We start from the raw sequence: 72,089 nt of genomic DNA on the forward strand, positions 1-72,089 counted from the left end.
CTTTCACTTGTTGGCACACCATGCACTTGACTACAAAATTAACTATATCTCTCTTCATATTATTTCACTAATACATCTTCATAAGGTCATGATAGTTTTTTGTCGAACCAGGATAAACAACATAGCGTGACTCATGCGCCTCAGCCAAGATCCTCTCTCACAAGCCATCAACATTAGGGACACATAATCTCCCTTGGTACCGCAAAGTACCATCACCACTAATCTCAAAGGCCAACACCTTTTATCCACCTATATCCCCCTTGATTCTCATCAAGATAGGATCTAACATCTGATTCTCTTTAATTTCAGCATCAAGGGATGACTGCGCCACTTCCTGTACCAACATACCACTATCCTTAGAGTCCAACAAACGAACTCCAAGATGAGCCAAATGGTGAATGTCTTTTACCAAATCCCGCTTCTCCTTATCCACATGAGCTAAACTCCCCATGGATAGCCTGCTAAGAGCATCAACAACTACATTAGCTTTACCTAGGTGGTAATGAAGACTCATGTTATAATCCTTGAGAAACTCAAGCCATCTTTTTTGCCTGAGGTTAAGCTATTTCTGAGTAAACACATACAACAGGCTCTTATGATCGAAAAAGATATCTATATGCACTCTATAAAGATAGTGATGCCAGATTTTCAACGCAAATACCACAACCACCAACTCCAAGTCATGGGGAAGATAATTCTTGTTATGCACCTTCAACTGTCTAGAGGCATAATCTATCACCTTTCCATGCTACATCAGAACGCAACCAATTCCCACATGGAATGCATCACAATAGACTACAAACCATCAGCGCCCTCAGGCAAAGTCAAAATGGGATCCGAAGTTAGATTATCCTTCAGCTTCTCAAAACAACCCTTACAAGCGTTGGACCACAAGAACGTTACCTTTTTCTGAGTCAACTTAGTCAACGGGACAGCAATGGTCAAAAAACTCTCCACAAACCTCCTATAGTAACCTACTAAACCCAAGAAACTTCGAATATTAGTTGGAGTCATGGTTCTAAGGCACTTCTTCACCACTACTACTTTCTACGAATCTATCATGATCCCTTCACTAAAAATAATATGACCCAAAAAAGTGATAGCATTCAACCAGAATTCACATTTCGAGAATTTGGCATACAACTGTTGCTCCTTCAAGGTCTACAATACAATATAGAGGTGATACGCATGATCCACCTCGCTCTTCGAATACACCAAAATGTCATTTATAAAAACAATGACAAACAGATCCAGAAACTGGTGGAATTCCCTATTTATTGAATCCATAAATGCCACGGGGGCATTGGTTAACCCGAAAGACATAACCAAAAACTCAAAGTGCCCATATCGGGTACGAAAGACAATCTTAGGGATATCCACCTCTATAATTTCAACTAATGATACCTGGATCGAAGATAGATTTTGGACAAAAACTTAGCACCCTGAAGCTGATTAAACAAATCATCTATCCTTGGAAGAGGATACTTATTCCTTACTGTTGCCTTATTCAAATGTCGGTACTCAATGTACATCCAAAGGGAACCATCCTTTTTTTGTATGAATAACACCAGTGCGCCCCACGGGGACACACTAGGACGGATAAAACCCTTATCTAAAAGATCCTTAAGTTGTTTCTTAAGCTCCTTTAACTCAGCTGGAGCCATTCTATATAGGGGAATAGAAATTGGATGAGTGTCCAGAACAAGTTCAATCCTAAACTCAATCTCCCTATCAGGAAGAACACTAGGAAGATCATCAGATAAGACCTCAGGAAATTCATTCACCACCAGAACTGAACGCAAAGAAGGGCCACCGGATTTAGAATCTTTAACTCGAACTAGATGGTAGAGACACCCCTTGGAGATTAATCATTAGGGAATTTAAAGATAACCTTATAGGTCCAACAGTCTAGAGAAGCATAGCACCAGTGCAACCAATCCATCTCCAATATGACATCAAAATCCTCTAAATCTAATTCAAATAGATCCACCAAAGTTTCTTTACTACCAATAGATACCACATCCCCTAATAGACTCTTCTAGAAATCATAGAGTCACCTACCGAGATAGAAATAGAAAAAAGGGCCTAAAACATACTCTAAACTAAAACCAAAATACACAGCTTCAAATGGTATCACATAAGAGAGAGAGGACCCTAGATTAAGTAAATAATGCATATCACGAGAAAAGAGTTTCAATGTACTAGTCACGATATCAGGTGATGCCTCAAACTCCTGTCAGGTAATAAGAGCATAAAGACGGTTCTAACCAGTGTCAGAACTAGATAGCATACCTTTTGATTCCAAAGCTGATAATAAAGCAACCGAAACCTTGTTCTCCCTTGAAGCAACCTTATCAACCGGATAGTTTCTAAGTATATGACCTGGTTGACCACAGTTGAAGCACCTGTCCCTCCCCTCATCAAAGATCCCTTGATATAATCTACCACAAAACCTGTAGAGAGGATATGATGGAGATAACTGGGCCCCACTAGCCTGAGATTGGGCATCCTGTCCTCTGAAGTTGCTGCCATCTTGGAAACGCCTGTCACCCAACGGCTTTGGGTCGGGATTTCCCCACTTCTTCTTGGGCCACTTACCGCCATCTCTGTCACCCTAATCAGAAAACCTGAACTTTTTGCCCTGTCTCTCCCCCTATCTCAGCTTGCTTTTTTTTTTTTCTCTAGTTGTTGCATGTACATAACCAACCTAGAGATATACATGTCCTTAATCAACAAGGCAACCTTACTCTCCAATATCAACTCTCTAGATAATCCAAAAGCGAACTTCCTCATCCTAGACCTCATGCTAGAAACCATCTCCGGAGCATACCGAGATAACTGGTAAAACTTCAAGGCATACTCCTTGACTGACATCTTTTCTTGCCTCAGTTTAACAAACTCTTTCGCCTTAGCTTCCCTCAAATCTTGAGGAAAGATGCAATCCAGAAATGCACTAGAAAAATGTACCCATAGAGATGACTCAAAATCGTCACCCCTTGTCTGATCTCATTCCTCGTACCACTGGTACGCTACATCTTTTAGCTGGTAGGCGATAAATTCCACGCCTTCTACATTCATGGCATGCATAATATGAAAGATCTTTTCCATCTCATCTAGAAAACCTTGAGGATTCTCCTTCACCTTAACACTAGTAAAGGCTGAAAGGTTCAACCTCATGAACTTGCCAACCCTAGTGGCCTTAGAAGATGGAGTAACAGAAGTACTCCGCTCAGTCTAAGAAGCTACCAACTTTGTCAACATATGAATAGATTGACGAAACTCAGCATTCGTCACATCAACCTAAGGGACTCGTAGAGGACTAAAGGGAACCAGTAGAACGCTCGAATAATCCGAAACTGGATAAGTAGAACAGGTTCCATAAACATTATCCCTAAGCAGAACAGATGAGTTTCAGTGAGTTTCAGATCGTCAAGGAGGCATGATATGAAAAGCAAACAAATAGGGATGAGAGGAGAATTCAGGAACTTAGACTCTACAGCTGGAAAACAGAACATAAGAAAGAGAAATATTCCTAAATACCCCGTAACCTCTCATTTTTTAGTGTGGCGCACTACACACTCTTAAAAGAGACTCTACTCGACACGACTTTGTGGACACCTAAGTGACCATGAGCCTAGGACTCCGATACCAATCTGACACGACTCGAACTAGGGCCAAGTCATGTCAGGATCCTCAGGTCTAACCGAGACTGGAGACCGCCCCTAAAACCCAACCATAACTGCCTTGTACACTATGTCAGATGTATTCTAAACATTTTATAAGATAGAATAATCATAAATCAAATACATTAGCTAAAGTCTATTAACCTATCCAACCGATGTCAGCCCAATACCAATACCAATTCTAAGGCTGACACCAATACCGATACCGTCCATGCTTAAAGTAGTCAAACAAAGCCTCTATCTAAAAACAAAGAACATCCGACCGAGACATGCCCCAGACCATAGCCAAAACCAAAGTCCAAGGAAAAACAAATGTATGAGAAGATATCCATAGCATGAAAATGAAGTCTTCTGGAGTATGAAAGCTTACCACTTCAATCCAACATAAAGCTTTCCTTGAATCCAAGATCAATGAGCAGGGGGAGTAGCATGGTCGGTTCCTGCATCGCGTGGGGATACAACACCCAAAGACGAGTTAGTAGGTGAACGCTAACATGTACTTAAGAGTAAGGATAAAATAATGCCATTATTACAAACCAAAGTAAATGATCATATCCAATCACATACATACATATATATACCATGCCGGAGAAGGAAATTGAGTTTAGCATGCATTTAAAACCTTTAACCTGGGATGTATAGCTTGACCATCCTAAAACCACCCACATGCTATATGGTGCAGTGTTACCCCCTGAATGGCCCTCAATACGTGTAGCCGCACAAACCAGAGACATTATAAGGGTAGGGATTCTCGCATACCCTTCGCCCTCCATGATACATATATACAAGTATAAGTTTAGGGGATTCCCATGTACCCGAAAAGTGTATGGTCACCATGACTAACCCTCATGTCGGCAAACATGAGTTTCCAATGTCAGTCCAATACACTCGCACCTTTACGGTTAGCTATCATAACCCGCCATTATTGACCAATTAAAACCTTTAGCACATAACGAAACCACCAATTCCAGAGTTTATTACCAAGGCATTATAGAATGGTATTGTCATACCGATTATAGCTTGCAAGCAATGTCATTAGCCAATACTTAGGGGATTCTCATATACTTCATAGGATTTCCAACCAATCAAAATCATAGCCACCAAGGCCTTTCCAAATCATTTAATTCAATTAAACTATTTAGGGTTCCACTACCATATTGCAATGCAAGGTTTTCAATAAAAGTCAAACTATGTAACAACAATATTTTTTTTGGCATTTTAACAAATATGTTGAGGGCATGTAGTTTCTAAAACCAAAACCATACATCAATTGACCATTCCCATGCAAGTACATGTTCAAACCACAATTACATAAAAACCATAAGAAAATATAGGAAAACACTATCCAATCAAGAACCATCCTCAACATATATTACAAAACCAACTCAAACCCACAATCATGCCATAAAATCATAAAGTAAAACATGTTTTTAGTTTAAACTAACAATGAGGTAGGAGTAACGTGCCTTATATAACAAGGAAGTCGGAGAGAAATCACCCTTAAAAGTGTTAATTGACCACCTTGAAGAAAACCCTAACCTTTCTTAAAATAAGAGTTTGAGGGTGTTTGATTGTGAATAATAGGTTGAAGAAGCCTCCAAATGTGTTTTAAGTCATGGGGTACCAAGGAGTTATTAGGGGGAAATATTCATAATAGCCCTATCTTAAACTGTAAAAATTCTGCAGGGGGTATGGTTAGAACCCCTCCACTCGTACCCACATTATATGAGCAGTTCCTTCCACTCGTACCTTGATCAGAAAGTTGGACATCACTTCCTGTCCAACATACGACTCCCCTTGCCCAAATCATACCATCACCATACGATAAGTACCCACCTAGTCGTACCCTAAGTAGAATATCAATGGCTAGACACTGGACAACATACGATTTGAACCATATTTCTCGTATCTTATACATATAACTCTTATGGAGTCTTTTCGTACCTTGGACAGAAAACAACAAAAACCACACTAAGTAACATACAACCAAGACCCATAAATCATATCCACATTATACGACAAGTAAGCATGAGTTGTATGATGATCAGAAAGCTCAAACTCAGGAAATTTCTAAGGGTTAAAACTCAGGGTGTTTCAGTACACCTCCTCATCACGTGCACGAACCATCACAATCTCACATCCCGCATCTTATCCTCTACCGAAGTCACTCTCACTCTCACCTTCTCCTGAATAATCTCATTTCTAACTCTATCTCTCCTGGTAAGTCCACACATCCATCACAACATCCCTATCTCCCTTACCTTTAAATTTTGAATATGAGAGTTACTAACTGGACAACACTTTGCTCCCTGTAATATAGTAGATCGGACTGCCACTCTATAGAACTTAATTTTAAGCTTATGAGGGACCTTCTTACCATATAAGACTCCCAAAGCGAGCCTCTATTTCAACCACCCTACACCAATACGTAGTGTGACATCCTCATTAATCTTACTATTCCCCTGAATCATAGACCCAAGATACTTAAAGCTCTCTCTCTTCTGAATGGACTGAGAATCGAACTTCACTACCATGTCAACCTCATGCGAGAAATCACTAAACTTACATTTCAATTACTCTATCTTGGTCCTGCTCAACCAAATCCTTTAGACTCAAGGGTCTGTCTCCAAACCTCTAACTTATCATTAACTTCTTTCTAAGTCTCATTAATTAGTACAATATTATCGGCAAATAACATACACTAAGGCACCTTTCTTTGAATACACCACGTCAAAACATCCATCACTAAGATAAATAAAAATGGAATAAGAGTCAATCCTTGGTGCAACCTTGTCTGCTTATTTATATCAAGCATATTTTTAGAACTAAAATTGACCTAAGATATCTGTAATCAATAATTATTAAATTCTAATAGTTTGTACCGGCTATCTACTTCTATTTTGCAGTATACATACATGTAATTATAATATAAATCAAAATAACATATTCAGTCTACATCGTCAGAAATAGAAAATTTACATTATTTAGAATTTAAAGATAAAATTGTTATTTAATTTTCCTAAAAACAACAAAAAACATCTTTCAATATTTGAAAATATAATGAGAGAATTCAATTTTATCCGCCAAACACTTCTTTTGATTGTTAAACTTAGACACATTTCCAACTAACATTTTTTTGCTTTTACTAAGAGGAGATGGGTTAAAACACCTAAAATCAAAAGAAGGTCAGGAAAGAACAATGGACTACTATCTCCTAATAATCTAGGGCTCTTTCGAGAAGGAGTAGAATCGAACATGAATTTAGACTACATGATTCATACAACGGTGAAATCATCGCATAATAAGAACATATACTAAAATTCAAGCAAAAAAACTTAATAAATGAAATAAAATTGAATCCCCAAAGATCGAATCGTTTCATAGATATATCAAAGTTAATATATAGAGAATACCCCAAAGTAAGATATTTGTTTATGAAGATGAATAAAAAGAAGAAGTATAATTAAGAAGAAACGTGTGATATTGACAAAAAAAATATTGTTCTAATAAAGTTGTTTGACAAAAAATCTGAAATTTTTTTTAAAAGGTAAGAAGGGTAATAAATGAAGATACAATATTGATCAAATTTTACTCTTCCATAATTACCAACATAATTATTTATGAGAAATTGAATACTAAATCCTAAAAAAAAAGAGTTAATTATTCTTAAAAAATAATTTACTATTTTTTTAATAACATAATTAAATTAATATTTTAAAAAGTTGCTACAACTTGCACTTAAAACTTTAATAAAATAATTATCTAAAAATATTGCCACAACTTACAATAAACAATCTAATAAATACATAATAGATAATTTTCACTTTATTAAGATCCATATATTCATTTCATCAGACCCCAAAAACTTAATTCCTAAAGAGATCTACCCGGCCCACTTCAAGACCCTCTTCTTCTTCACTTACAAAACTCGAAAAAATGATATAAAAAGTCCCATAATTATAAGAGTAGGTCTAAAATAGCCCCTTAACTATAAATTTATTAGTTTTGGTCCTTTAAATATTTAAAAACTTATCAAGTTTGGTCTTTGACTATGTTTTTATTTTTATAATGGAATTTCTGCTTTCGTGAAATTAAATCGTTATCCATTTTCTCAATTGTTTCTCTCTGCTTGCCACTTTTTTCTCGAATTCCTCTTATGAAAAACTCCATAATCTCAATAATTCAAAATAAAAATTCTCAAGGAAGAAGACACAAGCTCTAATAAAAAAACCTATTAAGTTTGATCTTTGACTATTTTTATCAAATTTAGTATTTGTCTATTTTTAATATAAACAATGTAGGAGTAATACTAACAGAATACTTCCTCGGTGAGACTTTCTCTTCCTGCTACTTTTTTTTATGATTTTACGATTTTTGCAATTAACTTTCTCTTAAACTACTCGAACTATGTCCAAAATCTCCATCTTGAATTTCGCTTTGTTCAAGTTGTCTTTAATGGTAATAAAAGTTTGTTGTTACATCAAACTTTATCGTTATTGTCGTCTTCTTTGGAACATAGCATATTCAAGTCATTAGCAACAACAATATACTTTATTTTATTAGAGCTTGTGTCTTCTTTTCTGAGAAATTTTATTTTGAATGATTGATGTTAGAGATTTTTTTACAAGACGAATTTGAGGAAAAAGTGCCAAGGAGAGAGAAACAATTGAGAAAATGAATTATGATTTAATTTCATGAATACATATGTTTATATAGAAAATAGTCAAAGACCAAACTTGATAAATTTTTAAATAGTTAAAGAATTAAAATTGATAAGTGTACAGTTAAGGGACTATTTTAGACTAGTCGGCTTACGCCGTGCTACGCACGACCCAATGTTGATCCTTTAAAATTCTACGTTATGTATAATTCTATTTTTTAGATTGATAAAATTTGTATAACGATATTTTAAGTTGTTCAAACTTTTATGGCATTGATAGTCAATTATATTTTTAAAATTATTTAAGTTCTTAATTATTGTGATATATAATATTTTTTTCTATTCTACTAATTAGAAGTGACATAGTAAAATTATTATAACAAATACTTGTGAATTATTTTTTAAGTGATCCCATATAAGACGTCAAGTTAATTTAAAACATTAAAACTTAATTTATCATCTTATGTCTATTTTATATTTTTTATTAAATATTATTAATTTGTTAATACTTAAATAACTTATAATGATTAATTATGAGTGATATAGTAAAATCACAGGTCAAACAGCTGAAGAAGTCATGTCATAAATATATATTTTAATTTTATTAAATATTTTTAATTTTGTAATACGTACATGACTTATAATAATTACTTAGGGATAATATAGTAAAATTACGATTGAAGTAGCTGAAGCAGGCATGTCAACCATGAACAGCCTGCTTCAGCTGCTTATTGTGACTTATTATATAGTACTGGTCGTCTTACGCCGTGCTACGCACGACCCAGTATTAATCCTTTAAAATTCTACGTTATGTATAATTCTATCATTTAGATTGATGAAATTTGTATAACAATATCTTAAATTGTTCAAATTTTTATGGCATTGATAGTCAATTATATTTTAAAAATTATTTAAGGTTTTAATTATTGTGATTTATAATATTTTTTTTCTATTCTACTAATTAGAAGTGGCATAGTAAAATTATTATAACAAATACTTATGAATTACTTTTTAAGTGGTCCTATATAAGACGTCAAGTTAATTTAAAATATCAAAAAATAATTATCATTTTATGTCTATTTTATCATTTTTATTAAATATTATTATTTTTTAATGTTTAAATGACTTATAATAATTAATTATGAGTGATATAGTAAAATCACAGTTGAAGCAGCTGAAACAGTCATGTCATAAATATTTGTTTTAATTTTTTATTAAATATTTTTAATTTTGTAATACGTAAATGACTTAATAATTACTTAGGGGTAATATAGTAAAATCATGATCGAAGCAGCTGAAACAGGCATGTCGACCATGAGCAGCCTGCTTCAGTTGCTTATTGTGACTTATTATATAGTACTAGTCGGCTTACATCGTGCTACGCATGACCCAATATTGATCCTTTAAAATTCTACGTTATGTATAATTCTATCATTTAGATTGATTAAATGTGTATAACAATATTTTAAGTTGTTCAAACTTTTATGACATTGATCGTCAATTATATTTTTAAAATTATTTAAGTTTTTAATTATTGTGATTTATAATTTTTTTTTCTATTCTACTAATTAGAAGTGACATGGTTAAATTATTATAACAAATACTTATGAATTATTTTTTAAGTGGTCTCATATAAGACGTCAAGTTAATTTAAAACATCAAAAATTAATTTATCATCTTATGTCTATTTTTTATTATTTATTAAATATTATTAATTTTTTAATACTTAAATGACTCATAATGATTAATTATGAGTGATATAGTAAAATCATTATATCCTGGATGATTTCAAGCAGGGTAGGAGTAGACCGAAGAAATACTAGAGAGAAATGATTAGACGTGACATGGAGCTGTTGCAGTTGACTGAAGACGTGATCTTGGATAGAAAGGTATGGAGAAAAAGCATTAGGATAGAGGGCTAAGAGTGTGGATGAGTCGTAGTCAGTAATTAGGTGGATTTTGGTGTCCTTGGTTTGGCATTGTAAATTTTTTTTATGGATATTGTACCTGTGTTATTTTATCCTGTTCTATCTCTTGCAGCTTCTATGTACTATCTCTTATCTTGAGCCGGGGGTCTATCGAAAACAACCTCTCTACCTCTTTTAAGGTAGTGGTATGGATTGCATACACTCTACCTTCCCCACACCCCACTATGTGGGAATATACTGGGTTTGTTATTGTTGTTGTTGATATAGTAAAATCACGTTTGAAGCAGTTGAAGCAGTAATGTCATAAATGTTTATTTTAATTTTTTATTAAATATTTTTAATTTTTTAATACGTAAATGACTTATAATAATTACTTAGGGATAATATAGTAAAATCACGATTGAAGCAGCTGAAACAGGCTTGTCGACTATGAGCAGCCTGCTTAAGCTGCTTATTATGACTTATCACTCCCTTCATTTCAAAATTAATGACCTACTTTCCTTTTTAGTTCATTTAAAAAGGAATGATCCATTTCCTTTTTTGGCAATACTTTAATTTCAACTTTCCACATGCTATATTTTGGACAACAAGATTAAAGAGCATTTTGGTACATTTAACACAACTTTAATTTAAGGCCACAGATTCAAAAGTCTTCTTTATTTTCTTAAACTTTGTGCCAAGTCAAAATAGGTCATTCTTTTTGAAACGGAGGGAGTATATTTTTTTTTAAATACGTAAATCACTTATAATAATTACTTAGGGATAATATAGTAAATTCACGATTGAAGTAACAGACAGGCATGTAGACCATGAGCAGCCTGCTTCAGCTGCTTATTGTGACTTGTTGTATAGTAGAATTTTTTAAGTATCCCATATAAGACGTCAAGTTAATTTAAAACATCAAAAAATAATTTATCATTTTATGTCTATTTTATTTTTTATTAAATATTATTTATTTTTTAATACATAAATGACTTATAATAATTAATTATGAGTGATATAGTAAAACTACGGTTGAAACAGCTGAAGCAGTCATGTCATAAATGTTTATTTTATTTTTTTATTAACTATTTTTAATTTTTTAATACATAATGACTTATAATAATTATTTAGGGATAATATAGTAAAATTACGATTGAAGCAGCTGAAGCAGACATGTCGATCATGAGTAGCCTGCTTCAGCTGCTTATTGTGACACATTATATTTTTTAAAAATACGTAAATAACTTATAATAATTACTTAGGAATAATATAATAAAATTACGATTGAAGTAGCTGAACAGACATGTCGACTATGAGTAGCTTGCTTCAACTGCTTGACTTATTATATAATAGAATTATTATATTATTATTATATAGAAGAGTGAAGAGTGGGACGATCAAAGATATATTTGTAATTTCAAAAAAACGTTTTATCTTGTTTACTTATGTTTTAGGCATCAAGTTTGCCCATAAATTTTTAAAAATTACATCTCAATTAATATAATATCTCACATAAATCCACATCACATATAGAATTAGTTTTTATTTATATAATTAAAATTTGACCATTAATTTTTCAAAATCACATCTCAATTATATAGTATACTCTATGTATTGCTAGTAAACTAGTTGATGACCCACCAGCAGGGTCATATCCGCCGCTCCATTGTATGTATGATAGTACATATTAAGTAACGTAATTTGCTTTTTACTCTATTTTCTTTGGGATTTTTCCCTTCTAGTCACTCACCTTCAGTACCCTCCAAGAAAACACGTGCTGCATCTAGTAACTACATATCTTCAACAATCTGTGGATCGTAAGCGATTATAATTTTCTTTCATTTCCACTTCTCTTCTGATTCTCTATGCCTTTGTAACTAAGTAAAAATTCAATCTTTATTTTTTATTCTTTCAATTGTTCTGGTTCGGCGATAAAATTTGTCTTCATGTTTTATTTCGGACCATGGATTGTGAGATGGAATTCTGCACCTAAATTGTGCTTAATGTGATTGTATTTTTGATAAAGTGTCTTGCTGATTTGTTTACCTAAAAGAACCGGAAAATAGGAGGGCGGAAAAAATGATTTGGAAGACAGATTAAGTCTTTGAAATTGATATAGTTGAATTTTAATTTCATTATTTTGTTACTTTGGATCGTGTTGAAATTGAATTTTTAACCACTGTGCTGTTTATTACTGTTGCAGATGGCTTCGTCTAATTTAATTTGTGATACTGAGTCTTGGAAGGAGTTGCGAGTAAGCAATTTCAAAATTAGCCCATATGAATTACTTAGCAATTTCACAATTAGCCCATATGAATTACTTCTATGTAATCAATGGGAAATTTTTGTACTATCGCAGGCTCATGTTGATGATATTAACAATACTCATTTGCGTGATTTGATGAATGACACTAATCGGTGCCAATCAATGATGGCGTATGATACTTAGCCTCCTTTGCTTTGCTGTACTGTACTAGTTGTAGGATGCAGCAGTGGATAATGTAATTGAAACTAAAGGAATTCTATTATGATCATACAAATTTAAAACTCCCAAAATGGAATTATGAGCCCTTTTGCTTTACCCTCAGATATCTCATTTTTCTAAAAGATTAAATTTTATTTGCCAAAGACAAGTTTCTATTTTGATCATAGGTGAATAAGAAGGCATACTATATTTTGGATTATGAAGTGCTTGATTCATAACTTTATATTGCTTGTGTCTTCAATCTGTGAATCCTAATTATGTCAGATTTCCTAGCAGGTTTTGGGACTCGCTTTCCTTGTAGGATCTGGGAAAACCATTCCTTGTAGGATTAAGAACTACTTGGGATCTATATATAGTGGTTGTAATTGAGGATTTCTTGTAGTATAAATTTTTCAAATTCATAGTCGAAAGCTCTCTTTGCTTCTTGCCCTAGGACTAGGCTTGGTCAAACCTCCTTGCGTTATTTTTTCTTCTCTGTTTGCTTTAATTGTGTGCTAGTTAATTCAAGATCTTCTGCAACATTTTGATTTCTAATTAATGTATAGGGAGTTTGATGGGATCCTGCTGGATTACTCGAGACAACGAGCCACCCTTGACACTTTGAATAAGCTCTTCAATTTAGCTGAGGTTTGTTTCCTTATACAAATCTTTCAGGTGTTTAGAAAGGTATAACCTCACATTCTTCCTGTTTGATGATGCAGGCAGCACATGTCAAGGAGAAGATTATTCGGATGTTCAATGGAGAGCATGTAAGCAACCATTTCGATTTTAATCATCGTGTCTTTGCCGAGCATACGTTAAGTTGACCAGTGCAAATGTCACTTATGTTGAAGTATAATTTTGGCTGTTATACATTTTTGCATTTAGTAAATAATTACCTCTATAAAATAAAATTATGCTGAATCATAGGATGAGAGAACTTCGTTCTTTAATAAATGCTGTTTTCTGTTCACTGTTTCTCATTTAATTTAATTGTGCATCTTATTACCAACTTTTAAGTTAGTCTCATCGACTGGATTAAACTCAAATTTGTGAATGTAGTATGTTTATTTCTCTTTTTTTACAAATGAAATCATCAACATCTTAACTGTAATTGAAGAAGTACAATAATTTGTCTTGTAGGCCAAATGAATAATTATCATCTTAAATATGATTGAGGAACTAGGATATCTTATGACTCACAAAGGGAGTTTTGTCGGTACGTTTGGTCCTACGAGAAGCCAAAATTTTTTATCAGAAAACTGATTAAGCACTTTGTATTAGTATTGTAAATTTGCATTTCTTCAATGTTACTAAGTAGCTTTAAAAAAATTTATGTGTCGTCTACATATACATGTCCTGTTTAACAAACAGTCTCTCTCCTTCAAACAATAGGAATTTTGTAATTCAAATATTGACCATCAATATCAGTGTGCTCTAATGACTACGGTACATTGACTAAGGGTTCATTAGTTAATTTTATATTAGCATCTTGAATGCTCACATACCTATGAAGAAGTTACTACTTACAGTATTTAGATGTTTTTTTAGTTATTATGTTTATCTGGTCAACTAGTGAGTGGTTTGAAATCATAATTATTTAATCTTTCTTGCAGATAAACAGCACAGAGAACAGATCCGTTCTTCATGTTGCACTGCGTGCTCCAAGGGATGCAGTCATGAATAGCGACGGGAAGAATGTTGTACCTGAGGTTTGGCATGTACGTGATAAGATCCGAAACTTCTCTGAGAGGGTTCGCAGTGGTACCTGGGTAATATTTATCATCAAAGAGATACTCATTTAAGCAATACAGCTGAGTTTTTCTAATCAAGAGGCAATTCTTGATAGGTTGGAGCCACAGGAAAAACATTGATAGATGTTGTAGCTATTGGTATAGGTGGCAGTTTCTTAGGCCCTTTGTTCGTACACACAGCACTTCAGACAGGTATATATACTACCCTCTCATCCAAACAAATGCTATTCATTTGTTTTGTTTCTTTTCTGTCTAGCTTTAAATTAGCCAAATGTTAAAATTTCAAACCTGATTACAGAACCGGAGGCTAGTGAGTGTGCAAGAGGGCGTCAGTTGCGATTGTAAGTGTGAAGGAATTATTTTAACCAATTCTTGGTTTGAGCAAGTAGTTTTTTCTAAACTCATTTGGCTGATAGCAACCTTTTAACCGCCCTGCATCTATTGCCATACATGTTATGTCCTGCTTTAAATGGTCTAATATTTCTAGTTTAGAGCAAAGAAGATGCTCTCTTTCTGGGTAAAGGAAAGGAATTGGGAGAACAATGACATTACATTTCTTTGTGTTTGCAGTCTCGCAAATGTTGATCCAATTGATGTAGCCAGAAATATAACAGGCTTGAACCCTGAAACAACTCTAGGTGAATTAATATTTATTGATGTTTTTTTCCTACAAATAGAGAAATGTGAACATATCAGACTTATCCTTGATAATATCTTCTTGTCTTGCTTGAAGTTGTGGTGGTCTCGAAGACTTTTACTACTGCCGAGACAATGCTAAATGCCCGTACACTGAGGGAATGGATCTCCTCTGCACTAGGGTAAGTGTGACAATGTTTGCGTCCATCTTTCGACATGTTTTATTTACTGTTATACTTTGGGACAATTGATTTTTTCTGAGTAGATTTAGGAGTGACTGGAAGAAATGCCCAGTAGCAAAGGTGTGAAACTGTCTCAGCTTAAGTTCACTTGAGTTCGGTTTCCCCTGGAAATGATGGAATAAGCGTTTCTTCCTCTTAGCGCCTATGAGCTCATAGGGAGCTAGAATGACCTATGAGCTCATAGGGAGCTAGAATGAACTTGGTTAGCTGGGCTAAGAAGGGATAGTATTTGATCAGCGCGCTTTCTGCCTATCCTTCCCTTACTCCCTCATTAATGGGTAGTACTGATAGTACAAATGTTGGGACCTTAATCTATATCTCTGTCTGAAACCGACTAGTTAGCCTGAGGTGGTTACATTAAATCAATTGTGCATGAAGTTAGATTAACCTGCTTGACTGTCCTGGTTCTAACAAACCAACAACACCCTCCTGGTTTAAGAGAATTTTGGTGGAAAGATATTAAGAGAAATCACTTTTAGCAAGTCGCTTTCTACCATATCATTTCAAACAAAGTTTTACCATAACATTTGCCAAGGTGATATTAGGCTTCATAAAGAGAAACTCAGGTTCATTAGTTATGGTGCACAAATTAATTTAACCTTTTAGCGACGTATATATCTTTAGTCCATTCTTTGTTGACTTTTCCATTGCCGGACATGTCTTAATTTGGTAAAGCCTGATAATTCTGAATGATGACTGCAACCCTATTAAAATGGACAAATTGGTATTGCGACTAGCAGAAGAACTACAATTTCAGGAGGATTCGAAGGAGACAGAAGACAGTGAAGAAAGTGACGACCATGGAGATAATTACGAAGATGCCATGTTGATCCTCGAGGGGGATGAGGAGAAATTGTCGGAAACAGGGGTAGAGAGGGACGTGCATACGATGATAGGAATTGGCTGATCGTGTGGAGGAAATAGAACCTCTAAACTCACTGGACATTGGGGAGGAGAATGACCAAGACATGGACACAACTCTCTGGGTGCGCCAAAATATATTTAAATTAAGCAAAGGAGAAGAATGATGGTTGAAAAGAGCTTCAATGCTACTTATGTGGTTCTGATCCCTAAGAAGAATGGAGCAAAAGAATTGACAGATTTCAGACCTATCAGCATTATTGGGCTTTCTATAAGTTGGTTTCCAAGATCCTCACTGAAAAACTCAAAAATAGGCGATGATACACTGATATTTTTGTGATGCTGACTAGAGCCAAGTGAGATATCTGAGAATCATTTTAATTCTATTTGAAGCAACCTCTTGTCTACACCTAAACTGGAGAAAGAGTCAGATCTATCCCGTGAATGCAGTAGGCAATGTACATGAGTCGATGGATATATGAAGAGACAGATGGGAAAGACCCCAACTATGTATTAGGTATGCCTCTTGGGGTGAAAAGCTAATCTATAAACATATGGGAGGGAGTCATTGAGAGGTGTGAGAAAAGACTATCAAGATGGAGATCTTAATATCTTTCTTTGGGTGGTAGGTTGGCTTTCATCAACTTAGGCCCCATTTGGCCATGGAAATCATAATTTTCCGGAGTTGAAGTTGGAGTTGAAGTTGTGTTTGGCCATGAATATAAATTTGAGTTGTTTTCTCTAAAGTGAAATAATTTTCCGGAAAAAAGTAAATAATTTTCATTGCCAAATGGCTAATTAGTTCTGGATGCACTTCTTACATGCATGATGTCCGTATTCCCCTTACTAGTCAGGGTGGAAGAGAGATTGGATGCTATAAGAACGAATTCTTTGTCGCAACATAACAAAGGAGAGTTTTCCACTAGGTAAAATGGAAAAATGAACAAGAAAGATGGTGGAATTGGGAATCAGAAGCTTGATGAGGTAGATAAAATGTTTATTATTGAAATGGTTATGGAGGCTCACCAGAGAAGATCACACATTATGGGGCACAATTACTAAAGCTAAGCATGAGAAAAAAGATTTCTAAATTACTAAAAATGCGACAACCCTATCTGGAATCAGTCTTTAGAGATCAATCAGGAACCTGTGAATGTATTTGAAAAGCAGGATGAGAATCAACATTAAAGATGGAAGGAAAATACTATTCTGGAGGACAATGGGATGGGTGGGGATATCATCAAAGCTCTATTCCCTAACATGTATGACCTAAGCCTACAACAAAGGGCCGCCGTTGGTGATATATGGTCTGCTCAGGGGTGGAACCTAACCTTTAGAGGAGCAGAAATACCATAAAGCTTTTGGAACAATTCAAGGGGCTGCAAGAGGGACCTGACTGGATCAGATGGGAAACAAGCCAGTGGCATGTTCTAAGTTGGAGCTGCATACAAAGATCGAAATCAGGTGAGATTTCAATTACACTTTTGGCCTTGAAAACACATATGGGAAGTCAAGATTCCATATAAGGTGGTGTTTTCACTTGGTTGGTAGCTAGAGGAGCTATTTTGACTAAGGAGAACTTTAGAAAGAGAAAAATTCAACTATATTCAAGATGTTATCCATGTGAAAAGAAGGCAAAGACAATTAACCATCTGTTTTTACATTGTAAAGTCACAAGCCATTATGGATATGTTCATAAATCTGAAGGGTGTAAGGCGGGCAATGCTAGGCAACATGGGTGATCTTCTTGCAAGCGGGAATGAAGGAAACAATGACAACACAGACGGAAGAAAATTTGTTCCAGCAAGCATTTGGTGGACAATTTGGAAGGAGGTGAACTCTAGATGCTTCAAACACGCAATCTGTTCTTTACATAAGCCAACTGTGTACTTCCTTTTGGGTTTTGGTGCAAATCTGAAATATATAGTCATGTGTAATCTTATAAATATTAGGATCCTTGTAAGAAGATTAGGAATGTTGTAAATATCTTTTTGGGTTCCAACATTTTTATGTTGATGATTACTTGCATATAAAATATATCTTACCTTAATTAAAAATATTCTTTGCATAAATCCTAAGTAAGAGGAGGAAAATGGGCCTAGAGACAGTGTTGCGGTGATCTAATGGTCTCGTAACTAGCTATTTGAATTCGGAAACCAATACAAACAAGATATACTTATGCTTCTGCGTTTCCAAAATAATACATTCTCAGCTGCTTTCTTCCTTGATTATTTAAATATCTTAAAACCTGACAAATTTTCATGCACAGAACTATAAAAACAACTAATTCGGCTGACAGGAGACTACATCGGATAGTTTATTGACAAGTTCAATTCGTAGAAATCAGGAACCAAGCCTGTAGAAAGGGAAGCATGGAAAAAAACGTGAACCAACCAATCTACCATCACTTGCTACGTGATTTATTACTGCTATTGTTATCACCACCTTAAAAAAGTGAAACATGTTAGTTCAACTTTACATCAATCAGTATATATTGAAAGGATCACTTAGTATTGTTGGTATTCTTGTTCAGATATTGAAGTATATTAACCTGTGCTTATTTATTTATGATGTATAGTGTCGGTTTTGTTGTCACAAACCTTTGCTTGACTCGAACCTCCCTTTTCTGGGGATGGCTCTTACTTTTTAGCCCTCAGGCAGTTGCAAAGCATATGGTTGCAGTTAGTACCAATCTTAAGGTGCGATCATCTCCTTTTCTCATCTTTTTGTGTGTCATTTGAACCACTTGCAAGGAAATCATACTTATTATTCAAATTATTTCTAGCAAACGTGTTTTTGTTCGTTTTTGCCTTTCTAGTATAGTATCTTTGAGTTTAGCTTGATTTTGATAGTCTATCTTTGTATAAAACAAAGATTACAAGATTTCTGGCTTGCAGCTTGCAAAAACTGTCATGATATAGTGTTTTAGATGTTAACCTGACATATATATCATATTAGTAATAGTTGAAGGAAAAAGTTAAGGGATCGTTTGGTAGAGTGCATTAGACAAAATAATGCATGCATTAACTTTTTGTACTAATAGTTCCTTGTTTGGTAGACTTTTTAACCTATATATATAACTAATGCAAGCATTTGTTACACTTTATTTGGTATTAAGGTATGTATAACTAATACATGAAAATTCACGGTATTAGTAATGTAACGGGTCTTAATGCATGCATTAGCATTAAGCTTGGCAACGAAGTGGAACCGGTACCGGTACCGGTACCGCCGGAACGGTTTAACCGGAACCGATATCGGTACAGTCTTACCAGCGTGTTTTTTTCGGAACCGGTTTACTGAAAAATATGGCTGTTCCGCACTGGTCCGTTGGTTACCGGTGTGGAATCGGGTCGGACCGGACCGCCAACCGGAGTTCACCCGGAAAATATGAACTTCACCCTTTTTTTTAATTTAAATTATTTAAACAGTTTTCACTAATATAACATTAATATAATTAACTTATATTATATAACATTTTCTTAACTTATATAACTTATATAATATATCTTATATTATATAATATTTTATTAATATAATTAACTTAAATATATATTAATATAACCTTTTTTTATTAACTTATATAATAAGTTAAAATTTTAAAACATTTTTTTTAATTTAAATTATATGTATATAAGTTTAAGTTTTTTTTTTAAGTTCTTTAATAACATATATTATAATTATAACATATAAGTTTTCTTTAACAGCTGAATGCCAATTAATTGAATTAATTTTTTTTAAAAAAGTTTCAAACGTCAATTCCGGACGGCGCCGGATCGAATGCCATGGTCCGCACTGGTATCGAATTCCGGACCGTTGGGTACCGGGTATTCCAGTTGCAACCAGTACCGTTGCGTTACCGGTACCGAAGCGTGACCGGAACCAGATCGGTCCGAAATTACTCCGGTCCGCTGCCACCCCTAATTATCATGGTTAAAGATACAATTGCCTCTTAAAACTTGTTCTACTTATCGTATTTGTGGAGGGTATATTCGTAAACAAATATTTTTTATAATAAATTGTGCAAACATGTTATTTATGATGCTCCAAATCAAACGCTGCATAAGAAATTGCAGGATAACTAATATAAGCATACCAACATTACTAAACTCCATATTTTGCACTTTTCTTATACACTATACCCAACACCCCCTAAGTGATGTTTGAAAAGTTAGTTTGATAGAGAAAATATATCACATCACATCCCATCAACTTTAAAATTTTGATGTTCTGATGCTTTTGATTTTTTGAGAGTTCTGAAAGTTTTGTAAAGTGGGATGTTATTAAACAATTATTAACTTTCCAAGAGTGCCATAAATTGGGGGGGGGGGGAGTACATCCAATTTTTTCCTCTAGATAAATCATCAATCATGATGAAGTGCTGGAGAACAGCTTGACTGTAGCTAAATTAGTCAATTCTTATCTCGAAATGGATCCTGTTTCATCGTCATGTCATCACTAATGACTTGTTAGAATTACAAAGGCCTAAAAGGGTTCCCTCTAATCAATTCATTTTGTAGAGTGTCTTTTTTTGCCCTGATTGGTCGCAATTTGTAGAAAGTCTAGTGCGTCTTCTTTTAGTCTGTCTTCCACTTTTCATTATCTAGTGAGTAATTTGCTTATCTGTTGTTCTTGCTACAAATTTAAACGATATGCTCCTTACTGTGATGTTAGTGTTTTGTATCCAGGAGGACAGTATAATTATATTTAGGTGGTGCTTTGGCTAGTATGACTATGCATATTGAAGTGTTACTATTATATCTAGTTTGTTTATGCAACACAACCAGTCGTGGAATGCGTAGAGGTAGAGCGACGGGGCCAGATGAGATTCTGGTGGATTTTTGGAAGTGCACAGGAGGGGCAGGGATGGAGTGGTTGACTCGGTTGTTTAACATAATTTTCAAGACGACAAAGATGCCTGAAGCTTGGAGGTGGAGTACGATGATTCCGTTGTATAAAAATAAGGGCGACAACAGGGTTGCAACAATTATAGCGCTATCAAGTTATTGAGTCACACTATGAAGGCTTGGAAGAGGGTGGTAGAGTTGAGGTTGCGAAGGATTGTTACTATTTCTGAAACTCAGTTTGGTTTTATGCCAGGGCGCTTAACTACCGAAGCCATCCATCTCGTTAGGAGACTGGTGGAGCGGTATAGGGAAAGGAAGAAGGATTTGCACATGGTGTTTATCGACTTAGAGAAAACCTATGATAAAGTTCCCAAGGAGGTTCTTTGGAGGTTAGAGGTGTTCCTATGGTGTATGCTAGGGCGATTAAGGTTATGTACGATGGAGCCAAGACTCGAGTTAGGACTGGGGAGGGGACTTGGAGCACTTTTCCGTCTTGATGGGGTTGCACCAAGGATCGATGCTTAGTCCGTTTCTTTTTGCCTGGGTGATGATGATAGATGTTTTGACGCGGCAAATTCAAGGTGAGGTGCCTTACTGTTTGTTTTTTGCGGATGATGTGGTCTTGATTGATGAGACACGTAGTGTAGATAATGCTAAATTGGAGGTTTGGAGGCAAACTCTTAAGTCTAAAGGGTTTAGGTTGAGTAGGTTCAAGACGGAATATTTAGAGTGGAAGTTTGGCGAGGTGGCTCTTGAGTCCGATGTGTTTGTTAAGCTTGATACTCATTCTGTCAATAAGAGAGATAGTTTTAAGTATCTAGGGTCTATAATTCAGGAGAATGGAGAGATTGAAGAAGATGTCACTCATCGGATTGGGGTAGGGTGGATGAATGGAGGCTCGTCTCAAGAATCTAGTGTGACAAAAAGGTACCGCCTAAACTTAAATACAAGTTATACAGAGTGGTGGTTAGACCGACTTTATTGTATGGGGCGGAGTGTTAGCCTGTTAAAAAGACCTACATCCAGAAGATGAAGGTGGCGGAGATGAGAATGCTTCAATGGATGTCTGGGTGTACTAGGAAAGATAGGATTAGAAATGAGGTTATTCGAGATAAGGTGAGAGTGGCTTCGGTGAAAGCCAAGATGAGGGAAGCGAGGTTGAGATGGTTTGGTCATGTGATGGGGGGGACACAGATGCCCCAGAGGTGTGAGAGGTTGGCTAGGGATGGTTTCAAGAGAGGTAGAGGTAGATCGAAGAAATATTGGAGGGAGGTGATTAGACAGGACATGGAGCAGCTCCAGCTTACCTATGACATAACCCTAGATGGGAAGTTGTGGAGGAGACGGATTAGGGTAGAAGGTTAGTATGAGTTTAGGATGTTTCTTGTGTTGTATTACTTGGTGTATCTTGTTTATGATATTATTGGATATGTTGATTTCTATTGTATCTTGTTCTTTTACTATTCCTTATCTAAATTGTTTTATTTTGAGCCGGGGGTCTATCGGAAACAACCTCTCTAACTCATATATGAGGTAGTGATATGGACTGCGTACACTTACCCCCAAAACACACACACTTGGTGGGAATATACTGCGTATGTTGTTGTTGTTGTTGCATTTGTTATAAACGTTCTTTTAGTGACTTATCTGCTCGAGATTTCGGAAAGATTGGACAACTTTATTCTGTTGAATTCCATCTGTTACATGGGGACCGAGGAGTACCTTTCTTTGTCGTTCATAATAAAGGATATTGGAGATTTCTGGTTTAACTAGATGTTAAATTTCATCACTGAAGATACATTATATATTAGCCTGCTATATTCTTTACTAAATGTATCAGTTTGTAACAGCTTGTAGAACAATTTGGTATTGATCCAAATAATTCATTCGCTTTCTGGGACTGGGTTGGAGGACGATATAGTGGTAAGTCCTTTTAAGAGTATCTTGGCAGATGCGCACAGATTTTTCTATCAAATTTCATTTTCCAAAATATATTTTAAAGGATGACTTATTTAGAAAAAGGAAATTTATCAAATATATTTATTTTAATCCTTATTTTGCAGTCTGCAGCGCAGTTGGAGTATTGCCTCTTTCTCTACAATATGGATTTCCCATTGTTGAGAAGTAAGTAATTTGCAGCTGTCATTGCATATAGAGCCTTCATGTTATTTTAATATCTCATACACCCTTGACATTGACCATACACGTCTAAACGTCATAGGTTTTTTAATTATATATTTTTCTCATGATCTAGGTCAAGTATAAAACATATCTGCTTATTAGTTGTATAGATAAGATTTGGTCTTTTTGTTTCATAATGATTACCTCGCGTATATGGTGAAAAGCTAGACTGGAAATAAATTTCCACCTTTTGCTCACTTATTGATGGCAGGCTGTACTTCTTCTATTGCATACTTTGGTCTCTCCATGTCTCTTAGCTTAATTATTAGGATGTTGCTTGCCAACTTTATTGGTTTGACGAATTGACTTTCTAGATCACTAGAACACTATATATCTGAAACCCCTGGGGTTTGGCTCTTCCGATGAATTGGTTGTCATAGGGTAGCGGCTTCCTTAATCATTATGTTGCATGTGATAGGTGTTTCATTTTGCTACCTTTTACCTTTAATTCTGTCTGTACTGCTTTAATCATTTTTTCTGACATGTTCTCTACTTGTTTAGATTTCTGAAGGGAGCTTCAAGTGTTGATCAGCATTTCTTCTCAGCACCATTTCAGAAAAATATACCTGTATGTCCCAGCTCATAGAAACTTATGTTTATGTGGCCTCTTATAATTAATCGTTCTGAGTCTAAAGGGTTCAGGGTGAGTAGAAGCAAGACAGAGTATGTGGAATGCAAGTTTAATGACGTGAGGCGGGAGAATGAGGTAGTAGTGAAGCTGGAAGCACAGGAGGTAGGTAAGAGGGATAAGTTCAAGTATCTTGGGTCCGTGATCCAGAGTAACGGTGAGATTGACGAGGATGTCTCGCATCGTATTGGGGCGGGATGGATGAAGTGGAAACTTGCGTCGGGGGTGCTGTGTGATAAGAAGGTGCCGCCCAAGCTTAAAGGCAAATTCTACAGGGTGGTAGTCCGTCCGGCCTTGTTGTATGGAGCGGAGTGTTGGCCAGTTAAAAACTCCCACATCCAAAAAATGAAGGTGGCAGAAATGCGGATGTTGCGCTGGATGTGTGGACTGACTAGAGGGGATAGAGTTCGGAATGAGACTATCCGGGAGAAGGTTGGTGTGACTTCAGTGGAGTGCAAGATGCGGGAAGCACGATTGAGATGGTTCGGACACGTGAAGAGGAGGGGCATGGATGTCCCGGTCCGTAGGTGTGAGAGGCTAGCGTTGGATGGTTTTAGGCGGGGTAGGGGTAGGCCGAAGAAGTACTGGGGCGAGGTGATTAGGCGGGACATGGAACAGTTACAGCTCACCGAGGACATGACCCTAGATAGGAAGGTCTGGAGGGCGCGAATTTCGGCAGAGGATTAGGGCCAGTTTGGGTCGCTAGTGTAGGGAATTACTTGGTGGGGGTTTTATTCCTGTTATGATTCCGTCTTCCGTGTTCCATGTTTTATTACGAATCTGTGTGCTTTCCTCTGTTTTATATTACTTATGGATGCCGTATTTATGTTATGTAATCTGCTTCTGTGCTTTACTATGTGTTTGTGTGGTATCTCGTGTCTTGAGCCGGGGGTCTATCGGAAACAGCCTTTCTACTTCATCAGAGGTAGAGGTATGGACTGCGTACATCTTACCCCCCAGACCCCACTAGGTGGGAATACACTGGGTTTGTTGTTGTTGTTGTTGTTGTTCTCTTATAAATGTTAATGGTATAATATTTTGTAATGTTCACTTGGTATACCCCGTGATGTAAAAATACATCGGTAGGGGAGCGTTCCGCCTTAGAGAGTTCAGAAGCCCAAGCTGAGGGGCTAAGTGAAAACACACACTTCACAAACAATAAATACTCTTTGGCAGATTTTTTGATGCAAATGTGTGCGCGCTCTAATACTGATGTATATCATGTCTACTTTTGGTTCCTCCAAATCTTAGACTGGTAGCTTCATTCTACTCCTAGCCAATGAGGTCCTACATTAGTTAAGTTTGCATCTCCTCCCAGATGTTGAGCCAAGCCTGTATCCTTGATTTGTTGTCGGATTCAATTTTCCCAGAGCAGTCAAACAGTTTGTAGCTCTAATTGCGTGATCAACTGTTGGGACGATTCAGTGTCTTCTAGCATGGTCCCGTCTTGCATGTTTGTATTCTGATTATTCTTACAAAGCTAGTGAATCTGAGGTTTGTCCCTCTGTGGTTAGACCTCTTTCTCTGTTACCGTTTTGTTTCATAAGGATCATAGCTTTCCTAGCTCCGGGCTCTGTTCCACATTTTAGCTATACGCTTTGTTGCTTGCTTATTTCTCTGCAATATATTGTCTTTAGCTTTATTTTACTATACTCCCCCCACCCAGACACACACACACCCCTCTTCATAGAAGGAAGGAATGAATAATGAATTGAAGATTCTTTTGCAGTTGCTTGCACCTTTGGTTATTGGATTATTCTGCCAATATAACAACTACTATGCCTCAATCCCAAGCATCAGTCTGCTAATGGCAACTTTATATTCTTCTTGTCTAGTCAGATGTTTGGATTGCTAACATGACATCACTAAACTCAATGCTTGATTTTTAATATCACATTGTTGTTTCAGGTGATTTTAGGCTTGCTGAGTGTGTGGAATGTTTCATTTCTTGGATATCCAGCAAGAGTGAGTATATTATCATTCTGCTTGCATCTGGGGTGTCTGGTCGACTCATCGATACCATACTACTGAACATTTGATATTGCAGGCAATATTACCCTATTCTCAAGCATTGGAGAAGTTGGCACCTCATATTCAACAGGCATGTTACTCTAATGTGTTTGCTTGTATGTTATTCCTGATGCCAGACTTATGTCCTTTACCAAAATTTGATTGGATTCAGGTCAGTATGGAGAGTAATGGGAAAGGGGTGTCTATTGATGGTGTCCCTCTTCCTTACCAGACCGGTGAAATTGATTTTGGTGAACCAGGGACGAATGGCCAACACAGCTTTTACCAATTAATTCACCAGGTAGCAGAATTTCCAGCTCCAACATTTCATGTTTTTTCCTGTAATTATGCCATTCTGTACTTGATTTGGGCAGGTAACAGGTGTCAACTTTTTCTTGTTCATGATTGTATTGACAGTTAAAGAGTCTGTTGACTTAATTTTTATCGTAGTACTGTTCAACTTAATAAAAACATAATTTTAGAAGGTTTTTGTTGTTTTTTTGTTTTTCTAGGCTTATGGATTATGTCATTAAAAATAATTCACGCGAAAAGCCTATGTAAGAAAAGAGTATTGCTCATTTTCTTGAATTAAGAATCTTCGAAAGCATATTATTAGTGATATAATCACTAGAAAATTCCATTTGCATTCCTGTCCCACAAAACTCTAGTGATATGTAATGTATTACGTGCATTAATTTTGGGAGATTTGTGAGTCGTCTTGTCGTTATTAGGTGGCGCTTTGGTCCTCTTCGTTCCATTGGTGTTATCTGAATGGATTTAGTTATTTGTTTTCTATTTGATGATATTACCTTGTTTTATCACTCTCGTAACTTTATATATTTCGGCTTTATACTCTTTAAGATATCATTAAAGGTACAGAGCAAATGTTGCTTGGAACACCATGGTTTTTTCTTGAATTATTATTTTGTTGTGATTGTTTTCAGTAAAACAAGTGCTCATGTATCTACTCTTGGTATGTTTATTTTTATACAAAATCTCACTTTAATATTGAATACCATCTTCCTGGAGTTTTCAGGGTCGTGTTATTCCTTGTGATTTTATTGGTGTTGTTAAGAGTCAGCAACCTATTTACCTGAAAGGTACAGTTTCCTTTTACTGCTTATATTCTTGCAAGTTTTTTGACACGTGCAACAATCCCATACTAATCAGTATTGTGAGAAAATATAGGAGAAAAATATTATTGAATTGTTGTAACTACATTATTACATTGAAACCCTATTTATAGACACTACATTCCAATATTTTTTCAGGACACTATGGCCCCGTTTGGCCATGAAAATTATTTTTTTTCGGAGTTGGAGTTGGAGTTGGAGTTGGAGTTGGAGTTGAAGATGAAGTTGGAGTTGGAATTGTATTTGACCATGAATATAAATTAAAGTTGTTTTTGAAATTTTGTGAGAGAAGTATGAGTGAAAAAAGTGAAAACAAGTAAAACTTGTTTTCACTTTTCCAAATAATTTTCCGGTGTTGGTGTTGGAAAATTGATGGCCAAAAGGAGCGTGTTTTCACTTTTTTTTTTACTATAGTGAAATAATTTTCTGGAAAAAAGAAAAAAATTTCTATGGCCAAACGACTACTATATTACAATCCCTTTCCAAGTAGGATTCTATATGCTATTCCTATTCCTACTTATATTCTAACACTCCCTTCAAGTTGGTGCATAGAAGACATATGTACCAAGCTTTGTTATGGATGTAATTAACACGAGGAACGGTGAGGGACTTGGTGAAGATATCTGCAAGAAAATTGATAAGGACTACTTTGGACGTCTAGGAGACCTCAACTGAAACGAAACAAACTGAAAAAGTGATCCGAAAAATAGTAAACATCGCCGGAAAGTCGATGTGTTGCTTGAAAATTGTTGGAAACTAGTATAAAATACATGGGTCATCTCGAAATCAAGAAATGAGTAGATCTTGAACAAGATAGTCACCGAAGAACTGACTGGAACATACTCACACGCCGGATTATTAGATTTGATGGTTGAAAAGTGGTTGCCATTTGAGAAAAAATTATATGGGTAGGATCGAAATGATGACACGACTCTACTGAGAAAGAGAATTATATGGGTAGGTCGGAATGATGACACGATCCTACTAAGAAATAAAAATTATATGGGTAGAGTTGGAATGACGACACAACCCTACTGAAAATAAAAATTATATCGGTAGGGTTAGAATGACGACAGGATCCTACTGAAAAAGAGAAATTATATGGGTAGGGTGGGAATGACAGCATGACCCTACTGAAAAAGAGAACTCAACCTCAAAAGCTAGTTCATGAGGGGAGGATTGCTCAAGTCTATATAAAGAGACTAATTACCCATCCATTTCCGACGTGGATACTTAACATTCCCTTGCACGCCCAGCCTTGTTAACTGGAGCGTGGGCAACATAATATGGAGGCCCAACATCGGTGAACAAAGATTTGGGATGGGCCTGACTCTGATACCATGTGAGAAATATAGGAGAAAAATATTATTGAATTGTTGTTACTACTTTATTACATTGAGACCCTATTTATAGACGCTACATTTCAATCTTTTTCCTAATAGGACACTATATTACAATCCATTCCCAAGTAGGATTCTATATGCAATTTCTATTCCTACTCATATTCTAATAAGTACAAACGTTTCCAAATGATATAACCAATGTCATTTGATGCTATATATTTTCATAAAACACAAATGTACTAAAATTATAGTTAGCTGAATGTGAAAGAAGTTTTGAAAAAAGTAGAAAGCTAGAGAAGATCACTCTTATCAATAAAGTATAGCAGCTAGTAATAAACCAAAATCTTATATTGGAACAAGTAGTATCTTTAAAAGTGTCGATTTGCATATATAAGAAATAGCAGTGTGGTTTATTTCTTTGGTCATATCTAACCTATAAACAAATTACATTGGAAAAAACTAACTAATCCTAATCTTCATATTAAGAAAACATAAGTGAATATAGTGTAGCAATTCTTAAACTGTGGAATTTTTTTACCAAGTAATAAGAGGTAAAAGGAAAAGAATGAAAAAGCAAGATCCAAAAAACAAGAACTGTCAATGGGAATGAAGAGAAATGAAAAAGAAGGCTGATATAAAATACTCCATAAAATTGAACATCTGATATCAACAGGAACTTGATTCTGATTTAATATAGTTGTATAGAAATAAAAATAGAAGACTGATATGAAACGTCCGATAAAATTGATCACCGGGCAGTAACTTCATACTAAATAATATTCTATTCAATCAACAATGATTCTGCTTGATCATACTTAATATTTAGCTTTCCTTTACAAACATATCAATCTAATGGCTCTCTTCTAACAATAAATTAATAAAGTCCTACAGTTAAGATGATGAAGTACTTTACTTTAAACATAATAATGCAGAAGGAATGACATGGGAGACCTTTGTACTTGGCTCTGGCTGTCGGCTGGACCCTTCTACTTACTGCTTTGCTAACTGAACACTTAAACTCTATGAAACTCAACATTTTAAACCCTTGGACCATTGACCAGACTTATGTGGCATTAAGATGGGTGAGTTGTACAAAGTGCGTGATTACACATGTTTAGAAGCAAGTGAATACCGTATTTACATTAAACAAAACATTAAAATTATAAGAGAAAACAAATAACAAATTTAAAAAATAAAAAAGAATTTTCTTCTCCCCTCGCTTCCTTTTTTTAAGAAACTCTCTTCTTCTTCAGCCCTTTTATTATTCGAACACCCCCCAAAACCATTTATCTCCTTCTCAGACCCCCCTTCCCTTCTTTTTTATCGGGGCTAAATCACTCGCACAATCCGAAGATCTTCATGTTCCTTTTTTTGTTGGGTCAAAATTTGAACTTAGAATATTGAAAGTGGGTAATAATGGGTATTGAAAGATTAAAGAACTCCATTGATAAGATTGAGGAGGTTTGAAGAACAACAAACAAATTTGTAAAATTAATTCGAAACTGTAATTGGGGGTCCGTTGTGTTTGTGTTTGTGAACTTGTAGTTGAAAATTCAAATCAAATGGGAAAGAATTAAGCTATTTGGAATGAATTTCTTGCGTAATTTGTGAACATACATAAAGAACATGATTTTTGAAACTTCTCCATAATGTTTAAGTGGCCTATTTAATTAAATTCAATTTTAATATTTAATTTCCTATGTGGCATTTAAAAATGAAGTGGAACTTGACGTGTAGTGGTTATATTACATGCATCACTGATTTAAAAGGTTGAGTTTCATCGAGTTAAAGCGTTTAGTTAGCGAAGTCGTGAGTAGAAGGGTCCAGCTGACAAACGAAGCCAAATAGGGATCAATCCAACACATGTTGGTTATTGTAAATTGATTGTCTCAAAAAGTGCTCCACAGTAACAAACATACATACATGGGTAAGGGATGACTAAATTCATCTAATATCATGCTAAAAGAATGATATAATGTCAATTCATCCAAGTTAGTAGGGATATAAGCCAAAGATGAAAAACTTTTTTACTTCCTAGATAATGACTTCACTTACATGGTAATAACAAATGCATATGGTTGTTAAACAATTGTTTCACATATGAAGAAGATAACGAGGATTTTTGAACAATTATTTATTAAATATGGCCATTGGGTTTTCTGAGAGGGAGAAACATTTGATCAATTTAAGTTTTTAAATAGTTATTTATTAAATATAGCCATTGGGTTTTCTTATATTGAGAAATGGTTATTTATCAATTAGTAATGACTTTCCAGTTGTTACTTTATCAAAAAAAAAAATTAGTAATGACTTTCCAACTTCTTTTGCATCCACCAATATGGTTTGTGGTGTGGTGCAGTGGTGGGACTGCTCCACCCTTAACCAGAAGTTTCGAGTTCGGCCTGGGGTATAGGGAAAGTCTTGTTGGGAGCGGGAGCGCCACCTCCAGAATGGGCCGCACAGTGCGCGATTCGGATTAGTCGAGGCTTTAATGCGGGTACCGAACACCGGGTGGGAAACAAAAAAAAGAACTTTTTCACTCGAAGCTTCATGACTTTTGGTCTTATAATATAAATGATACGTAGTTTTTTATAACCACAATTAACTTGTTTTTCAGTTTTTTTGGGGGACAAAATGGTCAATCTATTTTGTATCGGCATTTTTGTAGTCCAGCTTTGTACTTTGGAGCTTTCCACTTTTAGTATGTTATGATATGATTCTTCTTTTTTCGTGTGGTCTGACGAGGGACATATAAAAACTTATCCTCATGCTTGTCAAAGATGGTATAGAAACGTTCTTGTTTCCTAAGGTTGGTACAAATTATGCTCAAATAGATTCTGATTGATTTTATTAGTTAATATAATGCTTGTAGTTCTTTGTCAAAATAATTCTTGTAGTTGAGGTGGTTATTAACCACGAGCATTGCAATGGAAATTAAATAAGTTAGATTCACGAGATATTTGAGAAATGGGCAGTGAATGATTATAAGTAATGAGACAAACTATGGCAATCGACGAGATAGTTGCAAGTTATTTTCCAAGGATATACATTATTCACGGTGCACTTCTAGGTATTATTGAATCTTGCGAATTCAATAATTAATTTGATCATCCGTTGCCAACTGAGACTCTTCTTTCGAATTAACTCAATTTTCATTAGCTATAATTCTGACTAGGGTGCTGTAATTTCTGAAGGTGGACAACATATCCTAATGCCGAAGAATACTAATTTACCAATGTTAAACAAAAAAAACACTCAATTTTCATTAGATAAAATAATGAAGACCATAGCAAACTTGTGCAAGAAATGGCGATAAGATCTGTTCAAGGAAAACTTCGTGCGGATGTTCTCTAACTTTAGTTTAGATTAATAATTTATAAGTTCTTTTGATTACTTAGAAGAATTACTAAATATGAACCTAAACATATGATGTGAAAATATTCATCAAAACACTTCTCTTTCTATTAACATGAAATACCAATTACTCCACAATTTCTATTAGAAGTCCATCGACAAGTTCTAAGCCTTCAACAAGAGTAAAACTTAAAGTGATAATCGTTACACCTTGTCCGTCTATATCCTATAATAAAATTACTCCGTAGAAGAGGAGTAGTACAATACAAATAAATAAGAATAGAAAGCTAGGAAACATTACAAACAACTTGTCAATCCAAACTATTGTATTTAATTGATCGTTGATCGAAACACGTAGAATCCTCGTGTCTCCAAGAGAGGAGCCATCCTCTAAATTTTCGTAGGTCAAAAGTCCTCCAAGTCGCGCTTTCCATGTATTTATATGCCGTTAAGTGACCTTGGACAGAAATACCCTTAGGGGTCGTTTGGTTTGAAGGCAAGTTATACTGGGATAAGTTATGTTGGAATAAGTTATGCTGGGATTGGTTATGCTGGGATTATTTTTATTGAGTGTTTGGTTTGTCATATTCAAAATAATATGCATGGTATAATTTTAAGAATAAGTTGTTTGTTTACAAAAATATCCTTCACCTTATTTTTTTTTTTTACATTTTTCTTTCAAACTTTATTTGTTCATTCTTAAAAATAAAATTTTCATCTTATTTAGCTTAAATGTTTTTGTGTGTGAATTTTCATAATTGAATCGTGCATTTTAAAAATAAAACTTTCATCTTAAATTTATTTTAGTAAAAGAGATTTTATTGTTTTTGTCACTTCATTTAAGCACATATCACTCTTATATTGTACAATATTAAAGTTATTTATTTTAATTGATATATAAAAAAGTGACAAAAGATTATTTAATTAAAAATATGTAATTAAGTAGTGGAGTCAATATTTTTATAAGAGAAATTAAATTATAATAAACGTAAGCATTAGGCAAACAAATTCAACCTATAATATATTCATAAATAAAAATTATATTTGTAATGTAATTTTTTAATAGAAAATATATTATCAAAAAAATAACTCGTAGCGAAGAAAATGGTACTAAAAATTATGGAAATATATATGGATGTGAAAAAGTGATGTATAAAGAGGGTTTAAGGAGGGTATTTTTGATAATTTACATATTTTATCCCGGTATAAGTTATCGCGGTATTACTATACCACCCCCAAGGTAGGGATAACTTATTCCGGTACTAACTATTAATTCCGGGATAAGTTATCCCACACTTTTGTAACCAAACAAGGGATAAAGGGGTACTAAAAACTTATCCCGGGATTATCTCTCCTTATTCCTTACACCAAACGACCCCTTAATGAACCAAAGCAGGATCGCACATGCCCAAAATTAGCCTGGTACGCTTTGCCAATTGCAAAATCCTGAGACCGTGATTTCAACAGCAGAAAGCCAAAATTTCCCTGGCTCAACATGCCACACGGTGCTTGGCATGCCATGCCAAGAGGGATTTCCCAAGACCATAATTCCTGTAGCTCTGATTCAAAATTGCCCTTGCACCTTGTGCCACACATCGTTGGGCACGGCGTGCTAGCGTAACTTTGGGTCTTCTATTTTTGTTAATAAATTTTTCTCATGCACAGTGGGTTTTCGACCCCTAAGCTTGACAATGGTTAATTTCCTTGAATATCTCTCAGACTTCGAAGCTCCATTTCATCTGTTTTAGCTCCACATTAGTTCTTCTACTGGAAAACAAGTCCTGCACAATAAAACTCACATGTTAAGTATTAATGCTCAGATTCAAGCTCAAACACGATTAAAATATTCAATTATAAGGCGAAATGTAGCTAAAAGCTACATTTGTAGCCTAATATCATGGTTTCTCATTCCCATTTCACGTAGGAAGATGAAATAAAACATTAATACCTAGTTATAGTCGCTACTTATTCCATTTGCTTCCCCTTGTATTAATTTTGGGCAACTCATTTTCAGATGAAGTGGTGAGTAACCATGATGAGCTCATGTCGAACTTCTTTGCGCAGCCAGATGCCCTTGCTTATGGGAAGGTGAGATACCCTTTCTATTTTTACAATATACCCACCACATACCTGAAAAACTTTAGTTAAGTTTCAGAGCTGACAGCAGTTACAGTTTAGTGTAAAGTTGAAATTGGGATATAGATCTCATGCGTCAAACTTGCCACAAGTTCTCTACCCCCACCCCCCAAATTTTAAAAAAAAGCCCTCCTTTCCTCTGTGAAGGATCAGACCAGATTTATTAGTATTAATTGATTATCAGTACTGACTTTCTTTGCAGACACCAGAGCAGTTGCAAAAGGAGAATGTTCCTGAGCATCTTGTTTCTCATAAGGTAATTCCTTACATTCCTTAGTTGGGATATTGTGCTATACTTAGAGTTCTATTCTCAAACTCCTCCAATATCTTGCAGACATTTTCTGGAAATCGACCTTCTCTAAGTATACTACTTCCATCATTGAATTCTTATAACATTGGACAGGTATGAGATATTAGACATTTAATTATTTTACAAGTGTTTCTGAGTTTTGAGTGACATAGTATGTCCCATGGATTGAGTTTGTACCATTGTATAAGTGACGGTGTGAAACACAGCGCTACCTTTCTTGAACTGCATCAATGATATTTTTGAAACAGGTAACATTTTGTATTCATGCCCGTACTTAGGTAGTACTGAAAAACCGTATTTACACGAGTAAGGTTAGATACATTGTATACCAAAAACAAATCAAACCTAAATGGTATATAGGACATCTAGGATTGATTCTGTATCACCCGAGTATAACTTAGTGCACCAAAAGCAAAATAACAAAATACAATTTAGCTTAATCTGTTTTACTGAATTGCTTCTATCCTCAATGCATCTATCATTCCTTTCTTTCCAAATTGTCCACCATATAAATGAAGGAATGATCCTCCATCTCTCTCTGTTCCTTGCTCCTGCTCCAACTTCCTCCCAACTAAAAAGAATGTCAGCAATCTTTCTTGGCATCACCCAATTAGTGCCCGAGATTGATGAAAACCTTCCATAGTTGATCTGTGATGCTGCAGTGCAAGGATAGGTGATTCACTGTCTCTGCTTCTTTTTCACATAAGAAGCACCTTGAGCAAAGTGATATCTTCCTCTTAATCAGATTCCCGTGAGTCAGGATAGCTTCTTTAGCAAGAAGCCAAGTAAAACATGCAACTTTGTCAGGAATTTGAATCTTCCAGGTGTTTCCGTGGCCACATGGTAACCTGTGGTTCCATGTGATTCAGTTGTCTGCACCTTGAGCTGACTTTATACAATCCTATGGGATGTCTATTCCACCACAAGCAGTCAACACCTTCTTGGATCCATTAGAAGCTTTCTAGATGCTTGAATAGTTCAACCACTCTTGTGATCTCCCTTTCATTCATCCCTCTTGTGAATCTCAGTAGTATCCACACTTGAGCAACTGTATGTGCTGAAATAGGGCCAGGTCAAATAAATTAGGGAACAGATCTTTTAAAGACCTTGTCCTTATCGTTTGTCTTTCCAGATCCATTTGTCTTTCCAGAAACAAGTTTTGGCTCCTTTGTGCACCTTTGAATGATTTTTAAGGAATGGCTAGAAGGTCCTGATTGATCTGATTGATCTCCACAGACCGACTCCCTAAGGTGTTGTAACTTCCTTTGATACCCTACAGTCTTCTTCCCCATATTTTCTTTTAATGACACTGTCCCATAAAGTTTGGGGTTCTTGTGCATATTTCCATAGCCATCTGGTCTGCAAAGCTTTGCACTGATGTTTCAGATTCCTAATGCCAAGGCAACCTTGTTTTTTGCTTCTTATGATGTCCTTCCGTTTAACTAGAGGAAAAGCTCGTTTCTCCTTGTTCCCTTGCCATAGGAAGGACCTTCTGATCTTGTCTAGTCTCTCAATAACACTTGATGGAGTAGGAAAGAGTGATAGCATATAGGTAGGTTATGCATCTAAGACTGCATTATCAGAGTTAATCTCCCCCCTGTGGATAGATAATGAGACTTCCACCTTGAGAGTTTTTCCTCACATTTCTCCAGAAATGAATCCCAATCCCTTTGGATTTTGATTTGCTCTCAGAGATATCCAAGTAGATGGTGGAAAGACAACCCATTCTCCTCCTAGTATAATGGCAAGTTGGTTTATGTTTGACACATGATTGATGAGGTAAATGTGACTCTTTCTCCGGTTAATGTGATACCTGATAAAGTTTTAAACAAGATAACAAGCACCCACAAAAACTTCAGTAGTTCTGCTTCTGCATCACAAAAAATTTAGGTGTCATCAGCATACTGAAGGTGGATTATCTCCCTACTTTCATTGTTGTTTCTATCCACTTTAAAGCCTTGAATATACCCATTAGTGTTGGCCACCTTAATCATGCCATTGAGCCCTTCCATTGCCAAGATAAAGAGAAGGGGACAAGGAGTCTGATCCCCCTTTGAGCATCAAAAAATCCTTCAGACCCTCCATCAATGAGAATTGAGAATTTCATAGTAGATATATAGTATTTCACCCAGTTAATCCACATAGCACTAAAGCCCATTTTCCCTTGAACTGCTTGGATGTATCTCCAGTTGACATGATCATAAGATTTTGGCTTAACTCATACACTGGCCCTTAAAGTTGTTCCTGAAATTCACTTTGGTACCGAGCCTTCTATTGAACACTTCTACCACTTTGAATTTGAACTACTTGAACACTTTATGCAGATGTGGCACGCACAAAAAGTGTGATTCACACCTTGTTGGGCGCGCAAGTCAATATTTTAACATTTTTTTCATATATATATATTTTTTAATCTTTTCTTTTCTTCTTTTTCATTAGTTTTCTTTTTAAAAGAATCGTTTTCTCTTTCTTCTCTTTAAAAACTACACTCTCTGGCACCATAAGTCCAAAAATTTACAATCCAAAAATTTACAATCTAATTTCACCTGATAGGTTTCTTATAAATTGCAGAATCGTATTTTGGGGATTGAACTTTTGATGAAATGGGTATGAAAAATTAGATAAAATTTGCAATAGTTAGAACCAAAGCATCACTAATCACCATCAACAACTAGAACTCTTCTTTATGCTCTTCTTTCTTTCTCTTTACATTGCCGTTGTTCATCTGCCCATTTCGATCGCTTTTACGTTATCACATGGTTTAGTTTTTGCTCTCAGCATAGAATAATATTTAATAAAAATGATAGTTCCTCTCATTATTCAATAAAAATGATCGTTACTTTGGCAAAATTATGTGCCAAAAAAAAGTTAAAGGAGAATAAGATGGTGGGGGAATGGCGGTGGGCAAGGGGTGATTTCGGGGGAAGAGAAGAAAGGGGGAGGGTTGTGTAGGTTACCGTGGATGGGGGTGTATAGATGGATTTTTTTTATTTTTTCTTGGGATTTAGAATTCTTTATATTAAAAAATTATTTCTATGATTATTTTAAGTTAAAATGCCATATGTTTTGTATTTGATTTGTCACTTTGCCACATCATCTGAGTGTGTATTACATGCACTTTTCCTTTGACCAACTATCAGGAAAATGCTTAATAGGTATTTATTTGTTAAGGTTGAAGTGTCCAATAGGAAAAAAGGTCTGTTGAGGTGTCTAAATGAATTTTACTAACAAATTTAAGGGGTCGCAGATGACTTAAGTTTGCATAGTATCCCTGGCTTCCCTTGTGAAATTCTGGAATCTACAACCTCATTAGCAATCAAAACTGCATCCATTTTTTGTCTTCCTCTAATGAAGGACATTTATTAAGAGTCAACTAAGGAGTCCACTTTTTTCAACGTTTCTGTTAGTACCTTCAAAATCAGTTTGTAGAAATTTCCTACAAGGCTTTTTGCTCTGAAATCTTTCAGTTCCTCAACCCCTTTCTTCTCGGGATCAAAGCTATAAAAGTAGCATTGACGCTTCTTTCAAACATTTCCTAAATATGGAAATTATAAAAATAACCTCCGTAATGTGATTGAGGAAGTCAATCAAGTGGTGATTGATGAAGTTCAAGTTGGTCTCATGAAATGTTAGGGGTTTGAATAACAGGGATAAGAGGAGATTGGTGAACAGTTTAGTAATAGAATGGAATGCAAACATCATTTGTCTGCAAGAAACTAAACGAGAGGGGAATTTAACGGAGGAAGTGAAACACATATGGGAGGTAGATGGATTAATTTTGCATGTTTATAGGCTAGTTACACTAGAGGGGGTATCTTGTTGATATGGGACAGGGGGTGTGGAAAGGAGAGGTTTTGGAGATTGGTGCATATACGATAACCTGTAAATTGGAACAAAAGCAAAAACTATTTCAAATTTGAAAATTGATGGTTAGGCACAAAAGGTTTCAATGATAGAATCAAGGAATGGTGGAGCTCTTTCAACTACTGCGGAAGACCGAATTACATTCTTGCCTTTAAGCTTAAAGCTCTAAAAATCAATCTTAAAGAGTGGAGTAAGAGTGGGAACAAAAAGAAAAATTCTGCTAAGCAAAGTGGCAGTGTTTGATGGAATAATGGAGAATAGAAGATTGATGGATGATGAGACAGAAAGAAGGGCAACAAGTATGCTAGAGTATGAGGAATTGATAAAATAACGAAGAGATTTCCTGATGGCAGAGTCAAGGTCACTGTGGTTGAAGGAGGGCAATAGAAACACCAAACTTTTTCACAAAATGGCAAATGCTCATAGAAGGTACAACAAGATTGACCAACTCTTGATCCAAGGGGAGTCGACTCACGATCCAAACAAAATTGAAAAGGAGTTGGTGGATTATTACAGTAAACTATACTCAAAAACCACTAGCATGAGACTAGCTTATGTGCATCCAAATTTTCTTAGACTCGCAGAAGAGGAAAAAGATAAGCTACAAAGGGGTTTTGAAGAAAATGAAGTCCTGAGATGTTTAAAATTATGTGCAACAGACTAGGCACCTGGTCCGGATGGCTTTACCATGGATTTTCATAAAGTGTTGGGAGATAATGAAGCACGACATCATGTCGGCCTTTCAGAACTTCTATGAACAAGAAATGTTTGAGAGAAGCCTTAATGCCACATTCATTACATTCATCCCAAGAAAGGAGCCAAAAAGTTGAAGGAATTCAGACCAATTAGTCTGATAGGTAGCATATACAAATTGTTTGCCAAAGTATTGACAGAAAGATTGAAAGATATGATGTCGAAGTTGGTCGAGTCGCAACTAATAGACTTCATCAAAGGCAGGCAAATCATGGATGCAGTACTTATGGTGAATGAAATCGTTGACTCCAGATTGAGAAAAAAAAACCTGGAATCCTTTGTAAGCTAGACATGGAAAAGGCATATGACCATGTTAATTGGGAGTTCTTACTGGATACTATGAGGAGAATGGGTTTTGGCCAGAAATGGATACAATGGGTCAAATATTGTATCTCCACTGTGAGATTTTTTGTGTTCATAAACGGCTCACCATTTGGCTTCTTTAGTGCACAAAGGGATATTAGATGAGGAGATCCTTTGTCACCTTTTTTATTTTTATTTGCTATGGAAGGTCTTAATAGCATGATCAGGACAACAAATACGCATGGTTGGTTCAGAGGTTTTAACGTGGCTAGAAATAAAGGAGAAAATCTAGAGATAACTCATCTGTAATATGCAGATGACACTCTCATCATGTGTGAAGCTGAAGAGGAGCAACTTAAGATCCTAAGGGTGATTTTGGTGTTGTTTGGAGGGATCTTTGGGCTGCACATTAATTGGAGGAAAAACTTTTTATATCCTATTAATGAGGTGCAAAAATTAGAGTTTATGAACTAATTCTTGGTGAAGTGGAACCACAGTCTATCTGGAATGTCATTGGGAGCAAAGTCACAATTCATAGAAATATGGAATAGTGTAATCGGAAAATGTGAAAAGAACTAGCAAGGTGGAAGATTCGGTATTTGTCCAGATTAACTCTCGTTAACTCAGTCCTTGATTCTCTCCCAGCATGCATGATGTCTGTCTTTCCTATTCCTGTAGGGGTTATCAACAGACTAGACAAGATAAAGAGGAAGTTTCTTTGGCAAGGGAACAATGAAAGGAAGGGATACAACTTGGTCAAATGGGAGGCAGTGATTGTAGGGAAAAGAAGAGGAAGATTAGGAATCAAGAATCTGAAATTTCAAAGCAAGGCCCTAAGAATGAAATGACTATGAAAGTACAGTCATTAGTGCTAAATATGAAGAGGAAGATAACGGAATGACAAAGGAAATCACCACACCATATGGAGTTAGTTTGTGGAGATCCATTAGAGCTTTATGGAGTGAATTCAAAACCAACACAAAGGTTAAAGTGGCAAATGGAGGCAAAACTAATTTTTTGAAAGATGAGTGGCATGAGACTGTATGACTAGAAATTCAGTTTCCAGGCATCTATGCATTAGTCTCTCATTAACAAAAGACAATCGTAGACTTATGGACACACCAAGGATAGATTTTCAACTTTAGAAGACAGTTGAACGATGGGTAAATTCAAAGAGTAGCAGACTTCTTCCACACAATTGACCAGTTCAATGGTCTAGAAACGAATCAAGATACTCTATGGTTGAAAGGTAGCATGAAGGGCTAGTTTAAGGTGAGTAATGCTTATATCTGGATGAACCAAACCCCCTAGTGTATAAGAAACTGGCCTTGGAAAGGCATCTGGGACCCCAGTGTATCACAAACTGGCCTTAGAAAGGCATCTGGGAAAACAAAGTTCCACACAAATTAGCATGCCTTGTTTGGTCGTTGGCTAAAGAAGCTGCTTTCACTCAAGATAATTTGATAAAGAAAGGGATATTGTGCCCTAGATTTTTTGGGGGGGGGGGGGGGGGGGCGGGGATGCGGAAACAATTAATCATCTTTTTTTTTCATTGCAAAATGGAGGATTTTCTTAAATCTCAAGGGCATTTCCAGGACCATGCCTGGAAAGATTACAAAAAAAATTCAAAGTTAGGAGGAAGCTGCCGTGCACACAAAAAATAGAGACAAATGGAGAATCGTCCCTGCAAGTATCTGGGTGGCTATATGGAAGGAGAGGAACGCTAGATGTTTTGAGAGCGTAAAGAGTAGTATGCAAAAGATTAAGCTTAATTGTCTTTTGTTGCTATGTTTTTGGTGTAATCATGTGTACTCGGATGATACTATCTCTATAATTGATGTTCGAGATTCAATTTAGGTAAGAGATAGCGGGTTAGTATAGTAAATGGTGTAAATACGGTTTCAGTACAACCTATGTACTGCTGTTGGAGAAATAGACATTTAATGCTGATTTCATCTTATGATTTCATATCATGAGATGAAATTTCAAATTCTCCAAAAAACTTGATTTGGGATTTCATAACATGATTTAAGATTTTTGAAATACAAAAATTAATTCACAAGTTTATATTTTGTAACAAAAAAAAATTCCACCTGTTATATCTACCACCCATTTATTTCATGTTATATGTAATAAAATTTATATCTCATATTATTACTCTTTAAACCATTTATATCTCATATAATCATTATTTTCACCAACATAAAGTTTATTATTACTTCAAACCAATTCCTACTTTACCATTTATTATTCACCAAATTCTTTATTTTTGACGAAATTCATTCACCGACCAAATTTATTATGAATCGAACAAATTAATGTTCAATTTTACTTTTTTATTGAGCTAAGGTTTGATCAATAAATATTGTACTTTTTAGAATAACTTTGTGGTAATGTATTATACTTCTCTTGGGAATATTGCGCACAAAATTGCTAAGTTCTTACAAGAAACAGTTAGTACTCAGGTCACAAAATCTCGTACCACAAATCAGTCACAAAAATCCTCGAAGGATGAACGAGATTAGCACAAATACGAGATTGACAACGAAAATACGAGATTAGCACAAATACAAGATGGACAACGAAAAGTACGAGATTAGCATAGATACAAGATGGACAACGAAAAATACGAGATTAGCACAGATACAGATCCAGGATGATAACATCAAAGTAAGTGGATGTGCATCTACATTGGAAAAGGAACTATTGGATAGATGTTTGGTCGGCAGATTCCAGATTTCAACACAGGAGCTGATCATTCTAAACAACATTACAAGATGGGCAAGCAGTACATGGAAGGCGATTTTTGGAGTTAAATGTTTTTGCGATGAAAGATGGTCACTTTCTCTTCGAAATGCCTTCGAAAAAAGTATCAAAACATGTACGTTCAGGAGAATGGATCTGGAAGAGGAGAAAAATCCCCTTTCAATGGTGGAAACCCTCAACAGGATGCTGGTCGGCAGAGATCAAAAGAGATTGGGTGTGGATCTGACTTCTAGGACTCCCACTAAATCGTGTGGTTAGAGAAGATCTTCAGAATAGCCGGCGACCACTGCAGTGGTTTTATTGAGACAGAAGAGAACATTATTCTCAAGAACCACCTACACTGGGCTCACATCAAGGTCCGGGGAGACGGAAAGAAAGTTTCGAGAGGGATTGAGCTCACAAACGATGGCCACGTCTACACGATTCCAATATGGGTCGAAGCTTCAGTCACCATTAGGGAAGAAGTGGAAAGGAGAGAGGTAACTCTCGTTAATCCATTGGACAATAGTGAGACAATGCCTTTTTTGACGAAAGATCCGGAGGATCTCAGGGAAAACGTGGGCACAACAGAAGAGAGGAAAACGTTGAATTCAGAGACACGTGTTTTACAATCAAAAGATAAAGGGCCCTTTAGGGATGTAGCGGGTCAAATTAAAAAAGGGGGACATCTGCGCTCTGAATTGCCCAATTAGAAGGAGAAATAATCTTGACAAGGAAGAAGTACATTCTACTGATATGTCCATCGAAACTACTACAAATCTGTCAAGACTTGAAGATAAAAACAGTGCTCAGGCAATTGAAATAAGGATGAGGAAATTACTTCTGAACGTGCAATTGAGTATATGGAGATGGCGGCAACAACAATAGAAACTGGACATGCAGATAAAGGTGAAAGTTGGGCCATGCAAGTTGAAGAACAAGAAGAAAGAGCAACTGTATTAACAAAGAGGCAATTCCTTTCAAAGTCCACTCATCAACAAAGGAAGTCTATCAAAAGAACAACCTAGCAAATTGAATTCAAGAACATACTATAAGACTTTGCTCGAAATTTGGGGTGAATTTCATGGGATGTGAGGAAAAAGCAGTGGAACTTTTCACAATGATTGACAACAACAAGAAACAGAACAATGCAACACAAACCATAGTAAAGAGGAAGGGGTGAATGAACTGAACGCTATGGAACTTGATGCAATGTTCTGGAATTATGGGTCTAGAAGAGGGGGGGGGGGGGGGGGGATTACCTAGCTATACAAGATCAATGATTAAAATTGTATCTTGGAATGTAAGGGGTCTAAACTGTAACAGAAAAAGAAGTATAGTTAGGAACATGATAAAGGAGTGGAAAGCTGCTGTGGTGTGACATTTCAGAGATGGTAGAGGAGGTATGGGGAACAAATGGTTGGAAGCAAGTGGCACTAGGGCGGAGTAGTCATAATCTGGGACAAGATTGAATCAATAATGGATTCAATAAATCTATGTAAATTGTAGTTTTGTTTTCCACTTTAAAGGGCTCTTGGTCTATCCTTGATTTGATGTTTCTCTATGAAAAATATCTATCAGAGTTTGAAAAGGGGGGGGGGGAGAAGGAGCCCTTGACCGTAGGAGGATTTATTCAAGCACATAGTTTGGGCTCGGGTTCCTAGAATATGGTGCCCTTGGGGCTGGGGCTTTCTATTTGATTGTATCAAAAGACTCAATGAATTGGGATTTCCCTATTGGTCCACGCCATTTTGGGACAAACGGATCATTTATGATGAAGAGGATGAGCTTCAAGTGAATGATTAGGGGTTCTTACAAAGTGGAACCATGCAGTATCAGACACGAGATAGATCTTACAAAGAACAAGGCGTTTTTCGAATAAGCCAATTCATTCTTACTTCATTCATCACAGTTTTAGGCCTGTAGGAATGGCTTTCTCCTTCTCCAATTGTCGGAAGAGTTTTTTCGCTTCGATCGTTCAGATTTTTTTCGTAAAAAAGAAAGTAAGAAACAAGTGAGGATTCGGTAATACATCTAAGAAATTATTCCATCGAACGTACTCCCCTTTGGATGTAGGAATAGCAACATGGAATAAATGTCCTGTCCAAGCCAAGGAGCTTACGCCAATAAGTCCCAACAAATGATGATTCAGACGAGATTCGACATTTTTTAACCAAGAAACACTCAGTTTTCGTTTCGTCAATTCCTTTGAGTTCCATTCTTGCGAACGTACTCCTTAGGCGGGATACTTAACGCGTTAGCTACAACACTACACGGGAAAATCCTTTTCAAACTTGCTTTCATTTCGATTTCGAGTCAAGGAAATAACGGCTCGAATGGTACGATCCCTCTATCACCCCAGAATGGAAGGGGTGAACTCGTAGTTCTTGGTCTGTGAATTTTGGGATTGGGATGGGGAAGAAGTTGACATGCATGTATTCTGTCTTTTGTAGATTAAGGGGAAGATTCAGGATTTCAATTGGCACATGATCGGGGTATATGCACCGAATAATAGAAAGGAGGGGGGACACACGGGAGGAAGTGGGAGCTGTTGGGTAATTATGCGAAGGAGCATGGGTACTTTGCAGTGATTTTAACACAGTAAGGCAGGCATACATCTGAGAAGAAGAATCCCAATAGAATTAATAAGGCCACGAATGACTTCTCAGAATTCATTGAAGGCATGGAACTTGTGGATCTTGATCTCATTGGGGGGAAATATACTTGGAAGAGAGGTTATAGACAGGATAGTTCTACAAGAATTGATAGATTCCCTATTTCTGAGGAGTGGGATACTAGTTTCAGTAACATCAGGCAATCAATTCTACATAGAGATCCCTGATCATTATCCGTTACTTCTACAATGTGGAAATTGGGAAAAGGCCAATTCATATTTTAAGTCCGAGAATAGATGGTTGAAGATAGAAGGCTTCTATGAAAGAGTGAAGGAGTGGTGGGGTTCTTTCAATTTCCTAGGGAGTCCTAATTTTGTCTTGGTAGCTAAACTAAAAGCTTTGAAGACGAAGCTGAAAGAATGGAGCAAAACCAGCCAGCGAAACCTTGGTATACAGAAACAGAGTGTTCTTGACTAATTGGCTGCATTAGAATAGATACAAGAATACATGACTCTTCTGGAGACAAAGCTAGCTTCTAGAGTGGCTTTGACCATGGAACTTGAAGATATAGCTGACAAGGGGGAGATTACTGGGAGGCAACGATCCAGAGCTACTTGGGTAAAACAATGTGATAGGAATACCATGTTTTCTCATAGAATTGCAAATGTTCGCTGGAGGTCAAATACAATGTATAAGCTGAAAGTGAGAGACATAATCGTGGAAGTCCAGAAGAAGTGAGGAAGGAGATTATAGCTTACTATGAAGGGCTATACTCAGAAACAGAAACATGGAGACCAGATCGCGAGATGAGGAATTGCCCCAGGAATTGAAGGCAAAGAAGTCAACACACTTGAAGCTCCTTTGCGGAGCAGGAGATTCTTGATAGCATTAGCGCCTGCGCAGGGGACGAAGCACTCGCTCCTGATGGTATTCCATGGCATTGTTCTCCCAATGCTGGGAAACCATTAGAGGGGGCGTGGTGGAGGCATTTAAAAAGTTTCGTGAGACAAGTTTCCTTGAAAGAAGTATCAATGCAACTTTTGTAGCACTGATACCCTAAAAGCAGGGGCTATGGAGTTGAATGATTTCAGACCAATTAGCTTAATTGGAGGGGTTTATAAAATTATTGCTAAGCCGTAGGCAGAAAGAATCTAGAAAGTGCTTTATAAGCTGGGGGATAGGCAACAGATGGCCTTCATCATATGCTACAAAGAATGGGTTCGGTACAAGGTGGATTAGATGGATCAAATACTGTATTAGCACGGTGAAATTTCAGTCTCAACCAACAGAACTCCAAAACAATGGTTTTTTCTCTTCTCAGAGGGGATTAAGGCATTAAAGCAGGGGACCCTCTATCCCCTTTTCTGTTTATTTTGGCTATGGAAGGGATGAGTAACATTTGGTTTTTGTGAAGCCGAGGAGGAACAAGTCATGATATTAAGGGTGATTTTCATTATTTTTGAAGCAGTTTATGGTCTTCACATTAACTGGGGAAAAAGCTTCATTTATCCCATTAATGATGTACCACAACTGGACAATCTTATTGAGAAACTAGGAGGAAGGATAGGGAATCCCCCAACCACCTATTTGGGCATGCCCTTAGTAGCTGAGAGTAAAAGCAATGGGATCTGGAATGGGGTTGTGGGAAAGTGTAAAAAGAAGTTGACAATTTGAAAGAGCCAAAACTTGTCCGTGAGTGGAAGACTGATTTTGATGAATACTGTATTGGATGCCTTATCCGCTTACATGATGTTCATATTCCCTATGCCTGCTAGTGTAATCAAGAAACTTCCCACAGTGCGCAGAAATTTTTTGTGAAGAGGTAGCGAGGACAAGAAATTCCATTTGGTTAAATGGGGGGAAATGACATTGAACAAAAAGGAAGGTTGTCTGGGAATCATAATCTAAAGAAACAAAATCAGAGCTTGATGCTGAAATGGTTATGGAAATTCACAAGTGATGAAGACATGTTATGGAAGAATGTGATTAGTGCCAAATATGGTATGGAGGATCTATGGATGACAAACATGGTCACAGCAACAAGAATCTATGGCCACTTATGCAGACTAGAATCAGATTCAAGGTTGAGAACGGGCAGAGGGTTTCCTTCTGGAATGATAAATAGGTCGGCAATGATCTGTTGAGTAGACTATGTCCTAATTCTATTCACTATGCCAAACTAAGCTGGCTACAGTAGCTGAAATGAGGAATGAAAAAGCATGGAATCTGCATTTCAGAAGGTACTTGCATTTCAGAAGGTACTTGAATGACTGGGAAATGGAAACTATTGCTTCCTTCTATGCTGACTTGGCAGATTTTACTAGCTTAGTCGAAGAAGCAGATAGATGAAGGAGGGAAATTCACTGTCAACTAAGCATACAAGGACCTCAATATCTCAGAATTTCAGGGAAAGAATTGGCCATCGAAAATGATTTGGAAGATTAAGATCCCTTATAAAGTAAACTGCTTCACATGGCTTCTAGCCAAAGAAGCAATTTTGACTCATGAGAATATAACAAAAGGGGTTTTCATTTGTGCTTCAGATGCTTTTGATGTAATGAACAGGCAGAGACAGTAAACCATCTCTTCTTACATTGTAAGTGGACAGATCAATTGTGGAAAATGTTCACAGCTTGAGGAAGATTAGTTGGGTAAAACCAAGGAACATCAAAGGGCTTCTCAACTGTTGGAACAAGGTGGGAAATGTAGCATAGAAGGAAGAGAGATGGAAGATTTTCCTGCGTGCATCTGGTGGACCACATGGAAAGGAAGGAACAGGTGATGTTTAGAAGACAAGCAGAACAATTTACAAGATTTTAAGATGAATTGTTTAGCTTTGTTCTACTTGTGGTGTAAAGAGGATCTAATAGTTCAGGGAGAAGATATCTTTGATGTTTTGGATTATGTATAGGAATGAGTGATAGATGCAAAGGCTGTAACTGTAACTCCTTCTGAAACTCCTTCTGAAAGGGGACTACACTTTAGTTGTAGTTTAACATTCTCAAAATAAAATGTATTATACTTTTGTTATAAATTTTTACTATGGATATATAGACTAATATTAACATTCTAAAAAATAAAATGTATTATACTTTTGTTATAAATTTTTGCTATGGATATATAGACTAATATTAACATTCTAAAAAATAAAATGTATTATACTTTTGTTATAAATTTTTGCTTATTTGGCCAAGTGCCCCTCTAATCTATTGGCCAAATCCCAACTACACACCTATACTTCACGGGGGCCTATGAGACCCCCCTCCCCCACCCATTTCCTTTATTATTTGACCCCTAAATGCTGACCTGTCATAGAAGGTGAAAACAACTCCTCTAGGCGCGTACCAAATTATATCTCGTGCCTCACTTTTTGATAAATGTACACATGGCAGTCCAAACCAACCCTTATTTTTTGTTTTTCAATTAAATATCTCTAATTTCTCAACCATTTTCTCCCAAATAATCTTTCTTTCTTTTTGCCTTTTCATCTTTCTTCTTCCCTTTCCCCATCTTCAAAGATTGAAGCATGGATTTAGTTGGCAAAACTTTTAACTGTAATTTCACTTCAAATTGAAGATTTTGGGTGCATGATCTTCTTCAATTTCAAATTTAGGGCTCAAAGTGGGGTCTACGTGGTGCGACGTAGCAGTCTCGAAGATTTACACTTGCAACACTGTTAAGACCGCCATTGATGCCTATTTTCCCAGCTTCATTTTTTACCTCAAAGAATGGTATCATTGATTTTCATTTTCGTCAATTTGATAAGAATGAAATTGGGTCTCCTAGGTTGAAATATTTGGCCTCAAATAATGGTCTCTGTTTGTAGAAATCTGAATATATGTTGACATTCACACCCATTTCCTCAATCAAACATTTCATATTTGTGGATTTCCTCTCCGTTGATGGAAAACAAACTTTGTAACTAATCTTTTCAGGAAGCTAAAAAATTAGTGAAAACATACATTGAGGCTCGTCCAAATGCCTCTAATGTTTGGATATTATCATGTGAAAATATAATTAAAAAAAAATCAGCAAATCAATAATAATTTTGAAAGTTTTCATGAATCGATAATAAGGTAAAGAAGAAACCGTTCTTCACAAATGGAACGCTGAATATGTGAGGTAAAGAAGTGGGGTCCACTTGGTTAGAATTAAGGAGGAAAATTAAAGAGAAAATAGTGGGTCAAGCGCGTGTTAGTTAAACAAGAGTATATATCTGGTTTAGGTGGACATGTCAGCATTTAAGGGTTAAATAATATAGGAAATAAAAGGTTCAGGGGGTCATAGGACTCCCTTGAAGTTGGAGTGTGTATTTGGATTTCGAGTATATGTTTTGGGGGGTGGGGGGTGGGGGGTTTGGACCATTTTCTCAAGATTATATAAAGAATTGGGGGCAATTTTGATAGTTTTTACAACTTATAAGGTTTTTATGTTTATGAGAAAATATAAAACATAAAAAGTCCAAATTGCATGTTCAAAGAAAACTTCAGCTTCATCTCATGATTATATGTCATGATTTCATCTCACATGCCTAAACGATTCCTAAGTAGCATCCCATTGTGTACCCATTAGGGTCTGGGGCTTTGTCTATCGCACACAGCTTGAGGCAGTTATACACTTTGTTCATCGAAATTCTTATGTAAAGCAAGCTGTTTCTCTGCTTCTGAGGTTGCGACGCAATTACTTATATTTCCTGCTGGTTTCCACTCTTTCTCCTCAGTGTATAGCTTTCTATAAAACTTTACTATATCCTCTTTAATTCTTGCTGGCTCTATTACTGTTTTCCCTTGCACATCAAGTTGGTCTATGTGGTTGTACCTTTTGTGAGCATTAGCAACTTGGTGTTTTTGTCACCGTCAATGATTAATGATTTTCAAATGAATTTTGTTTGTCTTTTACGGAGTTCGGTACGACCCTTTCTTGGACCCTGCTTATAGCAGGAGCTTAGTGCAACGGGCTGACCATTTATTTATTTTTTAGAGTAGTAGAGCTTAAGGGGAAAACGTGATAAGGAATAGCTTACTGCATTTGAAAGAGACGATCAGGTGATTTTTTAAGGTCATTTGATATTGTGAAGAATGGATCTTAGGCCTAACTCAATCCCCAAAGCTAGCTCATGACGGGAGGATTGTGCAAGTCTTTATAAGGAGGTCAATTGCCCATCCCTTTTCCTATGTGGGACTCTTAACACACTCGCACGCCCAAACCACGGGAGCGCAGACAATACTATGGAGCCCAACATCGGTGAACAGAGAATTGATATGGGCTCGGCTCCGATACCATGCGAAGAATGAATCTTGGGCCTAACTCAACTCTAAAAGCGAGGTCATGAGTTGAGGATTGTCCAAGTCTACCAATCCCTTTTCTGATTTGGGACTCTTAACAAATATTTTATTTTGCCAAATAAATTTCATCAATAAGGTTTCCATACAATGGTGAGAGAATATGCTCATTATATTTTCTCAGACATTTTAAAGGAGATTCCTGTTTGATTGTGGTGTTTTACCAAAATATCTTTCATCTTGAATGTGTCTTCATTTTTGTGGCATGCTGCAAATATTGACAATTCTCCTTGTGTAAAGACAAGCATGCCTCTTCTTGTGATCTCTAATCTCAACTTCCCGCTATCATCTTCTCTTTCTTTAGTTACTGGCCATCTATGAGCACAGAGTTGCAGTCCAAGGCTTTGTATGGTGTATCAATTCTTTTGATCAGTGGGGTGTGGAGCTAGGAAAGGTACTTCTAAGAGAGCACCTTATAATTGAGTAATTGAACATTCTGTGATACTAATATAATACCTTGTTTATCAATGTCCTCTGCAGTCTCTAGCGACTCAAGTCAGAAAGCAATTTCATGCATCTCGTAAGAAAGGAGGATTTGTTGAAGGCTTCAATTTCAGCACCAAAACATTGATAACAAGATATATCGAGGTATGGCACGATTTCGTTTGACCAAAAGTGGGAAAGCTTGAATTCTCAAAATCCTGGGTAACAAGATTGCCTATGGTTCTCCACTACCAAATCCTAAATAGAAGTCCATTATTCTCAAAGGTCATTTGGTTTGGAACAAGGATGTCTCTAGGACTATAATCCCACATCCTATATGGGATAGATTTGTGTCGGTATTATCTATGACCAATAACCAAGCATGGGATAAATGTAATCCCAAATTTTATACTGGGATTAGGACCAAAACACCCATTAGTGCCTGGCCTTGACAACCCAACAGAGGGTTCTTCTTTTTTTTTTTTTTTGAGAAGTAGGTTTATTGCATAATCTTGATGTGCTATTAAGTCCTTTACACTTGGAGATTAAATGTTCACTGGAATTGTTTTTCTTTGCAGGCAAGTGCTGATGTTCCTTCTGATCCTTCAACTCTTCTACCAAATATATAAGGAATGTTAAGAATTGTGTTCGATGACCACGGTTTAACCATGGCCTCAACTTCACTGCCAAGCAATAATGAACTAATGTTAACCAGCCAGTTTTCAAGTTTCATAAAAGTTTTGGTGTTGTATGGCCACTCATCCTGGCAAACATATTGCTGCAGTTCTATTAATAAAATGTGAATATTGTTGGGCAACACTTTTCTCTACTCATGCTTTAGATGGAGTCCACCTAAATGCTTTCCACTGAAGTAGTCTTAGTTTTGGTTTTAATGCAGTCAGTCATGCGGCCAATGCCGGGTTGGTGTGCTCAAGTGGGTATCATTTTAAGTTGTTGGCAATACAAATGGTTAAGGGATATGCTTCCAGAAAGAACTTATTTGTGGCCTTCACCCCCACCCCACCCGTCCCTAATTTTTTCTCGTGTGTACACTTGACCTTCGAAATCTAAATATTATGTACATTTGTTTGTGGGTTCCATTTGTAAAAATAATGGTTTTTGAACTTGCAAATCAGTGTCAGTTTGCGAAAGTGCACAAAGTATAAACTTGAAGGTGGAATATTGAATTTTCAATTGGATACAGCTGCGAAGGTGAATTTCAAGTAATTCTTTGGATCTTAAACCTTCACTAGCAAATGTGAAGAGTCTACTTCGTTTCAAAGAACGCAATTCAAATCCTAGCTTTCACCATCTTTGTTTTTCTAAATAATTTCTTGATAAGTTGAGCACACTATGTTCCAAGTGTATTGAGCATAGAGGTGGTAGAGTTTGACCCATAAATGTGTAATCTGCCCAATCCGTTTAAATTAAGTGTGATATTTGCACGGGGTACATTGTTGTTATTTTCATGGGGTACGTTGTTGTTTCAAGCGAAATGATATGCTTCTCCATTCAGACACATATGATTGAAATTTTAACCAATTTTAATATTTGTTTCAAGCATGTACGATTCAGTATATATATCAGAAAAATGAAAGCGTTAAATCAGCTAGTAAAATTTGTTGTTATATTGAAACAAAATTGATGATTGGTTTTTACGATATGAAACTTATGTTTTAAATTTGAGCTTATTTGGAGTGGGGTGTTTAGATTTCAAATTTGTTTTTATTTGTTTTTTGACAAAAATTTCAAACTTACATGTTTGAAAGTTAAACCTAGTTTTACATATAGTTCAGTCATGTTGCATGAATGAAGTGCAGATTTGAAAAAAATAAAACCTCATTAAATCGGTTTGTCAGATTTGTGTTTTTTTTGATAAACTAATAGTTGTTTTTTTCTTATAAGCTCATGTTTCTGATTTGAGCTTATTTAGAGTATATTTGAGTGTTCTTTAGTGTGTGGGGTGAATTTATGCATTTTAGCGTTGCTACTCTAGTCTTTTAGCCTTATTTTGAGGATGATTCATGTGCTTAATGTGGTGATAATGATATAAATGTGCATCTAAGTGTCCATGTATGTGTTTACAATGTTTAATAGTGTTTCCACACAAGTTTTGATTCAAATTGATCATTTAGAAGTCAATCGAGAAAACTAGTGTGACTAGCTTGAGCTAGGTGTTTGTCTAGTCTATCATATTGGGTTATAACATGTTTAATGAGTTCCTAAGGTTGTTATTGTGTATTTATATGTGAAACAACTTGTTGGCAATGTTCAAGGGTCAATTGGATCAAGACAAGAGTCAAAACAATAAGTTAGAAATCAAAGTTAGATAGTCGGTGAACGCAACTCCCTAAGAGATCAATACTTGGGATTTCTTGAAGCCACTTTACTACTCGATAAGACCACGTATACTTGTGTGTGTGCTGTCAAGTTTTTGGCGCCGTTGGTAGGGACTTGTAACTAGGCAACTATCTTATTTTTAGTTTTTCTATATTGAGTTGTAAATAGTTTTTGTTTAGTTTCTTTTTATTTTTTATTTTTGTGTTTATTGCACTTCTTGATATGTCAGCCTGGGATAGATGGTTTTCGAGTGATGACGATTCTTGTTATTTTTGTAGGGGACCATATCATGACGTTTATTATCCAAATTTTGATGAAGTGTGTGGACGGGACCTGCACAATATGATGTGGATACTGTTCTATCTATAGAGCAGACTGCAACTTGGTGTTTGGTTTGTGGTCAAAGTGGTCATACTGCAGCTATGTGTGTTGTCAATCCTGATTCAGAATTGTTTGTGGGCTATGCTGAAAGGCAAAATTATATAAACAACTACAATCAAATGGTGCAAAATCATCCACAAATTCAATCATGGAACAAGCAGCAGTAGTTTCAGCAGCAACAACTAAACGTGCAAGCCAACGATTCAAACGAGTAATTTGGAAGAGACGATGAAACAACTTTTAGTGTCTCAAGTACAATTGTTGGTAGACATGAAGAACCATCGGGAGGCTACAAAGCAATTGTATAATCATCTGGAGGTAGATGTAGAGTTGACTCCCCAACCGGTTGCAGACAAAGTTGCTGATAATTCGAGGAAGTCTGAGTACTCGAAAACTAAAGTTGTTGAACAGGTTGAGGAGATACAACCACCAAAACAAGAATATTTCTTTTGAGACTGAAATTGAGGAAGTGAATAAGAGTGAGGGTGTTTTGGATAGTGTAAATTTTAAAATGAGATTGGTTGGTCCTCACCCAAAACACTTTTCTACATTATGTTTAGATAATGTCTTGTCTGTGGAATTATTTAAAATAGTGGAAGAGTGTGAAGATGAGGAACAAGAATCCTATATTCTTAATTTTACACTGGATAATCAACATAAAACCACACCTCACTTTAAGGCCGAGTGGTTTATCATGCATCATCCATTATTCGATTCTTTAATCTTTGTACCACCACCCTATGAGCGAGGTAAAAAGATGGATGTAAAGTTGGGGGTGAAATTTATATCCTCAGGGTGGAGAAAAAATATGATTAGGTCGTGTCACGATACTAAATCAGGCACTTCTTGAGAGGCAAACCAAGTTAAGTAGATATGTTTTCTTTTTCAGTTTTTAGTATTTTACTTCACGTAGTTTTTGTTTTTGGTTGTATCACAGGTTAATGAGAAGTCTGAGTACCATAAAACTGAGCTTGAAGCATGAAGAAGACTGAGTGTGCGGTCCGCAGACCTCCTAACTTGTTAAGATGCTACTAGCTAGGCCTAGAGGCCTCAAGAAGTATTTCTATCTCTTACTTTTAAATTGACTTTGGGGACAAAGTAGATTTTTAAGTGTGGGTGGGGAAATTCCTAAATTTTGACTCAATTTTTTTTGTGTGTAAGATATTCTTGTTGGTGCTATTTTTGATTATATGGTGCAAGTATTTTGTTTGGAAAAAGCATGTGGAATAAGTGAATTACTACTTTTGAGACTCTTAGGCTCATTTTTTTGACTTTTGTACTATTTGTCTTAAATTTGAATTCATTCTATTGTTTGGTTGAGAGTTTATGATGATCCTATTGAGTTGAACATGTTCCATATGCGTGTGAGACTTTGTATATTTTTTGTTGCATATGATGTCTAGAACTTGCCCGGTGTGTGTGTAAAGCGAAATAAAGAGTGTGGGTTTAGGAGATAATTTAGGCATTTCTTTGATTGCCTTGTTTTATACCTTCTATTTGTCCTACCCTTTGTCCATTATCCTAGTTAACCTCCACTGAACCTTTAATCATTTATTTGGTAGCCACATAAGTAGCCTAATTCCTTATTTTATGAACCTAGTTTGATCCAAAAAGGCTCCTAAGTGCTTTAATGAAAAATTAATTTAGTAAAGAGTTTGAGAAATTGAAGAAAAAAAAAGTGAAATTGATGCCCCAAGGTAAGAGTTATTGGTGTTTATATTTGATGTGTGGTGGTTGGGAGTGATGTATATAGTGTTAGAAATATTTCTATGGTTGTGAAAAAAAAAATTGAATCTTGAAGGAATAAACAATACGCCCACCATGTGTTTGTGAAAATGCTTAAAAGAGATGGGGCAAAAACAAAAGAATAGCGAATTAAAAAAAATATTGTAATATGGTTGTTGGAAATTGGTTTTAAATGTATAATGCAGTGTATTAAAGTGCTTAGGAAAGATAGTCACTATTCTTGGCCAAAATAGTTCCTACCCATCCCTTAGTCTATATTACAATCCAAAAAAGACCTATTTCATCCTAAATTTCACATTCTAATATTAGTGGAGTATGACATTAAGGGCAAGCCTATGGTTCATTATGTGTAATTTTTGAATTCTTTGTGAGAGTGAGCGTAACTTGATTTGTATACCCATTACGATAATTGCATTATTGTAAGTGTTTATGGGTAACTCTCTTTTTGAGAGGGCACATGTTTGATGAATGTGAGTGATTTGTATTATGTCTTATATTGAACAATATGCATGAGTTTGCATTGTATTGAGTCAATTCTTGAGGCTAGAATGTTTTGGAGTAGGATTCTTGAGCTTTCAATTGTGTGTAACATGCGTAGTATTGTAAACTTGCATTACATGTAGTCATTGTAGTACTAACTTGAGTTTATTGCATGTAGTAAAAGTGTGGAGTCTCTTCATCTCATGATGCTAATAGTAAAGAATTGTTCGAGGACGGACAAGGCTTTAAGTGTGGGGTGGTGATGTTGGGTGAATTTATGCATTTTAGCATTGCTATTCTAGTCTTTTTAGCTTTATTTTGAGGATGATTCTTGTTCTTAATGTGGTGATAATTATATAAATGTGCATCTAAGTTTCCATGTATGTGTTTACAATGTTTAATAGTGTTTCCACACAAGTTTTGATTCAAATTGATCATTTAGAAGTCAACCGAGAAAACTAGTGTGACTAGCTTTAGCTAGGTGTTTGTCTAGTCCATCGTATTGGGTTCTAACATGTTTAATGAGTTCCTAAGGTTGTTATTGTGTATTTATATGTGAAAAAACTTGTTGGTAATGTTCAAGGGTCAATTGGATCAAGACAAGAGTCAAAACAATAAGTTAGAAATCAAAGTGAATGAAGCCTATGCTTAGCTCGTGTTTCTAGTTCTCCGTCTTGGATATTGTGTTATTTTGAGCTCTAAATTGTTATGTTTAATGATATGAGATGCTTGTTGAATGGATTATGATGATATATTAAGGATATACAAGCTTTAAATCAAGCGGAAACAACTCAAAAAGGCTTGAAATGGATCATGGAAGCACAATAAACAACTTGACACAAATTTGGACACCTGAATGTGTTGGATGAGTGAGGGCGCGTGACAAATTATCTGGGAGTGTTCTACACACCAAAATACTCATAATGGACCCAAAATAGTGTGTACGTGCGATATGCATGCATCGCATGCTCTATTCCCAGGGAATACAGCGTGCGTCACATGCTCCATTTCACCTCTGGACTGCATGTTGATTCCTTGGCCAGCACAACTTGGGCTAACCCTATCGTTATAAATACAACTTTGTAAACGTTTTAATCACTTTTGGATGTCCTGGGAAGATATTGGAGGGTACAACAACTTCTTTTTAGGTTTTATCATTCTTTAATTTAGTTTTATTTATGGTTTGTATATTCAATCCAAGGGATTGGATGATGAATATTTCCATTGAGCGCAAAACTCCCTATCTGGTGTTAGGGCCAAGATCATGACTAGTTCTGTTTTGAATTAAGTTTTTTTGATTTTCTTATCATTATTGGTTGTTTTTTTATTCTTGTTATAACTATTTTAAAGATTTGCGATCCTTAGAATACATCAATTGTCAACCTTGTGAACTCGGAGAGAGAATAGGGAGATAGAACAAGGGAATAAGCAAAGTATGGTTTGTGTTTTTGAAATAAGGAATTCAAATTAGTATCTAGGACAGGGATGTACTTAGATGCTGTAACGCCTCGAAAACAGATCCCGAAGCATCACATGGTGCTTAAGGCTTCAAGTAGCCCCAAGCTAACCCTTTGAGCCGTTTTGATACCATTCAACACTCATCGACAGGATTACTATAATCAAACATCAAGATATTCTCCATAATATCATAATTCAAAATGAAAGAGATGCGGAAAGTAAAAAAATACGACCTCTCCACAAGACTGATTAATCTAGCCATCTAGTCTGACAAGCCTCTACTAAACTGTATAACACTGAGCCATTGGGACAGCTGACCCTAATATCAGGGAATAAAATGATAACTCAAAATAAAAGAGTGAAATCTGAAATAACCAGTCCTCGAACCATGAGGACTCACCACTGCAGAAAATGTAGACCAATGTGCTCGTAGAATCACGTCAAACTTGGGAATGAGAACCTGGACCTACATTATAGGGAAAATGTAGCCCACGTACGTATACATGGGTCAGTACCATAGAATATGGACCGAGTATATGAGGGTGTATGCAAGTTTTCATAAAAGTCCTATATCACAAATATTCATAGGAAAATATGCATGCTATAATAAGAGACTCACATAGCTCAAAATAAAATCATCATAATCACCATAGAGTAAAACACATCGGTGAAAACATGTGAGTCATCATAGTAAATCCCAATCACTTTCATAATCATTTTCAAGTCATCAAAACGAGTAGCTTTTATAACAATTCTCTTTAAGATATAGAAATATTCATCAAATTCTTCAAAAATGATAACTTTCTCAACTCACACTTTCAAATTATTACATTTTTCATCTCAATCAGAAGAATACACACACACATTGGGAGTCTCTTACAACCGACATAATCCATGTGAGCTACATGGAGTCCAACGTCCAACCCACGTTAGGGAGAGCTGTCCTATCCTTGCCATCGTAGTAGGACCTTAATCTTTTGTTCACTAGTGATCACTATATCAATCAACCTTAGGCTCACATCCTACGGGGGCACGTAGTTCTAGGGAAGTACCAATCACAGCTATACCTCCTACTCGGTGCTAAAGACTACTCCCAAACTTAGCTCAGATCATTTTAAAAGAAAATCCACAACAACGCAATTCAACAATTCATATCGGGAGCCATCATCTACCCCTTTTTCATAACAAATCAACATGTGGATTTCTTTTCTCATTCGAGTTCAAAAATAACTCTTTCAAGACCAAAAGGTCAAATTATTCAAATATCAAGGTGTGTATAACACATTACTTCACCAAGGATCATAATATCAAAGCGGGTTTAAATCCCATATATCAACACTTGAGCAAAACATTTCAAGATTCATACTTTGTATAGCAAACAAGTATAACTCATATGAAAATCTGAAAATTAAACTTTAAACATGATATTAACATCAAAACTCAAGGAATTTATCTTTAAGACATCACAAAAATATCATAGTTTCTTGAACAAGAATATAGGATAATAGTTTCCATCTCAAATTCATAATTAAACAAGTAAAATCATGTATCTTCGTAGAATAATACAATTTTTTGGGCACAAGAACGAAAGGATGTTCTTGTTGAAAACCCCACATACCTTTATGGTAACGGATTCGTTGAAAGATTGGACCCTCAATGTTGATTGTGCAACCCTAGTTTTTTTTCACCTTTAGTGCTCTTGGATGATGAACTTAGATTGATAATAGGGTTATGATGTGTTTAGATTCTATTAAATTCGTAAGGTTAAGTTTAGGGGTGTGTAGGGAGTGCAAAGACTTAATTGCCCTCAAAATAACTCCAAACGGAGTGTTTTTACTACCTGAAAAACCAAGTATGCCCGCATGGCTTATCGTACACATTTAGTATGCTCCGCATTGATTATCACACACCTATTCCAGTATCCATGTACGATTGGTTAGGCAGGGCACTCTACTTCGCAAAGCCATAACTCCTTGCTCGGGTGTCGGATTTTGATGAAATTGGTATCATTGGAAAGCTAATTCGATTCTCTATAAGTTGGTGGGTAGAAATATGCAGAAATACCACATATTTATCACGTTATGCTCATTCAAAGATGACCCTTGCTAATTCAAACACTAAAACTTGATGGATTTCGAAACTCTTAGCTTGTACTAACTTAAGTGACTCATATAACCACACTTAACACATCATAAGCTCTCTTATAACTAGGGTACTCTAGGTAATTCATATACCCAAATATGGCTTACAGAATTGAGGGTTTCACATGTACGAACAACGGTTCGCTTTCTAGCTTAGAAAAGTGCGGGGCATTACAATATATCCCCCTTGGGGACATTCGTCATCGAATGACGCTGGGTATACTAAGAGTAAAGATAAAATGAAGGGTACACAGATGAAGCAACTTGCTAATCTTGCCTCTATTTCATTCTACATTTCAGACACAACAAGGAGTGCATGACTCATGAAATCACAGCTGAATAGTCTAAAATAACTGCTGAACTACTGCTACTCTGCATAGAAAAAGAATGATTTAGAGCAGTATGGTATGTACGGCTTGATCGGGTCTTATGGAAAATAGGTGCGGATACTTGGATCGCATATCCATCTCAGTTTCCCAAGTTGCACCTTTAACAGATTGGTTTCTCCACAATACCTTGACCAAGGGAACTTCTTTGTTCCTTAGTCTTCGAACTTGGTGATCTAAAATCTCAACAGGAACTTCCTCAAAAGAAAGACTATCTTGCACATCAGGGTTTTCTGAAGGATCTACAACAACACAATCACCAACGTGTTTCCTAAGCATGGAGACATGGAAGACAGAGTGAACGGAAGATAACTCTGAAGGTGACTCAACCTCATAAGCTACCTTATCAACAGGGCTAAGAACTCTATAGGGGCCAACATAACAGGGACTAAGTTTCCCCTTCTTCCCGAATCTCTTTACTCCCTTCATGGGTAAAATCTTCAAATACACTAAGTCACCAACTTCAAATTCAAGGTCTCTTCTCCTCACATCAGCATATGACTTCTGACGACTCTGTGCGATTTTTAATCTTTCTCTAATCACTTTGACTTTTTCCATAGCCTTAAAGACCGAATCAGGACCTTTCACGGTAGCTTCACTCACTTCAAACCAACCTATGGGTGACCTACATTTCCTCCCATACAAAGCCTCAAATAGAGCCATCCCAATGCTAGAGAGAAAACTGTTATTGTAAGCAAACTTTATTAATGGTAAATGCTCATACCAACTCCCCTTAAAGTCAAGAGAACATGCTCTCAACATATCCTCTAAGGTCTGGATGGTCCTCTCAGCCTGACCATTTGTCTGCGGATCGATAGCAGAACTCAATGCACTTGGGTACCAAGACTCTTCTGAAAAGCTCTCCAAAACTGCGAAGTAAACTGAGTACCCCTATCTGAAATGATGGACAAGAGAACTCCATGCAATCTGACTAATTCTCGAATGTACAATCTAGCGTAATCCTCAGCAGTATAAGAAGTATGCACAGGAAAAAATTGCTTAGACTTAGTCAATCTATCCACAACAACCCAAATAGAATCATGATGGCGTCGGGAAGAAGGTAAGCCAATCACAAAATCCATGTTTATCTCTTCCCCCTTCCAAGTGGGAATACCGAACTCCTGCAGCATACCACCGGTCTTTGGTGTTCTACCTTAACCTGTTGGCACGTCGCATACTTAGCCACAAATGCTGCTATATCCTTCTTCATGCCACTCCACCAATAGATTTCCCGCAAGTTGTGGTACATCTTGGTGGCACCAGGATGAATAGAAATCGCGCGCCGTGCGCTTCAGCCAAATTTCTCTGTCTCAGATCATCAACATTCGGAACATATAATCTATCCTGCAATCTCAACACACCATCTCCCCATTGGGAGAAAACCTCCACCTTTTGGTCCTTGACTGATTCTTTCAGTCTGACCAAACTAGCATCTAAGTTTTGCTTCTCCTTTATTTCCGAAATCAAGGAGGATTCAAAACTACTCTTCACCCATATATTACCTTTAGCAAAGTCAAACAACCTAACCCTCAGTTTAGAGAAATGGTGCACATCACGAGCCAAATCTTTCTTACCCTCTTCAATAAGCGAAATACTACCTATAGACACCCCGCTTAGGGCATCTGCCACTACATTAGCCTTATCCGGATGGTACAACATACTCATATCATAATCTTTTAACAGCTCTAACCACCTTTTCTACCTAAGGTTCAACTCCCTCTGGGTAAATACATATTGCAAACTCTTATGATCAGTGAAAACATCAACGTAAACACCATACAAGTAGTGTCTCCAGATTTTTAGAGCAAACACAACAACAGCTAACTCAAGATCATGGGTGGGGTAATTCTTCTCATGGGGTTTCAACCGTCTAGAATCATAAGCTATCACCTTACCCTTCTGCATCAATACACAACCCAAACCAACTCTAGAAGTATCATAATATACTACAAAACCCTCAACACCATCAGGCAAAGTCAAAATAGGGGCTGAAGTAAGTCGAATCTTCAACTCCTAAAAACTCTTCTCACAAGAATCAGACCACAAGAACTTCACTTTCTTTTGGGTTAACTGGGTCATAGGAGACGCTATAAAGGAGAAACCTTCAACAAAACAGCGGTAATAGCTAGCTAGACCCAAGAAACTTCAGATGTCAGTTGGAGAGATAGGTCTAGGCCAGTTTCTAACAACTTTTATCTTTTGGGGATCAACTCTAATACCCTCGAAAGAAATGATATGACCCAGAAAAGCAACTGACCTCAACCAAAACTCACACTTGCTGAATTTGGCAAACAATTAATGGTTTCTAAGAGTATGCAAGACAATTCAGAGATGATCTGCATGTTCATTCTCACTACGGGAGTACACCAAAATATCGTCTATAAATACGATAACAAGCATGTCAAGATATGGTCTGAACACTCGATTCATGAGGTCCATAAAAGCTGTCGGGGCATTAGTTAACCCAAAGGACATAACAAGAAACTCAAAATGACCATATCGATTTCGAAAGCTATTTTTAGGGTGTCACACTCCCTAACTTTGAGTTGATGATAGCCGGATCGAAGGTCTATCTTTGAGAAGTAACTTTCAACTTGCAATTGGTCAAACAAATAATTTATTCTAGGAAGAGGATACTTATTTTTGACAATGACTTTATTTAACTGGCAATAGTCAATATACATATGCAGGGAACCATCTTTGTTTCTCACAAATAACACAGGAGCACCCCAAGGAGAAACACTGGGCCTTATGAAACCTTTATCTAACAGATCTTTGAGTTGCTCTTTCAACTCCTTAAGTTCTGCTAGTGCCATACGATAAGGAGGAATAAAAGTTGGCTGAGTATCGGGAAGAAGATCGATCCCAAACTCTATCTCTCTATCAGGAGGTATCCCTGGGAGATCTTTCAGAAAGACATTAGAAAACTCATTGACTATGCTAACTGACTGGAGAGTTGGAGTCTCAAACTTAGTGTCCTTGACTCTGACCAGATGATAAATGCACCCCTTGGAAATAAGTTTTCTAGATTTAATATATGAGATAAAATGACTCTTGGGAGATACAGAACTCCCAGACCACTCAAACACAGGTTCATCAGGAAACTAAAATTTGACCACTCGGGTACGACAATTTATAGAGGCATAACAAGAATAAAGCCAGTCCATACCCAGAATAACATCGAAATACACCATGTATAACTCAATCAAATCAGCCAACATGACTCTATGAAGGACTATAACAAGACACTTTCTGGGCAACAATCGAATCACCCACTGGGGTAGAAACTAAGATAGGCTCAGGAATATTTTCAGGACTTATTTCAAAACTCACAACAACCAGAGGTGTAACATATGAAAAAATAGACCCAGGGTCTAACAAAGCATAGACATCAAACTGAAGTTTACGAAGGATACCAGTAACAAATCGGGAGAGTCCTCCTGCTCCTGGCAAGATGGCAAAGCATAAAACCTATTTTGGCGCTGACTGCCAACAGTGCTAGAAGAGGCGCCTTGAGCTGGGGCTGGGCAAGTCACCTGAATTGGAGTACTAGCAGTTTGAGTTTAAGTCTGAGGGCAATTATCACGATGCCCTTGCCTGGCATGTGGGCACTCTCTAAGTTTGTGACCCAAGTCACCATACCCAAAACAACCTTTCTTCTCACCCCAACACTTACCTGGGTGGGTCCTACCATACTTAGGACACGAAGGACAATTTGGCTTACTGCCAACACTGTACTGGGACCTAGCTGGATATGACCTGCTACCTTGCTCCTGCCCACCCCTAGGTACGGGAGCACTATCTGATGATGGTGTTGGTGTAGGATGAACGGTTCTAAAACTGAGGGCGATTCTCTCCCTGCGATTTAGTCTTACCCTATCTGTGCTGCTCGGACCTAGCTCTCTTATTCTCTCTTATTCTATCCCTCTCCTTGATCTTATCTACTTCAATTTATTGGGCATAAGTCATCAGCCCAAAAAGATTCATCTCACTATTTAACATAGCAGACCTGCACTTCTTAACAACATAGCTAGACACTCCTATCACAAATTTACTCATACTGGCCCGATTATCAGCTACTAAGTCAGGAGCATATTTGGCCAACTGATTGAACTTCAGACAGTACTTTTTAACAGTCATAGAGCCCTATCGTAAGTTCATGAACTCCTCTACCTTTGCCTCTCTCATCTCTAAAGGGTAAAACTTATCCAGGAATGCATCCTGGAACTCCTACTAAGACGTAGGGGAAGCACCCTCACCTCTACCCTTTCTCTAAGAAACTACCAAATCATAAGCAAGGTCTTTCAACCAATATGCTGCCAACTCCATACTATGCTTCTCAGGGACATGCATCACCTGAGTAATCTTTTGCACCTCCTCCAAGTACAACTGTGGATCCTCATCTGGCTTGGACTCATAAAATTCCAGTGGATTCATCCGCATAAAGTCACAGATCCTCGCAGCAGCTGATTTACCTCCCTGCTGCTGTGGAGCCAGGGCCGGATTGGCCTGAATATTCACAGTGACAGCTTGGGCCAGCGCCTGAAAGGCTACCCAAAATTCAGCATAGGACACATTTTGATTCAGTGGGTCATCAGGCTGGGGTTGCTGACCATCGTTATTTTTTCTAGGTCAGCGAGGAGGCATATTCTGAAAGAGGAGAGTAATAATTAATAGCTGGAAGGAAATAACTGTAAGCACGATGGACTTCTGAAAGAAAGAAATAACACTTTTTCCTAAAATATCTCGTAGCCTCTTGATCATAGATGTGGCGCGCTACATACCAATGATCAAGACTCTTCTTAACGCGGCTTGCTAGACTCCCTAGGTCTCCAATAACCTTAGGTTCTGATGCCAAGTTTGTAACGCCCCAAAAATGGGTTCCGAAGCGTCACAAGGTGCTTAAGGCTACAAGTATCCCCAAGCTAACCCTTTGAGCCATGTTCATACTATTTAACACTCATCGGCAGGATTACTATAATCAAACATCAAGATATTCTCCATAATATCATAATTCAAGACAAAAGAGATGAGGAAAGTAACAAAATATGACCTCTCCACAAGACTGATCAATCTAACTATCTAGTCTGACAAGCCTCTACTAAACTGTATAACACTGAGCCATTGGGACAGACCCCAACTGACCCTAACATCAGGGAATAAAATGATAACTCAAAATAAAAGAGTGAAATCTGAAATAACCAGTCCTCAAACCATGAGGACTCACCATTATAGAAAATGTAGACCAATGTGCTCGGAGAATTACGTCAAGCCTGGGAATGAGCACCTGGACCTACATTATAGGGAAAATGTAGCCCACGTACGAATACATAGGTCAGTACTATGGAATATGGACCAAGTATATGAGGGTGTATGCAAGTTTTCATAAAAGTTCTATATCACAAATATTTATAGGAAAATATGCATGCTATAATAAGAGACTCACATAGCTCAAAATAAAATCATCATAATCACCATAGAGTAAAACACATAGGAGAAAACATGTGAGTCATCATAGTAAATCCCAATCACTTTCATAATAATTTTCAAGTCATCAAAACGAGTAGCTTTCATAACAATTCTCTTTAAGATATAGAAATATTTATCAAATTTTTTAAAAACGATAACTTTCTTAACTCACACTTTCAAACTATTACATTTTTCATCTCAATCAGAAGAATACACACACACACTGAGAGTCTCTTACAACCGACATAATCCATATGAGCTACATGGAGTCCAACGTCCAACCCTCATTAGGGAGAGCTATCGTATCCTTGCTATCATAGTAGGACCTTAATCTTTTGTTCACTAGTGATCACTATATCAATCAGCCTTAGGCTCATATCCTATGGGGGAACGTAGTTCTAGGGAAGTACCAATCATAGATATACCTCCCACTCGGTGCTAAAGACTACTCCCAAACTTAGCTCAGATCATTTAAAAAGAAAATCCACAACAACGCAATTCAATAATTCATATCGGGAGCCATCATCTACCCCTTTTTCATAATAAATCAACATGTGGATTTCTTTTCTCATTCGAGTTCAAAAATAACTCTTTCAAGACCCAAAGGTCAAATCATTCAAATATCAAGGTGTGTATAATACGTTACTTCACCAAGGATCATAATCTCAAAGAGGGTTTAAATCCCATATATCAACACTTGAGTAAAAAATTTCAAGATTCATACTTTGTATAGCAAACAAGTATAACTAATATGAAAATCTAGAAATTAAACTTGAAACATGATATTAACATCAAAACTCAAGGAATTTATCTTTAAGACATCACAAAAATATCATAGTTTCTTGAACAAGAATATAGGGTAATAGTTTCCATCTCAAATTAATAATTAAACAAGTAAAATCATGTATCTTCATAGAATAATAAAAAATTTTTAGGCACAAGAAGAAAGGATGTTCTTGTTGAAAGCCCCATATACCTTTATGGTAACAGATTCGTTGAAAGATTGGACCCTCAATATTGATTGTGCAACCCTAGTTTTTTTCTTCTTTAGTGATCTTGGATGATGAAATTAGATTGATTATAGGGTTATGATGTGTTTAGATTCTATTAAATTCATAAAGTTAAGTTTAGGGGTGTGTAAGGAGTGCTAAAAGACTTAATTGCCTTTAGAATAACTCAAAATGGAGTGTTTTTACTACCTGAAACACCAAGTATGCCTGCATGGCTTATCATACACATTTAGTATGCTCCGCATTGATTATCACACACCTATTCCAGTATCCATGTGCGATTGGTTAGGCAGGGCACTCTACTTCGCAAAGCCATAACTCCTTGCTCGGGTGTTGGATTTTGATAAAATTGGTATTGTTGGAAAGCTAATTCGATTCTCTATAAGTTGGTGGGTAGAAATATGCAGAAATACCACATATTTATCAATTTATTCTCATTCAAAGATGACCCTTACAAATTCAATCACTAAAACTTGATGAATTTCAAAACTCTTAGCTTGTACTACCTTAAGTTACTCATATAACCACAATTAGTACATCATCAGCTCTCTTATAACTAGGGTACTCTTGGTGATTCATGTGCCCAAATATGGCTTACAGAATTGGGGGTTTCACATGTACGAAAAATGGTTCGCTTTCTAGCTTAGGAAAGTGTGGGGCATTATAAATGCATTACTCGATTCACATGTAGGATGAAAACTTAAGAACTTAAGTGGATATTACATCCCTGCTGAATGATGTAGTTGTAATGTTCAACTTAGGTAAAGTATTAGAGGTTAGGAAACTATAATCATGCGATTAACCTTACGAATCAACAACCAAGATAAGTGATTTAATGAAAAAAGTTCAATAACGTAGTATAATTGTTCTTAAGCCTTAACCCTGGGCTTCTATCCTTTGATTGTCCAAAGTCATTACTTTTCTGCATTAGTTTAGTTTTTTTTTAGTTTACAATTCTAAAACCTTTTTGTTTACCTTTTCTCAATTGTTCAACTAGAATTAGATAGTCGACGAACACAAGTCCCTGAGAGATCGATACTTGAGCTTTCTTGAATTCACTTTACTACTTGAAAGACCACGTACACTTGTGTGTGTGCTATCATGTTGAATTCTTGAAATTCAAAGAAACAAATTATTATGTTTTATTTAGACACACATGTCTGAAATTTTAGCCTATTTTTATATATATTTCAGCCTTGAATGGATGAGATGCAAGCATACATTAAAAGATTCATACGTACAAGATTGGAAATTTAATTAAATTTTACTTGCACCTTAGTTATAAGTTTTTGAACTTTTATTTTTTTCAAGATATACTAACATCAGAAGAAGATGATTAATGTTTAGCCTTCACAAGGTCAAACTATTAAATGTGAGGGTCGAAGTTTTAGACACGATTGTTTGACTTTTTTCTCAAAGTGAGTAAACTTACAAAAAAAATTATAAAACGGGGTATTAGTTAGCTGGTGACATCAAAAGCGGATATTTAAGCACTTTCCCTGATCAAATTAGGTTGTAACTCAAGTAAACCTATCTTTTGGTCGTGTCAATTTGGATTTCCAATGGTCCAATGATAGATTCATAAGAATAGTTTTTGTTTGTTTTTGGGGATCTATTTTTAGCTTAGTCCACAAGTCCTCTTCTACCTTCTTCTTTTCATGAAAACAACTATTTGTTATAAGTTACGAATGATATTCCCTACGTTTTAATCTAATTGTCTTATGTTTCTTTTTAGTTCATTTATTTTATTTGTTTTGAAAACTCTTTAATTGTTACTTTTTACATGGTATAATTAAGACCACAAAATAAATGACATTTAGCTGCATTTGATGTTTTTTTGTTGAGATCATAAGCTCCCAAAATCATCTTTAGTTATATTCCATGACAATTCAAAATCGGACATGTAATTTAAAATAAAGGGGGCAATAGAAGTATAAGATAAGAGATATAGCCAAAAAATTTGGGGGAGGGTGGGGTGAGGTAGAGATTTTACTGCTCTTGAGATTGATGTAGAAATGGATTAATTATCTTTCTATTTATAGTAAAAAATAAACTACAACTAGGATTTACAGAGAGATGCTACAAGGATTTTCGGAAGCTGCCTACTTGAACTCTTGCATGGTACCTTTTTGAGCTATTTGCAAGCCGTCTACTTGGTTGCAAGTTTCAGGTAGTTGCTGCAATACTTTTCAAGAAGTTATATTTAGTGACCCATCTCGTTGTTACAATATTATTTAGGATATGATTACTCGCATTGAGTTTTTCCTTGATGAAAGTTGATAAAATTTTAGGCTAGGCTAATTTCTAATAAAAATATGATGGTGTATATATTATTTCTGTTTCATAATGTCGCATTTGGTGGTTGGGTGTTTATTATATGTTACTCGAGTTCTATAGTTGCCAGTAGAAACTGTCATAATGAAAATAGATTCGTAGAACTTTGATTATAGTTGTTGCTGTGATAGGATAAACCCATGTTGTCAAAAATCCAGGCTGAAATGGGAGATGTTTGGAAATTCCCTTGAGTTACTTCCTGAGGATCATGACAGTGATCCCATTACTACTTTAGCAGAATAATCATAGTGGTTAGCCAATTGCCATATGAACGATAGTTAATTGTCAAGGACCACCTTGATAGGCCACTTGACTGCTATAGCGGGACTACAGTAGAGGTCATGTGTCCGCTGCAATAATCATCGGGTAAAATTAATGCCTGGTTCCTAAAAATTAGATGTTATTTCCACAAAAATAAAAATTTCATGCTTAGACTTGAGAGAGGAAATTTTCCCACCAACTTGGGTAATTTTCATCATTGAGGTATGATTATTACTCTATTCTAACATCGTTTAAACATTTAATTCATAGAATCACTAGAATATGGTTTTATGATGGAATTCTTGGATTTAGGTCCTAAGTTTATGAGTAGGTGAGAAAAACCTGTGAGTATTTCTAAATTTGTCTACTAATGATTCTAGGTTGTTCAATTATGCTTTCTAGCATAGCTTTCCTTGAATATGTATTATGTGGATTTGGGGCAATTAATGGTTGAAAACCTGTATACTATCATTTAGGCTATAAAAATGGTAAAATCAATGGGGTTTAATCCCTAAGGCATAGAATTGAAGAGTACGTGTTAATTACTCTTTCATTATTTTTAAACTGTGAACAATCCAAAGTTTTGAGGAAGGAAAAGACTCTTGTGAACTAGCTTACATCCTAGTTCCTCGATTGACGTAGGTTGTGATTTTAGTTAGAGTTGATGCATGATTTAGTTTTTATATGTATGCTCCTAAATTGAATGTTGAGGATTAGTCTTCAGACATTCTTGTAGTTATAGTTTTGGTTGTTAAAATGCTTGAATTAATAAGCCAAAGAACAATGAAATTGATTAGGTGTATTATGATAGTATGTATACTTGTTTTATTAGTTCACTCCTAAGTAATAGAGAGTTGAATTATCTATTGTATGATTTTAAAGGTTCGGTATCACATTGGTACAGACATACTCTATTAATATTACAGAGTCAAGTACCACATCTGTATGATATATGGACGAAGCTGGTCCCCTACTAATCATGACTAGATGGGCATAATAAGTCCCTTAGCATGAGTGTACATATTAGAGTTTGATCTTATGAGTTAGAAAGTATATTGTGATGATAAATAGTTTAATGAGATTACTCTTATGAGGTTGAGACAAACATAGATCCCCATTTTGTTGTTTTATTCTTTTTGTGATTACTTTAATATGGTTAATATTTTTGATGGTTGGGTGACTTAGTTATGACCATTATTTGGTCTATTGTGAATATACTTTTTGACTAGTTGATATTACTTATTATGTGTTGAATGTCATCTCTACTTCCTATTTGATTTATGTGTATTACATGTTTCTAAGTTGAGTTAGCCTATGATACCTACTAGTACATAGTGGTTTGTAATGATACTGCCTTATGCTCTTCCTTTGTTGAGTATAGGTTGTGTTCCAGAGACTTCAATGTGACCTCATCTCTAGTGTTTGACAGTTGATTCTAATCCAAGGGATGAACACTCTATCTTTAGCTGCCATGGATCATCATATTGTTTTTTTATCTTTTTTGGACAGTAAGATAATTCTTATTTTTTTTTAGTTTTTGATATTTCCTTAGACATGGTTTGTTTTAGAGTTCTTGTATGCTGACTTTCGGATCTTAGAGATTGTAACAGATAGTTGAATTATTTTTGCACTACTTTTTTTCTAGTTTTTGAGATCTTACATGATTAAGTTGAGTTTGATTATACTTATGTATTAATAATGGGTAAGTGTTTGGGTTAATGCTTTAGGTTAAATAGTTCTTTCATTAGAGGGTTAGTTTAGGTTCTACTCATGACTAATAAGGTCATGAAAAAGTTGGTATTAGAGCCCTAGATTCATCGATCTCATCATATAGGAACATGGCTAGAAGAGTATTGCAGAATGGTATAGAGACATCTGTACTCTTCTTCAAATGTCTATAGGACTTTAGGAAATGTTAACTTCTTTTTTCTTTAATGCTATTTGTTGCTTCCAATTGGTATTTGGTGATCTAAATTGGTATCTGACTCTATTTATTCTTTATTTTATAGATGGTGAGAACACATGTAGGAGAAGTGAAGGTAGAAGTACTCAAACAAGCTAGCGAGCTATAGTTTATGGTAAAGGTATAATGCGAGGTAGAGGTAGAGAAAGAGATGGTGAAGCAGTACCCATCAGGGGAAGAGCTCAAGTACCCATTGAATTAGTTAGAGAAAGATTGGAATCTCCTTCCCACTCAAGGATGTTCATGAGTTTGTAGAGGAAAAGGCGGTACCTATTTGGGATGAGGCAACACTCATTTAGGGTAGTAAAATTTTGATTCAGATGTCTTTTGAGGTGATTCAGTAGGTTTTGAGCTTTTTGAGTGGGTTAGCAGGGACTGGGGATACACCCGATGCTCTTGTAATTTAGTATTGAGAGTGTGTATGATGCTATCGTGACTTCTAGAATAGATGAGGCATCAGATATGGGTATCTTCCCACAACAAGTAGTGCATTTGGTAATGACAAAAGATGAGCATGATCTATTGTGTAAGTTTGTTATAATGAAGCCTTCAGTCTTTCATGATCTGGAATTGGAAGATGCTTATGAGTTTATCATCGCTTATGTGAGAGACTCCATAAAGTAGGAGCAGTGGAGAGATATGGAGTTGAGTTCGTGACCTTTTAGCTTCAAGAATATATAGGAATGTGGTAGAGGTATTACATAGGTGTAGGGCTCCTAAATCTTCACCACAATTATGGAATTAGTTTTATCCAATTTTAGACTTATGTCCCACAAACTTGAGGGATAAGAGGAGTGCTTAATTACTAGTATGGAGTAGGAGAGTTCACTGGTTGCAGCTTATGAGGCTAGATTCCACTCATTTTTTTCTATTCTTTATAGTTGCTGTATACTAAGAAGGAGCATATTTGCCATTATGTTGAGGGTTTGAAAATATGTCTTCATATTCCAATCCTTCAGATGGTATACTCTGAGAAGCTTTTCTAGGAGGTAATTGTGTTTTTGAATAGTATTAAAGGTGGAGACATGGTGGATATGCCACGATGTGGGGAAGAAGGACTGTAAGATATGCAATTTTTGTGGTTCTTATTTTAATGGTCAAAGTTCACAAAGGAACCATACATGCCCAATTTAGTATGTGATGTATTTATCTGGAGGTCTGTCAGGGCCAGTCAACCTACTTTACACTTTAATGGTTATCCTACTTTATCTGTAGTAGCTCAATGACCCACCTTGGATCGTGTTTGCTATGAATATGGTGAGGTAGGAATATTCATAATTTTTGTCTAAGATACCAGTATGGTTAGTCTAGCTAGTAGTAGGCTTCCTGAGCTCTAACTTTAGCAGGTAGGAGAGGCGATGGTAATGGTAGAGCTCATCTATAGGATAGGCATGGTGGTCACTAGTTAGGTAGCAGAGGCATCTAGCCCAACTGAGGTGGTAGAAACATAGATCAAGGTAGTACTCAGCCCAATAAGGGCGAACCTAGGTGGTTGAGAGGTACAATTGTTATGCTTTTCCAAGGAAGCCTGAAGAGAAACATTAGATGCAATAATCATAAGTACTATTCTTATATGTGACCGGATGACCACTATATTGTTTGGTATTAGTTCTACTTTCTCAGATGTGTTTACTCGTTTGTTGTGGGATTAGACATGGTGTGTGATTTTCTTGATGCTCTCGATCATGCCGACCCCTATTAATGATTCCGTTACTATTGATAGGGTGTATTGCTCTTGTCCTATTATGTTTATGAGATATCAAAATTAGGCGGATTTGGTGATATTAGACATGGTGGATTTTAACATTATTCTAGGAATTAGTTGGTTATCTCCATACCATGCTATTCTAGACTTTCATTCTAAGATAGTAACTTTGGCGATGCGGGGTATGGATAGACTCGAGTGAAAGGGTGATTATAATC

At 36.3% G+C, this 72,089-nt stretch overlaps 1 protein-coding gene across 9 annotated transcripts; it reads left to right on the forward strand.

Annotated features, from left to right (window-relative positions):
* Positions 1–11,865: 11,865 nt before the first annotated feature.
* On the forward strand, positions 11,866–51,424 carry LOC107863463 (glucose-6-phosphate isomerase, cytosolic 2B). Of its 9 annotated transcripts, none has more exons than XM_047408389.1 (24): positions 11,866–12,070; positions 12,457–12,507; positions 12,613–12,689; positions 13,284–13,365; positions 13,440–13,487; positions 14,334–14,489; positions 14,567–14,663; positions 14,770–14,812; positions 15,042–15,109; positions 15,205–15,289; positions 18,861–18,909; positions 22,908–22,980; positions 23,121–23,181; positions 23,740–23,806; positions 25,775–25,831; positions 25,914–25,967; positions 26,049–26,177; positions 26,913–26,976; positions 33,721–33,794; positions 34,045–34,098; positions 34,177–34,245; positions 50,079–50,168; positions 50,255–50,362; positions 50,776–51,014. In XM_047408389.1, the coding sequence occupies exons 2-24, from the start codon at positions 12,457–12,459 to the stop codon at positions 50,824–50,826; spliced, it is 1,707 nt and encodes a 568-aa protein (XP_047264345.1). In that variant the 5' UTR covers positions 11,866–12,070; the 3' UTR covers positions 50,827–51,014. The 9 variants fall into 9 exon arrangements, 8 of the variants coding, with proteins under 8 accessions (XP_047264345.1, XP_016564881.1, XP_016564880.1 ...); XM_016709395.2 differs by lacking the exon at positions 50,776–51,014 and adding an exon at positions 51,096–51,424 and having other exon boundaries at positions 11,928–12,070; XM_016709394.2 differs by lacking the exon at positions 50,776–51,014 and adding an exon at positions 51,096–51,424 and having other exon boundaries at positions 12,021–12,134.
* The last annotated feature ends 20,665 nt before the right edge of the window (positions 51,425–72,089 follow it).

The sequence above is a fragment of the Capsicum annuum genome, chromosome 3 (assembly GCF_002878395.1).
Source record: "Capsicum annuum cultivar UCD-10X-F1 chromosome 3, UCD10Xv1.1, whole genome shotgun sequence".
Classification (NCBI taxonomy): Eukaryota; Viridiplantae; Streptophyta; class Magnoliopsida; order Solanales; family Solanaceae; genus Capsicum; species Capsicum annuum.

What these genes read in the sequence shown, in the direction of transcription:
- LOC107863463 (XM_047408383.1), top strand. Translation starts at nt 12,200, where the DNA reads ATGTTTTATTTCGGACCATGGATT. An exon ending in AGCTCTTCAATTTAGCTGAG is followed by an intron (nt 13,366 to 13,439) that starts GTTTGTTTCCTT and finishes TTGATGATGCAG; the next exon opens with GCAGCACATGTCAAGGAGAA. An exon ending in TGGCACCTCATATTCAACAG is followed by an intron (nt 25,968 to 26,048) that starts GCATGTTACTCT and finishes GATTGGATTCAG; the next exon opens with GTCAGTATGGAGAGTAATGG.